This window comes from Schistocerca americana, chromosome 8 (assembly GCF_021461395.2).
Source record: "Schistocerca americana isolate TAMUIC-IGC-003095 chromosome 8, iqSchAmer2.1, whole genome shotgun sequence".
Classification (NCBI taxonomy): Eukaryota; Metazoa; Arthropoda; class Insecta; order Orthoptera; family Acrididae; genus Schistocerca; species Schistocerca americana.
The window spans coordinates 408,947,949-409,020,037 of NC_060126.1; positions in this window are offsets into that span (position 1 = coordinate 408,947,949).

The following is a 72,089-nucleotide window of genomic DNA, read 5'->3' on the forward strand; positions in this document are numbered from 1 at the left end:
TACTTATGTGTATACGTTACATTTATGTTGAGGGTCAGCTGCCGGGAGCCGCACAAAAGTCAATCCTCTGCTGGCATTCCTGATTTAGCTATAATTTTCTAGCGCTGCGGCCTCTCTCTCTATACAATACAAACATCTGCTAACAGCGTCATGTAGCTCCAGACGTTCTGAACAGTTGTGGTCCATGCCACGACCTCGAGAACGCCTAAAGATTTATTTGCGTCAATCTTTTGAAGCCCCAAGAATACTGAAAAAAATATTATTTTCAATTTTTTTATTAGCTTTTATTACCATAGTAAGCAAGGAATACAAGGCGAAATTGGCAAAAAGTAAACAATCAGGTAGTTTCACTTCGGAACTTAAAATAATTTATAGTCCTAACCGTCAAGGAGAAATCGGCCTAAAATTTAATTAATTTGTGTCGAAAGCACATACTGCTCCAGTGGTTTTATTTCGAAAGCTCTCACGAAAGCAATAGTCACAATAAATTTAAATATACTTACTTTCACTATTAACAATCTCAAACTTCCTGGCAGATTAAAACTGTGAAGGAATAGTCACGATAAATTTAAATATACTTACTTTCACTATCAAGGATCTCAAACGTCCCGGCAGATTAAAACTGTGTGCCGGACAGAAACTCGAACTCAAGACCTTTGCCTTTTATGGGTAAGAGCTCTACCAACTTCTTTTATTTTTATTGTTCGATATAGTTCGTTGCCTTTGGCCTGGACCGACGTCACAAGACATCCGTTCAAGTTGATCGTTGATTCCTTTACTCAGTTCTTTATTACAGAGTGCGAGCAGTCTTCTGACCGAACAAGCTGAGCTACCCAAGCTCGATTGACGACCCGTCCCCACAACTTCAATTCTGTCAGTACCTCGTCTCCTACCTTTCAAACTTCACAGAAGCTCTTCTACGAACCTGATCAATGATCTGCTTAATATGATTACTACAAATAAAAACCGTACGTCACAATCGCCTACAGTCACATAGTACAATATCCGCTCCGAATATTGCTTTCGCGGCTTTAACTGACTGCTACAATGCACTACATTCGTAAAAGTACTTCCGTGTACTACTAGGTGTCTCTGTCTTGCAATAACATCGGTTATTTCAATCGAAAAAGAAATGGTTGCCTGAGACAGAAGTAACTGTACTCAGTGGTTTAAGAATGACGTGCTACGTTTCATTCGCTAGGAACTCTTCAGCCCAATCGAAGAGATGGTTTGATACTGTATACAGTATTTATTTTTGCAAGGCGGAAGTACGAGACCGTATCGAACTCCTACCGGAAGTCAAGGAAAAAGGCATCAGCCAGGCGGCCGGTTTCTATTATTCTACGTAACGCAGTTGAAGTGCGCAGTTGAGGTGGGTGGATTCATTTGAAAATACATACATTAAGCATGTCACAAACATTAAAGAATCACGCACATTGAATTCACAAACAATATATTGAAAAGATTCGTCAATAACATAATGGCTCGGTAAGCCTTCTAAAATCTCGAAATGTAATTCAACCCTGTTTGCCTTATTTCATGTTCGATGTTAGCTTTCGCGCAAAATTTACTAATTATAGTGGCCCTTCGACAACTCAGATTTGCGGAAATAGGGCGCTGCGAAGGTAATTATTGTTCACCTCTCATGTTCCTTTTCTTACTGATATAAAAGAATAGTGAACTTTGGTGTTGCCAGCTTTTGCCTTCATTGTAGTGGTACAAGGCAACTCAGTAAGATGTTATTCATATAGACGAGTATGATCAGAAGTAGATTTGGTTCTAAATTTCCCTTGAACCATGTAATTCCTGCTTGAAGCATCGGACTGGCTGTGATATGTGATCTTAGGGAAAATATTTTATATTGCAAGAAATATCAAAGTCATAGGAAATTACAAGCTGCTGCAAGGAGGAGGAAGCTTCCTTCTGTATTCTTCTTGCCCGTAGTTCTGATTTTTTTCTCAAAACTGTTATCCTCTAGCCTAGTTATACAATTACAATGAACGTGCTGCGTCCTTAAAAAAATAAAATAAAAACACCTGCAGTAACTGCTTGAATTTTTATAAGGTTTACCATACTCACCACTATTTGTAAAACTGATGTGAGTCTTCTGTAAATAGTGCAAAGGATCCACAATGAACATGGAGCTTTATTTCGAATAAGGGCTTGCAATCCGCCATAACACACAGACAGTGAATGACCACCAAGGAGTGGAGTTCAGCACAATCGCTGTTCAGTATCTCAAGCATGCCTTTGTCCTTCCAGTGATATTTTTATAAAAGAATATATCCTCGGTATCGGAATCGTCATATAAATATCATACGTAATAAACAAGGTATTCAATTGTATTATTGCCTCATATAGCCACAATCCAGTTAATATTATTCTAATTTTTCAGTTAATTGTTTGAGCCAAGTGCTGAATTCTAATACTGATCTTATTAGACCATGACACATTAAAAAAAAAATTTGTCCGCCGACTAAATCTAAAGTAGCTAGTAGAATTAACTTGCTGCGGTGGTATGGGACTGAGAAACCTGCGCTGCTTTTTATCGGAAGTTGTATGGTGCTAGCAAAGCATTGTTTGCTGTTGAGAAACGCTTAGAAAAAGATTACTTTTTACTGTTTTAATTGATTTTCTGGTAAAGCAGTTGCGAGGTTTTCGAACAAAGTTTCAATGATTGGCTTCTAAGTGACGTTTTATCTTACTGGGAAGTGTACACTCTATTGTCCAAATTAAGCCATAATCCAAATAACTTCCGCCTTATTTGAGATATTTTCGCTTCTTACTTTCTGTACCTAGACTATGGAGTGTCCTCTTCATATTCAATTGCGTCTAGCTTATTCAATTTAAATAAAAATTGTGCATTTTTAGTATTACTAAAATATTTTTAATGGAAACTTAATTATCGCCTTATTGCCCTTTTCTGCCGATCAAGAGGAACGTCAACTCTCGAGCGTTATCTTCATTTGCAATTGCTAATGAGGTGCCTTTCCCTTCGCCCGAGTATCTGAACAGACGCTGTTGTCGTAGTGAGATTTCCATTACGGCAGACCGACAAGTAACATCATAGCGAAACAACGATTACCAAACAAACGCTTATCGCTGACGGTGGTCCATGAGGCGCTTTGTGTACACAGCTGCCTTCAGCAAAGCTCACTCACATTGAACAATGGGAGTGTGTTTGCTGCCTCGATACGGTATTGTTGGAGCGCAAAAGCATGGCGGATGCGGCCCGAAGGCTTCGCACAGGCGCCGCGGTTACAGAACGGCGGCGGTGTTTTCACTTTCCGACACAATTATTATTTTGGGATCGTTCATGTGGCTGGTTATATGTGGCACTCACGATTTCGTCTGCTGTGCCAGGATCCTCACCTCAGAGCGGCACTTGATGGTGCTTGCATCCTACGTCCTCAAATATTTGTTTGATGTATTCTAATCTCTGTTTCCCCTACAGTTCCCTGTACTACGATGGAGGTGGTACACTGATTTATTTACACGTTTTCTATCACCCTGTCCATTTTTCTGGTCAGTGTTGTCTCCAGAGAACCTCCTCATTCCTTATCAGATCAGGCAGATGATTTTCAACATTCTTCCGTAGCACCACTTCTCAAACACTTCGGTTCTCTTCCTTCCTGTAAATGGTAGAGGTGTCGAAATGCAAATTTACAAAAGGGAATTACGTTATTGAAAGTAATCTCGAGTTAGTCAAACTTGGAATTTCAGGAACAACAAAGAAATGAATGCACACGCGCCTCCTGCAAAGATGACGCACTGTTAGGTGAACACTGTTGTAGATTACAAGGTGTGTCAAAAGCGAGGACCATAGCATTCAGTACAGGGATAATATATTCACAGAAAATTTTGGCTCACTCTACCAAGTACAATAGGCATCGCATGAATTTCTCCAGACGCTTTAAGAACCCTGGCGAGGAATGTTGGTTCGTCTGGAACTGGTACCATGTAGACGACCATTCTGATGTGCCCAAAAATTATTATGGGACGTCAGATAAGGGAAGCGAGGCGGCCATTAATCTGACCTCCCCTTCCAATTCGGCGCCTGGCATACCCGTACGGCACAGAAAAGTGTGCGGTTGCTCCGTCTAGTTGGGTCCACGGCTGACGACGCATGTTATGTCGTACATCTTCTAAAGAACATTAACGCTTCGTGTCTAATTTCAACCAAACGTCATGTGAGGATACATGGTATGATAACGAGATCGCAGATAACATTGGTCTGTACATGCATCTCAAAACGGAGTTGGTGGTGGTGCTCGATTGGGACGAGAAGATTGTGCCTCGCCAAGACGTGACAATTGGCGAACTCGTCTCTAGAGAAGTGTGCCTCATCTGTGAATAACACGTTACTTAGAAAATTAGGTTCATTCTCATAACAGTCAACAATTCACCCAAGAACCCGAACTCTATTGGAAATAAACCATAACCAAACCCTGAATCAGTTGGTGGTGATTGGGGTGAAACTGGTTGGCATGCAGGACACGATACACAATATTGAGACAAATCTATGGGGTAAGCGATAGCACGTGTTCGTATTGATAGCTGTTCTTGCACATGTGCAAGTACCTCACGTTCCATATCGTCTGTTAGAGTACTCCGAGGGCGACACGCATGTACACTCGACCTTAGGCACTTGTACTCCTGGGTCCGTGATGAACGGTTTTGAAAGTTTCAGGGCTGTGAGACACTCAGCGTGGTACACGAGTTGAGCTTCTTGTGAGTCATCAGCAGCTTTGCTGTACTTGGAATGCTTGTCGCACAGCTTCTCCCCTGTTGTTCCTGTCATCCCAAATCTTTCACTAGTTCAAGATATCTTCCAAGACCACAGGCTCGCTGCTAAAAATCGTTGTATTTCCACTCCTCTATCGTCTCCTTCAGTGTGTGCACAGCATTTTGAACAGCCCTGTGCTCCGTACGGCACACCTTTCTGTGAACAAACCACCTATCAGGTAAAGTTAAACGCAAGAATGAGACTGACGCTTACGTTACGAGCAACCGCCGTTTGATCAAAAGCATCCAGAAGCCAATTAGTTCACATTAATGTGAGGTGTGTCCATCTTTGTCTTTAGGACGGTTTACACTCAGCTGGGCACACTTCCGAAGAAGTGTCTGTTGACGAATGGAAGCCCATTCTTCCTCAACAGCCGGAATCAGCGAAGATAATGATGTTGGACGCTGGCGTCTACAGCGCAATCAACGTTCTATCTCATCCTAAAGACGTTCCAGCTGGTTCAGATTGAGACTGTGGACAGACAAGTCTGTTTCAGGAATGTTAGTGCCCGCAAACCCTTGTCTCACAGATTATAGTCTATGACGGGGTGCAGCTGATTCTGTTGCTTCTTCATGAATCGTATTTCCATGAGACGGTTCGAAATTGTCATTTGCGTAACATTCTTCCATGACTGATCATCCATGTATACCGATGTAAAAACTGTTAGGTCGGGCCTCTGATGGGCGCTGATGGGCGCCATATTGAGCCCCCTTTGTAGCAGTAATGGTACTGGTATGTATGGAATGATGTACCGTAGCAGCACACAAAAAGGGTTTTAGTTGTATTGATCCTGCATTATTTATCTTTCTCACGTCCTTGACATTAGCGCCACCAAGCTTGGTACTCGTATGGTAATTAGTTTCCTTGTTATAATGTGTTAAATAGGGAATGTTTTAATTATAACCACGTGGTAGAGTGTTCGCGGGCTGTCTGTTATTTATTCAGGTTGTTTCAAAGTACTGAAAAACTATTTAGATTCACGTAGAAATTCGGTTTATTGAGGTTCTAATTACGAGGCGCCTGTATTCGTTATCAAGACGATCATAAGTGCATAGCTCGTACCTTACAATGGGTGATGTACGCAAGTAAGTGAACTATCTGTCCCCCCTGCATCTATTACTGTTTCGCACTTTGTATAATACTGGAAATTTTCGCGGCACCTCGGTAGCTCAGCCAAAGTCAGGGGCGCTGAGGTACACGGATTGAGAATAACACATAATCCATTCCGCGACGTCTTAACGCGAGTCTTGTCTTCCTGCTCCCCTTCTAGTTAGCATTTATCAGACACTAATTTTCTCAATGACTCTGAGGAGAATCCCCTAATTTTTACCTTCTCAGCATAATTTCGATCTTTCGTTCTGTAATACCTCGTCTCAAACAGTTCAGGTTTCTTCTTTCCCGGAATACCAACAGTCCGTGAGTCACTTCCATAGAAGACCAACTTCCATAGATTCTCAGAAATTGATTCCTCAAATTAACCACCATGTTTAATATTACTAACCTTATTTTGGCGAGTAATGCCACATGGTCCTATGCCGGTCTGCTTCCAATGTCGTTTGTTTCGTGGACCATGCACCGTTTTCGTACAACATAGAACTGTTCTTTTTGAGTCGTCTTCTGCCTGGTTTGATGCGGTCCGTCACGAGTTCGTCTTCTGCACCAATCTCTTCATCTCAGAGTAGCACTTGCAGCATAGTGCTCAAGATTTTGCTGGTTGTTTTCCAATCTCTGTCTTTTGTCGCCGTTTTTACCCTCTGCAGTTCCCTTTAGTACCATGGAAGTTAATCCCAGATGCCTTAACTCATGTCCTACCGTCCTGTCCCTTCTTCTTGTCAGTATTTTCTATGCGTCCCCTCCTCCTACGATTCTGGAGGGAACCTCCTCATTCCTTATGTTATCAGTCCATCAGGTTTTCAATATCATACTGCAACACCGGCGTGAACAGAGTCTGTTTAGCTTTCGCATTATCTCATAGCTCCACTTAAACGGGTTTAGCCGGCCGTTGTGGCCGAGCAGTTCTAGGCGCTTCAGTCTGGAACGGCGCTGCTGCTACGTTCGCAGGTTCGAATCCTGCCTCGGGCATGGATGTGTGTGATGTCCTTAGGTTAGTTAGGTTTAAGTAATTTCTAAGTCTAGGGGACTGATGACCTCAGATGTTAAGTCTCATAGTGCTTAGAGCCATTTGAATCATTTTTGAAACGAGTTTAACAGCATAAACAGCGCAATGAGAGAGCTGCCGTGCGGCTTCAGCGCTTCACTGCAGGAAAACGCTACCCTTGGGCACAACTTAACGCTATGTTATTGCCCACTAAACACTTACCAGAGTAGGCTTACAGCTACTAATTAGAGTAGCATAGGCAATAGCCTGCCGATTAACTACTGCCTACGAATCACTTACAAGAGTTGCCTACCAACCACCAACCAGAGTGGTGTAGTCAAAAGTCCACCACGCAGCCATCACTTCCCATAGACATCTCTCTTCAAATTGTCCAGTGACCTCCTAGAGTTGTGACTTGGGTGCCATCGGATAACCGAAACAGACAGTAGCTGTGGTGGTCAGAAACTGTCTGAGAAGTTTGTAATGCTGTTGCAGGGAAGATTGTGCTGATAAACAGTTATTAAGGAAAAAAATTCGATAAGCTGCATAGTTTTCGAGCTACTTAGCATTGAAGTCAGCCAATTAGGCCGTCGCGAGCTCAAACTAAAGCGCCCAACCAGATACAATTGTGTTAGTTGTTCTCATAGCGTGGATGATAGCACACGAGACTGCTCAGCCTTTGGCCAAGGTTTGATTCTTACTACCGTTACACGTCAAAAATTTGTTTCGGTCTGCTGTTCGATTTCTGGAAACGAAACGATGAAGAATTACTGAAACACAGTCTCTGGTGGGCTACTTGAATTTGGGGTGCAACGGTCTGAACGCTAATTAACTCGTAAACGACGCAACGTATCGAATATTTTTCTTAACAATTATTTTTCAACATAACCTACCATGCAACATGCTTAAAGAGTTTTCCAATTGTTTCCGACCACCATATACAGCAAAAGACAGGTGATAAGTATCCAGAAATTATCTAACCTGAAGAACATCACTGCAAATTCGGTCGCACGTTTTATGACTTCGCGGCCTAATACCCAAAATTATTTTATTCAAAATGAGACTTTCCGTTGAAGCATAACTTAAATCAAGTAGTTATGTCTATAATTATTACTCTAGAGGTATATAATAGCAACTGAACAAAACGAGTTTTGGGTGCCAGACGCTTTTCGCATTGATTATTTGAAGGGAAACGTCAGTTGCCTGAAATATATACATATACAATATATGTGTTGACACTGTTTTATTTTACATGCTGGACTGTGTATGCTGAGATTATAAATAGTTCGGTAACTTCCTGATTTTTCATGAGTTAACGCCATCCGAAATGAGCTATGGACGTTCATTCACGTCATATAATATTTTGGATGTTGATGTCAACAGTCTCTCTCTCTCTCTCTCTCTCTCTCTCTCTCTCTGTATCCTTCTCTCCGTCCCTCGCTTTCTCTCTCTCTCTCTTTGTGTGTGTGTGTGTGTGTGTGTGTGTGTGTGTGTGTGTGGGGTGGATTTATATTGGTTTTAGTTCGGTTAGACGTATGTATGTATACCTTTCTGTTACCTTATCATTTATTTTATTGTGTACGTTCCGCAATGATTTTCTGTATGTGGCAGTTTTCCTGCAATGTGACCAGGTACATTTTATGTTTACTTATGCTGATTAAATGAAATGAAATGTCGTGTGGCTAGGGCCTCCCGTCGGGTAGGCTTGTCGCCTAGTGAAAGTCATTTCAGTTGACGCCACTTCGGCGACTTGCGTGTCGATGGAGGTGAGATGATGATGATGACTACATAACACCCAGTCCCTGAGAGGAAAAAATCTCAGACCCAACCGTGAATCGAACTCGGGTCACTTTGCCCGACATTCCGTCGCGCTGGCCACTTAAATATTTTTATTTTGTTTTATTTAAAAAAAATTACACTCAGTTGTCGGGGTGGACACTCGTTCTGATGATTTTCATGTCTTGTTCTAAGCCGGTGGGAGGGTGGTTAAGGTGTTTGAAGTGAACTGCGAATGTGGAATGGTTTGTTTCATACTACCAGCCCCAGATTTGTTATTTGCAACGTCTTCTAAAATTTTTGGATATCTTTCCTATGTATACTGCATCTTAACTTCAACACTGAAGTTCTCATTCTTGATTCCTGGTATTCATCCCTCTTAATTGTTGGCTGGTTTCTTTGAGGAGTTGGCACAGTCTTGTATGGTATATGGTCGGGTTTGCTGCCAAGTGGTACAGGCCACGAAAATTTAAAATATGGACCGACAATACTTATGATTATTAGACAGGCAGATATTTGTATGCGACCAGGGGCGTGGGTCCTAGTCCAGTAGTTCGCTCAGACTTAGAGAAACTGCTGAAGGCTTGGCAGTCGAGTGGCGTACGTAAAAATGCTCAAGGAGATCAGGTATGCTACCTGCACGTGATAACGTATAAGTTTTGTAAAATGCAACGTTCAGATTTTGTAACTAAGACTGTGTAGAGTATGTCACGAAGAGAAAATAAAAAATTGTTGTGGAAAGAAGAAAAACTGGCTGAAAATGCGCCATTTCAAGTACGATAAAGCGCATGGAACATCTGTTTTTTTTTTTTTTTAGAAATAAATCCTGAGTGACAAGGCTGATTTCCTACAATTAGATTTGAGGATAGGACGTGCTTCTGGAAGGGTGTCTAGGCGCCTGTCAGTAAGCTTTACTCAGCGTCAATTTCAAACATTTTACCCTGATGGATGATTCTTCACAAAGCAAAGAAAATTATATGGTTGACCTATTAAATTTTATACACCCTTTTCAGCATAATTTGACTCTATATTTACAACTGTGGTCGAGGAAACGTTTCATGAAGTGAAGAATAATTTGATGGAAAATGACGCTATCAGTATGACATTATCTGAATTTTCATTTTTTGTTCTTCAACTTTCTATTTTCTTATTATCCCTTGACAACACACTGAAATCCCTGAAATAGCAGGACAGAGCAGGTGAGTTTATATTTGTGGAAAGCGGCCAAAATAAGTTGCTGTCAGTTACACTCAACATAAAAATTTTATTAGTTATACACACAATAAGCAAGAATTAAAAACTTCAAGGTTTTAACAAAAGAGCTCCTGTGGTTTGATTTAAATCAGCTGACAGCCACATATGGAAATCCAGGGCCCAAGGCCTATGCAAGAAATTGAGTTACAGGAGTTCTTCTGGAAGTTACACTTCCTTCAAATTTTTTTTTACTTAAATAGAAACATGTTTAAGGCCACACATTAAACAAGAATAGTATTACGGCTTAAGTCCAAAGCAAAGATTTTCAATGTACTTTTAAATAGGCTGAAACCCGGCTAAAGGCCACATATCAACCAAACAATTTAACAGCTTAAACCCTAGGATAAGGGGCATTCAATTTAACAGCCTGAAAGCCTTAGCTTAAAACATTTCATGCAACCTCAGCTGAAGGCCTCATAAAAAAATAAATAAATAAATAAAATTATGACTTACGGGCAAGAGCAAGATTTTGAATTTTTTGTTTAAGAGAGTTTAAAACTCGGCTGAAGGCCACACACCATGGAGAAAACAATTTCACGGTTTAAGGCCTAAAGAGAAAAAAACTTACAATTTTAATAAGCCAAAACTCGGGTGAAGGCCACACAGAGTACTTAAGACTGAAAGGAAATCACTATGTAAAACTCAAGGAACGGTGCTCAGGAGGTTCCAAGGGTCAGCCTGGGAAGTAGAACTAATGCACGTTTAGCAGAGACAGGCAGCCAGACCGACGACCTCTTAGTCGGAAGGCAACCCAACCAAAGGCCAGCCAACAAACCAACCAACAAAATCAGTTCTGCTCCACCCGACGAGCAAAACGACAAGGCGTCAATAGCACAACGCTCTGGATACTGGTGTCCAATCCAGCCAAGTCACAATAAACGCCCAAAACTACCAACACACCTCAGCTGTCGAGCTACATGCAGTGCTGGACAGCAACTACACGCCAAGGAAAATACACTGCCAAGAACTACATCAACGCCAGGCCAGTTAACCGGAACATTAATGGCCACAGGACAGAAGTAGTGCTGGTGCACTTCATTAATGAAGGAGTGAATTAAATTAAACCACATCCAAGAAAACGGCTGCAATTCTAGCTGACTTCAACACACACACACGTTGTTGCTCACGGGAATCTCGCAGAAAACAACAACCAGGATCAAAGGAAGAAAAGTGATAGTAGTTGAGGCTTGAGAGTAGGTTAAGTGAGCACTCAACTGTAGAGTCCCAGGTAGGAGGGCGACGAACTTGGTAACCCTCGCAAGAAGCGCCTCACAACTCCAACCACACGTGCACGCCGCCAGCGGCTCCGGTCCGACTTCGCATGACGGGGCCTCCTCACCGCTCTGCATCAACCGACCGACTGCCTCTCATACTGAGATGGTCAAAAGACCTAATACGTCGGCAGATGAGACGACCGATTGTACGACCAACCAACGATCGCTCCCGCTCCAGTCTCCTTCCGTCTAACAGTGCATGTGTGTCCGCAGTGGTCGGCAAATACTGTCTGTCAGCACCTCACTGACGCGCCATCCCCGACGCTGCTCCGTGCCCGACTGCACTCCTGGTCTATCTCCAGCTGACTGACAGACACACGACGACCCGGAAATTCTAACGGTTGCTCCAGAGATGATACGACAGTGCACTTATCGATTAGCGCTGCTGCTGCCACTCGCGGGCAACTATGGCATAAGTAAGTGACGTCAGTAAATGGAATAAGAAAACGAGGCGGCAGTACCGTAAAACAAGATGACAAACAATAAAAGCCGGCCGAAGTGGCCGTGCGGTTAAAGGCGCTGCAGTCTGGACCCGCAAGACCGCTACGGTCGCAGGTTCGAATCCTGCCTCGGGCATGGATGTTTGTGATGTCCTTAGGTTAGTTAGGTTTAACTAGTTCTAAGTTCTAGGGGACTAATGACCACAGCAGTTGAGTCCCATAGTGCTCAGAGCCATTTGAACCATTTGCACAAACAATAAATGGCATGAACGGCTCACACATTACAACTGTTTTACTTAAGGTAACTATTCCACAAGTTATACGTTTGAAATTGTTACAACTATTCAGTGATAAATTAATAGTTTTTGATAGAAACTTTACATATACAATTAAATGACATATCCTAATTTACTCAAGTAAACCTTAAATTTGCTCTTCTGAGAAAGATGAGTTTTGGGCTGTACCACTTGGCTGCCATCTTGTCTATATGTAGATTATTTCTTTAGTATGTTTGCGCTGTGTATTAATTTATGTGTGTAAGGCATAGTGTACTTTAATTCTGTGTAGTTTTGCCATTGTGTAGTATATTTATACGTTAGGGGCTTGTGAGTATTTCTGCAGTCTGGATACGGTGGATGTGTTGAGACTGAATGCATTTATTTTCATAAATTATCTAGTTGGTCCGCCTCCGGTAGCTGAGTGGTCAGTGCGACAGTGTATGAATCCTAAGAGCCTGGGTTCGATTCCCGGTTGGGTCGGAGATTTTCTCGACTCATGGACTGTGTGTCGTGTTGTCCTAATCATCATCATTTCATCCCCATCGACGCGCAAGTCCCCGAAGCGGCGTCAAATCGAAAGACTTGCACCTGGAGAATGGCCTACCCGACGGGAGGCCCTAGCCACACGACATTCACATTTTATTTATTATCTAGTTGATTGAAATGATGCTGATCTGTTTTAGTCGCGCTAGCTCCTGGTTGCGGGTGATAATTGGATGTTGAATGTATTATTATTTCTGTGGCTGTTGGTTCTCTGTAGATGTTGAAAAAATGTTTGGCGCTTTCTTTCATTGTTGCTACATTAAGAAAACTTATTTGCTCTTATTTTTAGTTTTAAAGAGTGAGCTTTACGTTCTGATGTGCTATGTTGATATCTGAGAGTAGTTCATCTGTCTATTCATTTCGCTCATCTACCAGACAAATTATGTCATCATATCTGTCGCAGTATAAATTTTCAAGTCTTTCATCAGAGGCTACCTATCAATATCTTGTTTTCTAAATGACTGTTAATAAAGTTATTGAGGCTTCTGATATTGGGGATACCATGAGTAGTCTATCAATTTTCACATTCATCGTCAGATTTGAAGTGGTTTTGCCCAGTCATTTGTTTGAGTATGCTTCCCTACCTGTTACCGCTTCTGTAACAAGGTTGCTGTGGGAGTGAGATTTTGTTCTATGGTTTGTGATGTTTCTATGATGAGGATGGAAGTGTACATATCTCGTTCAAATCAAATCAGTGACGCTGTGTGTGGCACCTCTGCCTTCTGTAATTGTTCAATTAGATCCCCTGTGTTTCCTGCTGTTCCTGTTTTACAGTTCTTTTGTGATTATTTTAGGAGATTTTTGAAGCTTCCTTGAAATTTACACGTGGTTGCATTCATGTAATCTTTGGTCTACTATGGATTGTTGGTGCTTTTGGCTCTTCTGTATTACAAAGTATTTCTGTTTATCAGTGAGTACATGTTGCTTTTAAGTGCGTTTTTCACATTTGTCTGAAAACGCGTTGTTGGATTTGATTTCAATGTATCTGTGATGTTGAAATTTACTAATTCCTTGTGTTTTTGATCTGTTGTTCTTTCCGTGAGTACTCTTACATTTCCTCTGCTTTGTTATGATAATGTTACTGGTTATTAACGTTTTTGTTTCAGTGTCTCCATAGTGGCTGCCACTGTCCGATTATTTTTATTATTGTTCTACAGTGTTTCATTTCTAATGCTCTTAAATATTCTTTTTGGTAATTCTCTTGTCAGTACTATGTTTGTTCCACATTGTTATGTTGTTCTTCACCTGTAAGGGGGGTTGGGTTGTTTGGGGAAGGAGACCAGACAGCGAGGTCATCGGTCTCATAGGATTAGGGAAGGACGGGGAAGGAAGTCGGTCGTGCCCTTTGAAAGGAACCATCCCGGCATTTGCTTGGAGTGATTTAGGGAAATCACGGAAAACCTAAATCAGGATGGATGGACGCGGGACTGAACTCCCGAATTCGAGTCCAGTGTCTAACCACCTCGCTCGGTCACCTGTAAGGGTGTGTTTGGTTGCTACATTGATATTTTGTATGTTTTGGCAATGTAACATGCCGTTGTTATAATGTTTCAAAAAATTTTCGAGTAGCAGTTTTTCTTTTTCGTGAAGTTATGTCTTTATGCGGTCTGTGTGACTGAAACGTGTATTGATTATCCTGTGATTTCTCGTTCCTAATGTAACTGTATCCTCCTGACTCTTTTATTATTTTTATTCTTTGTTTATGGTTGTTTTGTGTATGTTTCACCGCCGTGTATCTGAAATGTTAAATTTTTTCTATCAACGCCAAATGGGAAACGGAAGTTCCTTTGCGCTGTCTTACCTCTAAATTAGTCTCCTAAAGAATCATGTTTAAAATAAAGTATCCATGTACTCGAGTAACCATACTAAAATGAATGCAAATCCTGTCTCTTTCTCTCTCTCTCTCTCTCTATTCCTCACACAAACACACACATATGCACACGCACAATAAACGAAAATATAAAACTGTTACAAAATATTTTTAAATGACGACACCGCCATTTGACTGTAATACTGTTTATTTAATTACGCACCAGGTTAGGCTTTGTATGCCATTTTCAAGTGATTGAATTTGTGTCATTAATATGTATTGTGGGACGTCAAGCTCAAAATTGGCCATAAATTAAGAAAAATATTGGCTTCCCACAAAATGCCACATGGAAAAATGCCATCTTGTAACAAGATCAGTGAATAATAGTGGCAGAACGTCATATGTACTAAAAGCAGGTGTACATTGGTATATAAAAGATGAGCACATGTCCTTGAGTCGTAATGATAGTGAAATCAAAACAGACTTAAAAGTACTAAAAGCAGTACCAATTCGTACAAACTCTTTCTCTTTCTCTCTCTCACTCGTTCACACTCTCTCTCTCTCTCTCTCTCTCTCTCTCTCTCTCTCTCTCTCACACACACAGAGAGAGAGAGAGAGAGAGAGAGAGAGAGAGAGAGAGAGAGAGAGAGAGACAGACAGAGAGAGAGAGAAGAGGGGGGCGATGAGAACAAACGCAAAATCAATAGTTGCTAATAACATCCCACAGCTGGCAATAACATCCAAATCATACAATGAGTGTTCATTTTCCAATTCTAGAGAATTCGGAAGAGAGTAATCAGGAGAACCACTCTAAAAATGGAACAAAACACATGTCAAGCAGCGTCTATGATATCCGGAAGCAGAAGTTTAAAGTATTGTTACATCAATGAAAATTAGAAAATGGCAGAACTGTTAATATAGCGATTGTATACTGTACAGTATGTAAAACATAATGATGTCGAGTAAAATATGCCTGTATTTCAGGACATTATGAAATTCAAATAATGAAGGTGAAACACTTATGCAGTGAAAAATTTGTTTCGTTCTGTTCTAGTTAGACGGACGTAAAGGGATACTTAACGACTTGTTTTGCAGCTCTTAATGTTAGTCTCTTAATCATCTATATTACTGCCTAGTCAGTGCATACATTCGTGGAAGGTATTAAATATTCGTTATCTACTGTTGTTTTGACGATTTCAGCACACACACATATGCACAAGCCCGCGCTGACACTCGCGCGTGTGCGCACAAGCGCACACACACACACGAACACAAACACACACAAATTGTGGTGTGTGCGTGTGCGAGTGCGTTTCCGTGAGTGTGTGCAGGAGGGAGGAGGAGAGAGAGAGGGAGAGAGAGAGATGGCGAGAGCGGTGCGCCGCTAAGCAGCCGCCAGGCCCCTGGGTTGTCAAGTGTCTGCTCGGTAATCCCCGGTAAGCCCGGCTGCCCCGGGTGGCAGTACAGTACGTTTACGTCTGCCCGCTTTTCGCCCAGTGGCGAGCGCTACCAGAGCCGGCTTTCGCGCCGCCTCGACTGCGTTTGCCGTAGTTTCTGCCGCTCCCACTTAGCACCGCGTTCTCCGACCTATAGGACCAGGGTTACCGCACCACGCTACTCTCAAACACACCTCTCTGCTGCAAGCTCTTTGCCTGCCACATTCTGGAAGGACATAGCTTGGACCAAAACAAGATAGAAAAGTCCAGTAAACATGGCCACTAAAACGCATGCCTTAACACTTATGAGCGCATGCTCATCTCTGCCACTGTGAAACACGTCACTTCCGTCGAACGAGCTTTAGAGTATGCATTTTAGAGCCCATTTTTACTTGACTTCTCTCTTGTTTTGGTGGTGACTGCCACCTCTCAAAATGTTCGACACTTTTTTTTCTTCTTATTAAACACCCTGTATAACCGGAGCACAGGTGAACAGCGATCACAATGTCAACGTTACCGGCATTAGTCGGGGCAGTCCAGTGGCGTAAGCAGTTTTCAAATGGCAGATTGTAGTGACCCGGTAGCTAAGAAGTAGCATCTCGGAGACTCAGAAGCTGGTCTGCTGACCGCACAGGGTCACTGGTTGAAGGACTGTGCAACCTCAAGTTGCTGACGATGTGTGACATACACCATGCGATAAAAAGTATCCGAACACCTTGCTGAAAATGACTTAAAAGTTCGTGGCGCCCACCATCGGTAATGCTGGAATCCGGTACGGTGTCGGCCCATCCTTAGCCTTGATGACAGCTTCCACTCTCACAGGCATACGTTCAATCAGGTGCTGGAAGGTTTCTTGGGGAACGGCAGCCCATTCTTCACGGAGTGCTGCACTGAGGAGAGGTATCGATGTCGGTCGGTAAGGCCTAGGACGAAGTCGGCGTTCCAAAACATCCCAGAGGTGCTCTGTAGTATTCAGGCCAGGATTCTGTGCGGGCCAGTCCATTACAGGGATGTTTTTGTCTTGTAACCACTCCGCCACAGGCCGTGCATTATGAACAGGTGCTCGATCGTGTTGAAAGATACAGTCGCCATGCCCGAATTGTTTTTCAACAGTGGGAAGCAAGAAGGTGCTTGAAACAGCAATGTAGGCCTATGCTGTGACAGTGTCACACAAAACAACTAAGGGTGCAAACTCCCTCCATGGAAAACACGACCAAACCATAACAACATCGCCTCCGAATTTTACTTTTGGCTCTACACACATTGCGTGCCGTGATTCGTCATTCCTCACAACGTATCTCCACTGTTCAATCGTCCAATGTTTACGCTCCTTAAAGCAACCGACTAGTCGTTTGGCATTTATCGGTGTGATGTGTGGCTTATGACGATGAAATATAAGATTTCTCACCTCCCGCCTAATTGCCGTAGTACACTACTGGCCATTAAAATTGCTACGCCACGAAGATGACATGCTACAGACGCGATGTTTAACCGACGCGAAGAAGACGCTGTGATATGCAAATGATTAGCTTTACAGAGCATTCACACAAAGTTGGCGCCGGTGGCGACACCTACAACGTGCTGACATGAGGAAAGATTCCAACCGATTTCTCATATACAAACAGCAGTTGACCGGCGTTGCCTGGTGAAACGTTGTTGTGATACCTCGTGTAAGGAGGAGAAATGCGTAGCATCACGTTTCCGACTTTGATAAAGGTCGGATTTTAGCCTATCGCGATTGCGGTTTATCGTATAGCGACATTGCTGCTCGCGTTGGTCTTGATCCAATGACTGTTAGCAGAATATGGAATCGGTGAGTTCAGGAGAGTAATACGGAACGCCGTGCTGGATCCTAACGGTCTCGTATCACTAGAAGTCGAGATAACAGGCATTTTTCCCGCATGGCTGTAATGGATCGTGCAGCCACGTCTCGATCCCTGAGTCAACAGATGGGGACGTTTGCAAGACAACAACCATCTGCACGAACAGTTCGACGACGTTTGCAGCAGCATGGTCTATCAGCTCGGAGACCATGGCTGCGGTTACCCTTGAAGCTGCATGACAGACAGGAGCGCCTGCAATGGTGTGCTCAACGACGAACCTGGCAAAACGTCATTCTTTCGGATGAATCCAGGTTCTGTTCACAGCATCATCATGGTCGCATCCTTGTTTGGCGACATCTCGGTGAACGCACATTGGAAGCGTGTATTCGTCATCGCCATATTGGCGTATCACCCGGCGTGATGGTACGGGGTGCCATTGGTTACACGTCTCGGTCACCTCTTGTTCGCATTGACAGCACTTTGAACAGTGGACGTTACATTTCAGATATGTTACGAACCGTGGCTCTACCCTACAATCGATCCCTGCGAAACCCTACATTTCAGCAGGATAATGCACGACCTCATGTTGCAGGGCCTTTCTGGATACAGAAAATATTCGACTGCTGCCCTGGCCAGCACAAACTCCAGATCTCTCACCAATTGAAAACGTCTGGTCAATGGTGGCCGAGCAACTGGCTCGTCACAATACGTGAGTTACTACTCTTGATGAACTGTGGTATCGTGTTGAAGCTGCATGGGCAGCTGTACCTGTATACGCTATCCAATCTCTGTTTGACTCTATGCCCAGGCTTATCAATGCCGTTATTAAAGGCGAGAGGTGGTTGTTCTGGGTACTGATTTCCCAGGATCGATGCACACAAATTGCGTGAAAATATAATCACATGTCAGTTGTAGTGTAAAATATTTGTCCACTGAATACCCGTTTATCATCTGCATTTCTTTTTGTTGTAGCAATTTTAATGGCCAGTAGTGTACTTGCCGTGTATCCTAATGCAGTTTGGTGTTCCTGTGTGATGGTCTGGATAGAAGTCTGCCTATTACACGTTACGACTCTCAACTGTCGGCAGTGTCTGCAGTCAATAAACCATGTCGGCCTATACATTTTTTTACTGTACGTGTCCCTTCACATTCCCACTTCATTATCAAGTCGGAAGCAATGGACCTAGGGATGTTTAGGAGAGTGGAAATCTCACGTATGACACAAGTGACACCCAATCATTTGACCACATTCGAAGTCCGTGAGTTCCGGGGAGCGCACCATTCTGCTCTCTCACGATGTCAAAAGACTACTGAGATCACTGATATGAAGTACCTGGCAGTAGGTGGCGGCACGATGCACCTACTATGAAAAACGTATGTTTTTGAGGGTGTTGGGATACATTTGATCGCATAGTGTACCTAGCGACATTCGCAAAAACTGTTCAAATATGGACAGGCATCAGCTGTGAGACCGTTGTAACACCGCATGACGTGGCAAGATAACGATACTCACAGTGTGCTTTTAACCATTAAAATCTCACGTATTTCTCGGCCAGTTTCTTCAATACTTATTTGTAAAGCTTTCCACAGTATTAGATTTTTTATGTTTTTAATCGCTTTGTGTTTATCTATCAAGAATTGTCGAATTTTATATGAGTAGTTAGAATTGGTTGCCAGTAAGATGTGCCGCTGAGAGATATATTATGACAACGAATACCATTTCACCTCCATTAGTTGGAAAACAGAGCTCTGCTCGCGTAATGGGGCACTGACAGCATTTAACACTACCACACTCGTCACTCACACTGATGTTTAACGTACTGCGCGCGCGGAAACAAACACGCTGCGTTGACCATCATGACGCACAGTGGTCATAAATGTATCTGCACTGTTTGCAGTGGTAGTTAGCGATAATCCCATCGTCACTGAGCTATCAATAATTACGAAAGGGGAATTATCATATTGCAACATTTACTAAAATGATTCACTGTGTTTCAAAAACCTATTAATAAAGACAACGGTATGATTTTGTAATTTACCTATATCGTATTATGTGGGTTACCTTCCACCAATGCTGTCTCTTGTCCACTTTTCGGCCTACACTGGGTAGCATCGATTTTATTTTTTTAACCCACGTATTCCAACAAATGATTCCTCTGCTCCAGTCTGTCACATTTATTTCGTGGATACGGCGTATGTTGCAGCAAACGAAGCGAATTATAGTGAGATTTTTGTAAAAAATTATGTACTAGAGCGGAATCAAACTCGGTTGCTCGTACTGGTGCAATAATTTGGTCGCTAGGTGGGAAAATATTTCGCGAGTTTCACATCTATGGTGCTCAGTTGTCCTTTGCAGTAGTAGAGGAGTATACACTAAAAGATATTGCTTTATTTACATTGAGCGTAAATGGAGTGTTAGTCCACGTGCCGCTTACCACGCCCGGGTTCCTGGGTTCGATTCCCGGCGGGGTCAGGGATTTTCTCTGCCTCGTGATGGCTGGGTGTTGTGTGCTGTCCTTAGGTTAGTTAGGTTTAAGTAGTTCTAAGTTCTAGGGGACTGATGACCATAGCTGTTAAGTCCCATAGTGCTCAGAGCCATTTGAACCATTTTTAGTCCACGTGCGACGAAAAATGGTGACATAGCAAATCAGAAAAAAAAATGACATGAGGAAATGAAACACGCAGCACGTCAGCATCTACATTTATACTTCGTGAATTACTTTTATAATTCATGGCGGATGGTAGTTCTTGTGGTACCAAATATTAAGGCTTATTCTTGTTCCAATCATGGATAAAGTGAGGAAGGAATGTTTGCCTTCCTCTGTGCGAGCTGTTATCTGACTGATAGTATCAGCACGATCTCTAAGTGATATATGTTTACGGGGGTAAAATATATTCGTAGTTTTTGACTCGAGTTTTCATAGTGCTTACTCCTATCTCTCTCACTGAAAAGTTTTGAACAGTTTTGTTACGTTCTTTTTTTTTTTGTTAAATACTAATTTGACCTTTCGCATAACTTTTCTTAGTACACGCATGACGCCTCATTTTAGTATAACCTGATATGCGTCCCATACCTTAACGCAGTATAGGTCACGTAACTGTCTCATGTGCAGTCTTTTTTCTGTGAACGAATAGTAGTTTCCCGGTACCCTACCCATGAATCGTGGGCTGCCATTTGCTTTATTGCTCTTATGTGCTCCTTCCAATTCATATTGTAACTGATTATTAGTCCCAAATACTGAATGATAAAAAAAAGTATATACTACTAAACAGTCCGTAGCTTTCAAATTAAGTGACAGAAACGTCTCGCTTTTCGTAGTTTAATAGTTTATTGTTCTTGCAATCTCCAAGTAGGAGATGTTTTGTTTTGTTTCGTTACCTTATAGACGCCACGTAAGCAATGAGCATTGTTTTGGTTTGTTAGGTGGTAATCGCCACGTAAGCGTTGTTGTCATTTGTTACGTCAGCTTACACGGGTACTCCAAGGCTGTCTTTCGGTGAAAGGGAGGAAGTTCTGAAGTAGTAAAAAGTGCAAAAGTACGAAAACATTAGTGAGATTCAACGACACTGGCGAAATAAGTTTCAAAGAGAAGCACCGACATTTGTCATAATTGCATGCATTCGAGACTTAACTGAAGTTGACAGCTATGTTGCAAATGTACGGAAATAAGGATCTGGACGATCTGTAACAGCAGGAAGTCTTGCGAACTTCCGTGCTGTGTTACAATATGCTGCGCGGGATTAGCCGAGCGGTCTAAGGCGCTGCAGTCACGGGCTGTGTGGCTGGTCCCGGCGAAGGTTCGAGTCCTCGCTCGGGCATAGGTGTGTGTGTTTGTCCTTAGGAAAATTTGGATTAAGTAGTGTGTAAGCTTAGGGACTGATGACCTTAGCAGTGTCCCATAAGATTTCACACACATTTGAACATTTTTTTGTTACAATATGCCCTTCAAACAAGGATTATTCGCTCCGTTCTTTAGTGTGTTTTGAATACTGCGAAGTTAAGGGGCTACAAACCAAGATTTCGGCACGGAGTGAGCGAGGACGGCCCATATCGCACTGTGAGTGGTTTAACGGTATAGTGCGCAACAATGAAGTGTTCTAGGAGATAGTTTTATGGTCTTGAAGTGACTCAATTTAAACTCAGTGCTGCAGTAAACCATGTTAGTTGCGTCTACTGGGCTGCCGAAAATCCACACGACAGTGTGGAGAGGGCCATGCATTTACCGGTCCTGAATGTGTGGTGTGGGTTATATTACAGCGATTTGATTAGAGTGTTCTTCTTTGACGGCACAGTTACCGGTGAAGTGTACCAAGGTAAGCTTGAGACTCTTATTATACCTACCATCCGTGACTTGTATGGGGACGAAGGATTTACATTCAACAAGATGGTGCTTCACCGTAATATCGTATATGTGTGAGGGAGAATCTCAAAGGGAATCTCCCCTCAAGATGGATAGGCGGAAGCAGTGTTGTCTAGTATCAGTTACGCTCTTTATACTTAATGGCTCTAGACTTTTACCTACTGCGAACTCTATAGAACGTCGTTTCTCGAAATAACCTATTGAAAGACCTTCGAGAACGCATCAAGCATTCCTGTGCAGATTTCAAACTTCACACTTTGCAGTCCGTAGTTCGTGCTCCAGTTCAGTTGTGTATGAGTGTTAATGATGATCACTTCGAATACCTACACTGATTTCAGTAAAGTGAACTTTAAGCTTCACATTTACCGAAAATGAGACGTTCCCGTCAGTTAATTTCGAACTTATGTGCAATTAAAAGGTGTTTGCTTTTCTCGGGCCATTTTGTATTTTTACGACATGACTGACTATAGGTGCAGACTCTGTTGTAACCTTACAGTCTCAGGATACGACTTTGCATTTCTCGACCTGAAGAGCTATTAGATGCCGGAGCTGTGTACCCGACGTTGCCCAGCTAAGTGTTAGTTCCAATCTTATATTAATCCACGTCGTTATTCTTCCTGTTTGTGTCCAACTCATCCTTTACCCCATCTCTGTCGTTTTACTCCTGCCCCTCTTTCTGCCCCTCCCTTCCTCCCCCAGCCACTGTCCATCTCCTCTGCTCGCTTCTCTCTGTCATTTTCCGCTCCCCTTCTCTCTGTCCATCTCCTCCTCCCCCTACCTCTATCCAACTCCTCCTTTCCCCTCGACACTGTCCATCTCCACACCCCTCCCCTTTCCCCCTTTCCCCCCACGTTATCACGCTCACTCCAGTGGAAGGCTGGACGCTGGTAATTCCTACTCCCACAATAACAAATATGTGAACCAAACTTGGATGAAATCGTTCTGGTAGTTTAATCTGAGCTTCGTACACATGTCAAACATATTTCACACAAATTTAACATTTTTCACAAATACGAGTATTTTAACAATTCCTCTAGCGAAGTTTCATTTTCAAGCAGCCTAATGTTTGCGACGTAGACGTCCTGAAGTATGTGCTGCAGGTGATATAATTTTTTATGTAATATGGCTACTGTATGAGAAATGTGTAGTGAGTGTAGTTACGAGGTGCATTCAAGTTCTAAGGCCTCTGATTTTTTTTCTCCGGACTGGAAAGAGACAGAAACATGCGCATTGTTTTAAAATGAGGCCACATTCATTGTCAATACGTCCCAGAGATGGCAGCACCGTACGGCAGATGGAATTTTACCGCCAGCGGCGAGAATGAGAACTGTTTTAAATACTTAAAATGGCGACGATTTCCTTACTTGAACAGCGTGCAATCATTCGTTTTCTGAATTTGCGTGGTGTGAAACCAATTGAAATTTATTGACAGTTGAAGGAGACATGTGGTGATGGAGTTATGGATGTGTCGAAAGTGCGTTCGTGGGTGCGACAGTTTAATGAAGGCAGAACATCGTGTGACAACAAAACGAAACAACCTCGGGCTCGCACAAGCCGCTCTGACGACATGATCGAGAAAGTGGAGAGAATTGTTTCGGGGGATCGCCGAATGACTGTTGAACAGATCGCCTCCAGAGTTGGCATTACTGTGGGTTCTGAGCACACAATCCTGCATGACGACCTGAAAATGCGAAAAGTGTCATCCAGGTGGGTGCCACGAATGCTGACGGACGATCACATGGCTGCCTATGTGGCATGTTGCCAAGCAATGTTGACGCGCAACGACCGCATGAATGGGACTTTCTTTTCGTCAGTTGTGACAATGGATGAGACGTGGATGTCATTTTTCAATCCAGAAACAAAGCGCCAGTCAGCTCAATGGAAGCACACAGATTCACCGCCACCATAAAAATTTCGGGTAACCACCAGTGCTGAAAAAATGATGGTGTCCATGTTCTGGGACAGCGAGGGCGTAATCCTTACCCATTGCGTTCCAAAGAGCACTACGGTAACAGGTGCATCCTACGAAAATGTTTTGAAGAAAAAAATGGTTCAAATGGCTCTGAGCACTATGGGACTCAACTGCTGTGGTCATCAGTCCCCTAGAACTTAGAACTAATTAAACCTAACTAACCTAAGGACATCACACACATCCATGACCGAGGCAGGATTCGAACCTGCGACAGTAGCAGCAGCGCGGCTCCGGACTGGAGCGCCTAGAACCGCACGACCACCGCGGCCGGTGTTGTTTTGAAGAACAAATTCCTTCCTGCACCGCAACAAAAACGTCCGGGAAGGGCCGCGCGTGTACTGTTTCACCAGGACAACGCACCCGCATATCGAGCTAACGTTACGCAACAGTTTCTTCGTGATAACAACTTTGAAGTGATTCCTCATGCTTCCTACTCACCTGACCTGGCTCCTAGTGACTTTCGGCTTTTTCCAACAATGAAAGACACTCTCCGTGGCCGCACATTCACCAGCCGTGCTGCTATTGCCTCAGCGATTTTCCAGTGGTCAAAACAGACTCCTAAAGAAGCCTTCGCCGCTGCCATGGAATCATGGCGTCAGTGTTGTGAAAAATATGTACGTCTGCATCTCAACGTTGATGACGCCATACCTCATGAAGTACGAGCCGTACAGTAACACATTTTTCTAGGTACATTCTGTGGCCCATTGATAGAGACAGGGCCTAATATCTCACGAAATAAGCATCAAACGAAAAAATTACAAGGAACGAGACTCGTCTCGCTTGAAGGGGGAAACCAGATGGCGCTATGGTTGGCCCGCTAGATGGCGCTGCCATATGTCAAACGGATGTCAACTGCGTTTTTTTAAAATAGGAAACCCCATATTTTATTACATATTCGTGTTGTACGTAATGAAATACGAATGTTTCAGTTGGACCACTTTTTTCGCATTGTGATATATGGCGCTGTAATAGTCACAAATATATGACTCACAATTTTAGACGAACAGTTGGAAACAGGTAGGTTTCTTAAACTAAAATACAGAACGTAGGTACGTTTGAACATTTTATTTCGGTTGTTCCAATGTGATACATACAGGCCTACCGTTGTGAACTTATCATTTCTGAGAATGCATGCTGTTACAGCGTGATTACTCGTGAATACCACATTAATGCAATAAATGCTCAAAATGATGTCCGTCAACCTCAATGCATTTGGCAATACGTGTAACGTCTTTCCTCTCGAATCCACCTTTCATGAAATGTGCTATTCAATACAACTTCAACCGCACGTGAGCTATGTGCCGGACACCCATCATGGTGGAAGTACATCGCCATTCTGTCATGGAGTGAAACATCTTATAGTAACATCGGTAGAACATTACGTAGGAAATCAGTATACATTGTACCATTTAGATTGCCATCGATAAAATTAGGGTCAATTATCCTTCCTCCCATAATGCTGCACCCTACATTAACCCGCCAAGGTCACTGATGTTCCACTTGTCGCAGCCATCGTGGCTTTTCCGTTGCCCAATAATGCGTATTATGCCGGTTTACGTTACCGCTGTTGGTGAATGACGCTTCGTCGCCAAATAGAACGCGTGCAAAAAATCTGTCATCGTCTCGTAATTTCTCTTGTGCCCAGTGGAATAACTATCCCCTACGTTCAAAGTCGTCGCCATGCAATTCCTGGTGCATAGAAATATGGTACTGGTGCAATCGACGTTGATGTAGCATTCTCAACACCGGCGTTTTTGAGATCCCCGATTCTCGCGCAATTTGTCTGCTACTGATGTGCGGATTAGCCGCGAAAGCAGCTAAAGCACCTACTTGGGCATCATCATTTGTTGCAGGTCGTGGTTGACGTTTCACATGTGGCTGAACACTTCCTCTTTCCTTAAATAACGTAAATATCCGGCGAACGGTCCCGACACGTGGATGATGTCCTCCAGGATACCGGGCAGCATACATAGCACACGCCCATTGGGCATTTTGATCACAATAGCCATACATCAACACGATATCGATCTTTTCCGCAATTGGTAAACGGTCCATTTCAACACGAAGCAAATACCGTCCGCACTGGCGGAATGTTACTTGATACCACGTACTTATACGTTTGTGGCTGTTACAGCGCCATCTATCTCAAAGCGAAAAAAGTGGTCCAACTAAAACATTCATATTTCTTTGCGTACTACACCAATATGTAATAAAAATAGGGGTTTCTATTTTAAAAAACGCAGTTGATATCCGTCTCACCTATGGCAGCGCAATCTAGCGGGCCAACCATGGCGCCATCTGGTTTCGCCCTTCAAGCTAGACAAGTTTCGTTCGTTGTCGTTTTTTCGTTTGACGCTCATTTTGTGAGAAATTTGGCCCGCTCACAATCAATGGACCACCCTGTATAGATACTGACTGCGTAAACTGTTGCGAATAGAGTTAGTAGCAACGGAGTAGTAAATTTAAACAGTTCTTCACGAATCCCTGTGTTTAAGATGTCGTATCTCTGAACTATGTGTCGCACAATCACATAATACCGGTATACTCAGTGGTATATATGAATTCTGTTAGAAAAATGTGTCGCTAATACTGTTAGTAGTAAAGAAGTAAAAACTTAAAACGTCATCCTCCATGTGCAGATTTACTGCACGAACAGCGAAAATATAGTAAACAATGTTTTTTCCTTTCAACATTTTGTGGAGTTGTCAGCGAGAAACTTTCGTTAAAGTTTGAAAATATGTGTAAAGTTTGTCCAAGTCACTATGTGCTCTCATTCTTAAATACTGGACGACTAAAGAATGGTTGTTTGTGCATCGTGGGCTACACTGCTTTTTTACCCCACTGCACCTCTTTCAGAAGTAGCTCATTCTCACTCCCGTGGCGATGATATTCAGACAGTATGTGATATGAGTACTATGTTTGGTGGAAGTCGGTAGCGGCGCGGGGTAGCCGCGCAGTCAGAGGCGCCTTGTAACGGTCCGTGCGGCTCCCCCCGTAGGAGGTTCGAGTCCTCCCTCGGGCATGGATGTGTGTGTTGTCCTTAAAGTAAGTTACTATGAGTTAGATTAAGTTGTGTGTAGGCTTAGGGACCGATGACCTCAGCAGTTTGGTCCCATAAGACATTCCACAAACTTCGAAATTCTTCAAGTCGGTCTAGTGGTTCAGGGAGGGAGGTAGAACATACATACATGCTGATATTCTCCATTCTCATGGATTCCATAGTAGCGAATTTTTTTGGAAGTTTCATCATGATAACTATCGGAAGTTTTTCGGAAGTCTAGAGGTACGGAATCAACCTGATTTCCTTTATCCATGACATTGTGTGAAGATCATGAGTAGGGTTTTGCATGATAGGTGACTTAACCTTCACAATACCAGGTGCGGGGGGGAGGGAGTACCTTGTGCCTACTTCTTGAACCTATCGTAATTTAGTCTAGTACTTTATAATTGAAATTGTTTCAATAAAGTATTGTAAATAATGGTTTCTTATTTCACATGCCGTAACTTATAAATTTTTCAGTAAAACTTATATAATAAATTTAAGTCTTAGTAGTGCATATGTCTTTTCGCAACAGATGTCTTATTCACATTTTCTGGTTCAGGAGGCTTCTAACCCATCCAAATAACTTTAAAAGATTGTTGTGAACGACAATCAACGATAGTTACCGAAATATGTGTTTTTTTAATTTTTGTGGTGGTCATAAAGTACCCCTACCCTCGGTGTACACATTTCGGAAAATGCATTGGTGTTGGTGAGATTGTGTTAAAGATATTTTCGGGTTCTGTACCCTACTTATACGAGGGCTGTTCGGAAAGTAAGGAACGATCGGTCGCGAAATGGAGATCATAGTGAAAATGCGATGAAGTTTGGCACAGGTGTGTTGGGTAGTGTCTCTAGTATGCCCGTCGATCGCATTACGTCGTTCTTTTTAGTTCTGAGCACGCAGGGAGCACATAAAGATACCTTGAACAATAATATCTCCCGCCAAGTATGAGGGCCTTGTGAGAAATTTTGCCTGAAGCTATGCAGTAACATAACTGTCGTGTGTTTTCGTCTTCAAGACAATTCTCAGCCGCATTCTGCAGGGGCAATGTAGAAGCTCCTGCATCGTTTTCAATTGGAAATGTTTGATTTCCCACAACACAGCCCGTAATTGTCTCCCTCTGAGTTTCATCTCTGCTCGCATGAACCGCTGGCTATGAAGACAACATTTTGGCACAGACAATGAGCTGTAGGCCAGCGTAGAGAATTGGCGGGAAGCACTGGCGGCTGCCATCTATAACGAGGCTATTGGAAAGTTGGTACAAAGCTACGAAAAACGTCTAAGTTGGATCGGCGGCTATGGAGATAAGTAGCTGGAAGTTGTAGCTAACTGTTTCAAATAAAACAGGTTTGATTTTCGCTGTGGTTTCCATTTCGCGACGTATCGTCCCTCACTTGACGAATAGCCCTCGTAAATCAGTACTTACATATCAAATGTGTTGTTAATAAAAGTTAAACACGTTTAGTACATTTTTTTCTATTTTTGTTAGGCACAAAGTATTCCTTCCTGGTAATACGCATTATGGAAAATGTATTGGTATTGCTAGCGTTAAACCTACTTAATCTGAGAACTATCTGACCTGGGCGAATGCAGGTGATTCGTGTGTAATCCGAGCATTAGGGGCGGCGCCGTAGTGTCATCAACGTGACGTTATGTTACTGGTACTCCGGGTAGCAATGGCTAGAGATTATGGTCGCTGGCGGGCTAAGTGTTGCGGCGTAGCCTTCTCCAGGGGGCAGGTAGGTCTACACGGCTCATGCTTCGCCAGCCATAAAGGACGCTCGACTGCCATCAGAGGCGCACCTATCGCCTTATCTCGCCGAAATTCAGGGAGGACTATCTCCGCTGATGAAGCAGTCAGCCAGAACATCTGCCGTAGGTTGTGGACCAGTACATCATGAAGTGGTGTCGATGATGAACTGACAACAATGGAATACCAAGGTGCCCCATTACTGACCCTATTTGATTTTAACAAACCGCCTGGAAACATAATAATTGCAGAAGGCTTTTGACACCATGTCTCACAAATGGCTTGTATTCAATAGCGCTGTTATGGAATGACTCTTTGTCAGAGAAGTCAAAGATCATAGTAATTGATAGAAAGTCATCGAGTAAAACAGAAGTGATTTCTGGCCTTACCCAAGGTAGTGTTATAGATCCTCTGCTGATCCTCATATTTATAAACGATTTAGGAGACCATCTGAGCAGTCATCTTTAGTTGTTTGCCGATAATGTTGTCGTTTATCGTCTAGTAAAGTCATCAGAAGATCAAAATCAAATGCAAAACGATTTAGATAAATTATCTGTATGATGAAAAAATTGACAATTGATCCTAAGCAATAAAAAGTGTGAGGTCACCCAAATTCATTCAGAAAGGAATTTCGGTTACACAATAAATCACCCAAGTCTAAAGGCTGTGAATTCAAAAAGTACTTAGGGATAACAATTTAGAATTGCTTAAACTGGAACGACTGCAATGTTGTGGATAAGGTGAACCAAAGACTGCGTTTTATTGGGAGAACGCGTATAAGATGTTACAGACCTATTAACGGAGACTTCCTGCACTACGCTTGTCTGTCCTCTTTTGAAGTACTACTGTCCAGGTTGGATCCTTACCAGGTAGGATTAACGGACTACAACGAGACAGTCCAAAGAAGGGCAGCACGTTTTGTATCATCGAAAACAGGGCAAAGAGTCTCACGGACATGATATGGGGTTAGGGGTGGAAATCAATAAGACAAACGGTTGATACGTTGCGGCGGGATCTTCTTAAGAAACTTCAATTACCAACTTTCTTCTCTCAATGCAAAAATATTTTGTTGATGCAAACGTACATAACGAGAAACGATCATCATATTAAAACAAAGGAAATCAGAGCTCGCACGCGAAGATACAAGTGTTCTAGAATGGAATAATAGAGAATTGGTGCGAGGGTGGCTCGATGAACTCACTGTGATGCACTAAGTATGATTTGCAGAGTTGTCATGTAGATGCAGATACAGATGTACTTTTTTGAATGGCAGGATGCATGGTTATGAGTCTTATGACACGTTTGATATGTCCAAAATTACTTTCCTGAGCCAACGGTGTCAGCTTCGAATACAACTTGCACCCAACGTCCTTAATTACTTGTATCTGCTCCAGTTTCTGGTTGTCGCCAATTTTTACCCTCTACAGTTTCTTCAAGTACTACTGGAGCTATTATTTGATTGCTTAACACATGTTGTACCATATTGTCCCTTCATATTGCCAATTTTTTTTTTCATATTATGTCTTTATTCACCTATTCTGCGGAGAACCTAATCGTTTCTCATCATATTACGCGTTCTAGTATTAGTACTCTTGCGCATACATGCTCACGTTGAATGGCAATGAATTGTCATTAACTATTAATTAAAACTTTTTTGGCCTACTAGACAGAAGCGTCTTCTGGTTCTCTTCTCAATAGTAGCGTTCACTAGCACATGCCATTGACTTAAATCACCTTAGTTCTTTTAATATGACCTTCAATCAACATTTAAATAAAGTTACTGGTAAAATAATAAACCGTTCAGTAAGCAAAATCACAGGCATGACAGATTATGAGGTTCTGATGCTGTGTTCATTTGCTGTGTAAATGTGGAGATGTCCTGACATGCGTTTTAGTAATAAAAAAAAGGTATAAAAGACATAAAAACCAAGAAATGAAATAGGTACTGATATGTAGCTTTCAGAGATGATTGCCAAATGCAGTGCTATTATCTGAGATACGGTGTGTCGAAATCGCATGTAGCATTTCACAGTTGTTAATTCAGATGTTCATTGTGACAATATTTATTCGCGGTGAAATATCGAATTCAGTAGTTTTAAAGCTACTGAAATACTGTTGTGCTATCGGATGCGCCTCGTTTATCTGATATTGCCAATGTATTCAGATTTGCTTTAGTACTTCATGTGAATCATTATAGACTCCCAAAGATCTGTAACGTAGCCATCTTTCAGCTTTTCTGACACTCCGCCATGTGTTGGAGCATTGTCTCCTGCACAAAGTCCATCCCAGAAACAGCCGACAAAATTCCCCATACAGGGGTTTTTCCTATTTCCGATCAAGGCTTTGTGCCCTCGCATGGGCTCGCCAGCAACGGTAGCTGCCTCTGGTCCGGCAGCGGCACTTTGACACCCTCGGGCCGTTCACCAATGGTTAGCCGAGCAACAAATTCACCGTACCTCATACCAATACTGAGCGGCTGATCTGCTTGCCTAAGTATGGGTAACATTACATGCGACAGCAAAAAGAGCAGATACTACGGTGAAATGGTTTTAAAGATACCTAATTGGTAAACAGACGTTAACGTGTTGTCTGTGGAATGGGAAGGTGGTCTTGGAAGCATGTTCTCAAAGCAGTGCCACAGGGAGCGTTCTTGGGTCCAGTATTGTTATCCTTGTCTTTCAGTGACACTTAGTCGATCCTCTTTAAGTATGACTTTTGTGTGGACGATCTACTGCTTTAAGTAAGTACCATAGTTGAAGATTTAGCCGTGCGTGGCTCTTGTTCGTGCCATCTATTATTTAATATCTTGTTTTTAACGAACGACTGCCTTGTCATTTTAATTTCAATTACTGGTATCACTGAATTAGTCTTGCCCCCCCGTGAGTGACAGCAGCAGAGCGTATCGATATTAGCCCTGCCGTATTATCTTCGCTGAACGGCTATTACTTCCCGGCCGTCGTGTGTCGTGGATGGAAATCGGACCTGGAGCCGTTGGAGTTGGATCGCGGCAGAATTGCAGTCGGGACGCAGCAGCAGTCGGGGACGGAGGGCTAGGGAGGCGCGGACAGCCAGGACTCGCCGACCGCTCGCGACACAGGATGAACTGTCCGACATGCGGGGATGGCAGCGGGATCGACCATTGGCCGATCGTTCAGTTGGTCGCCTCTTTGGGCGACCTGTGTTTGGTCGTTTGACCGTTTCTGGGCCTCGTCACTGGGTCATCTTGCTGGAGATGGCTCGGTTCCTTCTTGTGCTGAGACGCCGTGGCCAATGGGCAAGAGTTACCTCGGCTTGATTGGGTCCGAGCCAGCGTGCCCGTATCGCCGTGTGTCCCAGTTCCCAACGGATATCGGATTGAGTCGGGTTGGAGCTGCAGTGAACTCCGGATAGGCAAGACTCGCCCGACTGTTGCTGACACACATGGTTTGAGGGCCAAAGAACTTGGTTGGTTGTTGGTCGGTCATCTGTTCAGACGACGTGTGTTTCGTCACCGACCGTCCTTCGGGTTTGTTTGTTTGTCCGTCTGTGATTTGTTCTAGTTGTTCATCAGTAATTCGTCCAACACTGTGTACTCTGCGTCAGTTCTACTGAGCAATGCTTTTAATTCTGTAATGCTGTGTACTGCAGTAGCCAGTCGGTCGGCTGCGACAGAGCAGCGAGTGAGTGTTTTCTTACCGTGTTGATGGTGTCCGCCACGGAGTGTTGTTTCATTGCAGTGTTCTTGTATGTCAGTAGTTATTGTGCCTTGGCTTATCAACACACCAATATTTGAAGATGAGTGTTATTGGTCTCTTCGCCTCGTGGCATTTTGGTTGTAGTGTTTTTAGTCTGGTGACGGAAATCAGGTAGTTGGTTGGTTCGTCGGCTGTCTGTCGGTTCGGTTGCCTACCGATATAGAGATTGTTGGTCAGGCTGACTGTCACGACTAAACGGGCGTTTGTGTTACAATTCCAGGTCGACCCTTGGAAACTTCTGAGCGCCGCTCCGTGTCTGTTACGTAGTTACTTCCCTGTTTGAGTTTTAGTTATTTGGTTGACGTGTGGCCTTCAGCCGAGTTTTAATATATCCTAAATTAATGTTCCTGTCTTGCCCTTTTGGAATAAGATTGTTATTCCTTATATGGGGCAGTCAGCCGAATTTTACATCAAATCTTTTAAGGCCTTAAGCCGTTAAATTATTGTGTTGATGTGTAGCCTTCAGCCGAATTTTAATATCTCTTAAATTAATGTCCTTGTGTTGCCTTTAAGGCATAAGGTTATGGTGTTTTGTATGGGCCTTCAGCAGAATTTTGCGTAAAATGTTTTAAGATAAGGCCTTCTGCCTTTTGATTGAAACTCTTCTTATTGCTTAATGTGCAGGCTCCAGCCAAGTTCCTTTAAAATTAAATTGCTAAGGCCTTCAGCCTGTTTAGATTGAAGATTTAGAAAATATTTTTGATTCAAACTTCCCGAAGAGCGTTGTATTTCAATTTTTTGCTTTGGCCTTGTGTCTTTGATTTTGAGTGTGGTTTACAAACGATGTAAAGTTAATCAAGCGAGGTCGATTAAAGTTTTGAGTGTCTTGCATCCTTTTTGTAATATTACGTGTTGATAAATAAAGTTTATTTGTTGAGTGCAGCTGACAGAAACTTATGTTTGCCCCTTTGTACAACCTAAACCGCTCTGTCCTGGTAGCCCAGACATTGGTTCAAATGGTCCAAATGGCTCTGAGCACTATGGGACTTAACATCTGAGGTGATCAGTCCCCTAGCCCAGGCGTTCAAAAGATGTTTGCTGAATTGAACATGCATAAAAATGTTATATCAGTTCTACCAAGATGACTAAGATAGCTACTGAATAAAGGTTCTGAGTAAAAGACAACAATATTTACTACTGAATAAAGTGCATGCAGCACCCATTTCTAGTTTGAAGAGCAGCGACGTTAGGCACAGTATTTGACCAGTAATCGCCTTGTACCATAGTCCTATTCAGATTAGTTTACAGTTCCAAGATTTATGCCCATTCGTGGAACTACAAATTGATGAGCGAGCAGTAGCCGTCTAAGTTGGGTGGTAGCCTGTGGAAGGTTCCAGAAGTATACTTGCAAGCACCCCAGTTGACATCCGCTTGACTCACCACGGCAGTTTTCTGTCGTCAAGTTGTGCAGCCTTCTAAACACCCTGAAGGTGGAAGAATACTCAGAAACACTTTGAATCCGTCCAAATGACAAGCACTGCAATGTACCAATGCGGCTGGAAAGTAATGCCACCGAATTTTTAATTATGTTCTCAATATCGATTCATGTATTACATATCATCTATACTACTCAGTCGATTTTTACTCGCCACTGCCGCAAGTTGTAACCATTTGCCAATAGACGGCTCTCAATTATGTCGGGTAACATGGCGATGTGTAAGATAACTATGTCGGTACTTGAGATACAGCCTGCTGTAATCGAATTACTAAAAGAAAACATACCTGCAATAGAAATCCACAGAAGAAGAAAGTGGTGTATAGTGATGGATCGACAGCAGCAATGTGCGACATCCCTAATGAAGAAAATGGTGGTGTTAACCTCAACGCTTTTTTAAGAGCCCAGAGTGGACAACAGCGTGAGGCAACCGATGACTCATTAGTTTCGAACTGACGAACTCATCAGAGAAAATTGTCGCATAACACAGACACAGTTCTCAGGTAAGTGTGCTATATGACGATAGTTTGTACAGGCCATCATTTCAGAACTTCCGGACGGAAAACTTGGTGCACCGTGGGAGCCGGCAGTGCTCAATCCTGGCCTGAAGTGGAGGAGACTGGACATCTGTAAAAAAATTCTGTTGCTTTTGGAACGTGACGGTGATGGTTCCTTAAGAACATGGTGACGAACGATGAAAGTTTTGTCACAAAGGATCACCGACGGCTAAAACGTTCATATCATCAGCAGGTACAGTCATGATCACAGTGTTTTGGGAAGTTCAAGACGTGATGCATTTGGAATTCATGCCTACAGGTATCAGTATAAACCCCCCAAGTTATTACGAGACCCTCAGGAAACTGAAAACACTAGTTTCAAGAGTTCCTCCGCCCTTGAGCACTCTTTCCTTCGGGTTAATGCCAGACCACACACGAGCTCTGCGACATCTGCAACAGTATGATGTCTTGGGTTCACTGTCATCGACCATCTTCCATACAATCCCAACCTTCACCAATCCGGTTTTCATTTGTTTCCAAAACTGAAAGATTGGTTTCCAAAACTTAAAGAACACCTTCGAGGATGAAGTGGTGAAAGCAGACGTGTGGTTGTGGTTCCCTCAACAAAGTCGAATATTCTGTAGTGCAGAATCAATATTCTAGTCTCTAGTTGGAAGAAATATGTTTGTCACCAGGGTAGCTATGATGAAAAATAAATACGTAGACATGTAGAAAAATGATGCAGAATGTTACTAACGTTTATTTTATTTAAAAGACTCTAAGATTTTTCATCTAAAAATTAACAGGTATTACTTTTGTGGTGTAGTCCGAAGAGCGAAGTGCCAAGGCAAGATTGGTACCTCGCAACGTAACCATAAATAAACATAGTCCCTGCCAGAATCAACGACGAATGAGGAACGGCGGCGCAGACACGCCCAGAAGAGTTTCCATACGACAGCGTATCAGTCCGCTTATTTACGGCTGAGAGCAGTGCCGTTCGCCGCGCGGGATTAGCCGAGCGGTCTATGGCGTTGCAGTCATGGACTGTGCGGCTGGTCCCGGCGGAGGTTCGAGTCCTCCCTCGGGCATGGGTGTGTGTGTTTGTCCTTAGGATAATTTAGGTTAAGTAGTGTGTAAGCTTAGGGACTGATGACCTTAGCAGTCAAGTCCCATAAGATTTCACACACATTTGAACATTTTTTGAAGCAGTGCCGTTCAGGCACTCAGCGATCATCGACGAAGACGACAGCATCGTGTCTCCATCGACCCATCAGCATGACAATTGTATTAGACAGAACTATGCATAAAAGCTTATAGTCAGTTGTCTTCTGTGAGCAGTGACTGGTGTCTTGTTCCATATCAAGTGATAGGTTAATGTTTCGTGGTGGTAATAAAAACTCATGGTATTCCTGTGGACATGGATTGTAGGAAAGTTAAGTATTTCATCTTGTTAAAGTTGTAATAACAATAAGAGTGAAAGACGAAGTAAGAATGCTCGCTTTAAAAAGGTTATGAGACAGGGATGTAGACTTTCGCCCATACTTTTCAACCTTTAAGTCGAAAAAGCAATGAGAGAAATAAAAGAAAGGTTCAACAGTGATATTAAAAGTCAAGGTGAAATGATATCAATGATAAGATTCGCTGATGACATCGCTATCCTCTGTGAAATTGAAGAAGAATTACAGGATCTGCTGGATGGAATGAACAGTCTTATGAGTGCGAAATATGGATTGAGAGCAAATCGAAGAGACGAAAGTAATGGAAAGTTGCTGAAATGAGAACAATGAGAAACTAAACATCAGGACTGGTGAACACGAAGTGGATGAAGTTAAGGAGTTTTGCTACTTAGGCAGCAAAATAGCCCATAAAGTATTCAGCAAGGAGGACATAAAAGGCAGACTAGCAATAGCAAAAAAGGCTTTGGAAGAGAAGTCTAGTAATATCAAACATAGACCTTAATTCGGAGAAGAAATTTCTGAGAATATTTGTAGCGCAGCATTGTATGGTAGTGAAAGATGGACTGTTGGAAAACCGGAAGAGGAGAAATTCAAAGCATTGGAGATGTGGCGCTACAGAAGAATGTAGAAAATTTGATGGACTGATACTATAAGGAAAGAGGAGGTTCTCTGCAGAATCAGTGAGGAAAGAAATGTATGGAAGTCACTGCCAAAAAGAAGGGACAGGTTAGTGGAACATCAGTTAAGACATCGGGGAATAACTTATATGGTACTAAAGGAAGCTGCAGAGGATAACATCCAGCAAATAATTGAGGAGGTAGGTTGTACGTGCTGCTCCGGGTTGAAGATGTTAGCACAACAGATAAATTCGTGGTGGATCGCATCAAACCAATCAGAAGACTCCTGAATAAAAAAGTTGTAAAAATGTGGTGTAATATGTTAAGTGTTTTAGTATCGTCTCAGCCCCTCCAGGAGTACAACTAAGAACCCATCACTGTACACCTAGTATTATTCCGTCCAGTATAGTAACTTTAGCACGACCTCGTAGTGCAACAAAGGTGGCGTCTTACCTACGCCCGACCGGGACCATGATGTGGTCTCGCTGTTTGACCCTACTGCTTGAGTAACCCCTATGACTCTGTTGTACTGCATGGAGCCTCTATGAATAATGGTGAAATGGTTCAAATGGCTCTGAGCACTACGAGACTTAACTCCTGAGGTCATCAGTCCCCTAGAACTTAGAACTGTTTACACCTAACTAACCTAAGCACATCACACACATCCATGCCCGAAGCAGGATTCCAACCTGCGACCGCAGCGGTAGCGCGGTTCCAGACTGTAGCGCCTAGAAACGCTCGTCCACTCCAACCGGCTGTGAATAATGGATAAAGCAGTGTCAATACTATGGTAGCTGAGCTGGCGTGTGTCTTGGCGACAGAGCCGTGAGACAAACTGTCATGGATGGTGCTTGGGAGAAGTTATAACGACAGAACCGCTGACACAGATGTTTACTTGCTGGCGGCGATAGGCCGAGTCCGTCAGTTCTTACGCTGACATCGACCAATTCAGAACTGGCCTCGGGCATGGGTGTGTGTGTTGTTCTTAGTGTAAGTTAGATTAAAGTAGTTTACGTCGTGTGTAAGTCTAGGAACTGATGAACTCAGCAGTTTGCTCCCTTAAAAATTTACCCACATGTGAACACGTTTTAGAACTAGCCTACGCACTGTTCCTTGCTATTGGTCCATTCTCCTGGTTGTCAGTCAATCGCACTGATCGCCTTTTGTGCCTTGCTCCTAGACTGCCTCTACGCGGCGTTCGGGCAAACTTCTCCCTCCCGTCGAGTTTGCTTTGCTCTTCCGAGGTCTAGCTCCCTGGTTCCTTAAGTCTTTCCACCTCTAGATATGTTAGTTACATTGTGCCGACGAAATATTCACATGTACTCTCCAGCAAAAGCTTCGTTAAATCATCTTTACAGGCTGTTCCTTCCTCTTCCTCTCTTGACGAATTTTATTTTTTGAATTGCCTCTTTCAGTAAGCCAATCTCCATGTCAGTATCATCGTTTCCTCGGTCAGGTTAATCTATCTCTGGTACATTTTTCGTCATGAGACTAGTGATCAAATTACAGGACTTGACTAGTGGTGGAACGAACAGTTGAATTTATTAACTTCATTCACAATGTTGCTGATAATACCTCCCACTGGATTTGGAACGCTCTTGTGCTTGTTGATAAATCACTAACGAGCGAAGCTGTTGTCCAAGGGTTAAGAACTCTCGTTGTGAAACGGAATTCTTTCCGTGGGGAATTTTGTTCGCTGCTGGATTTTCTTCGCCGACATACAGACAATGAACGAAATTGATGAAAGGGGAATTTCGGCTTCAGGTCAGCACACGAGTCGAGGGTGTCACGTAAATGCTCTCATTGTAATTGAGAAAAGTCACAGAACCATTCTCCTAACAACTGAAATCTAGCTGGTTTTACAGAACGCGTATCGCTTTGTATTGACGTTGTTCACTATGTTGGTTTTTGTCTCGCACAAACGAACAAGGCGTAGCATACTGGACATTAGTCTATCTTGTAAAACAAGTAAACAGCAAGCCGATGGCTATCATCACATTTGTTAATGTTGGATAGAAAACAGTTGTGGGTTAGCAACGTTGTTGAAGTCTGTAATGGTACTTGAATTACGTAACCATTATGGCACCTCACCTCAACCTCTCGTTACCCGCAATATTCTACTGTGTTTCTGTAAAATAGTTAACATATTTCTGTGACAACATTCAGATTTGATTTCATTAATGTAGAGATACTTCGATACATCGATATGTATATATTGCATCAGATTTGATTTCATTAATGTAGAGGTAATTCGATACATCGACATGTATATAGTGCAATGATATTATTCTTATGTGTAGTCTTTCTTTTGTCACTATGATCTTTGGTGTACTAGTAACTCTGATTTTTGGGTGCATAAGCGGTTATTAGAGAGTCAAACTTTGGTCGTCATGTTAAAAAGACGCAGATTGTAGTCAGTTCATGAAATGTGCACTTTAACAGTCAGGAAGATATTTTCAAATATGTTTTATATTGTGAAGTGATGTTTTGGAACGAGTTACGTGATATTGCAACAAAAGTAATAAAAAAGAAGTGTAACTTAAATTCGGAGTGCTGATTAATTTTTTACATCACCATTGTCCTAACTTGCAAAAGTTTAATATTCAAGAATGGTTTATGAAACACATCTATAAAACTTTTGAATATCGCAGAATAACAGCTAGGCCTCTTTGCATCCGAACTAGGAATCATCACTACCTATATTATCGACGATTGAGCCATGAGTTCACAACGAGACCAGCGTGGGAAACACGCAAAGATGAGTGCCTAGTTTATCCATTATTTCAAGAAATGACTTTATTAACTGTGCTCTAATGACACCTGCCACATAATATAACTTTGTTGTTGCCCGAAATGCAATATTTGGCAGCGTGAGCAACACTACAATCATAACTAATTTTTGACCTTTGTTGTGGTAGGGTTGTTAGAAGTCCCCAACGTCTTCACAATATTGCCTCAACCCAGCTGTTTAAAATACGTACTAATATTTGTGGTTTGCTTTTATTGCCAATAAATATTCTTCGATTGACTATCGCAGCAAACTAGTGCAATGTCGCACTGTCACCCGGCCACACAAAAAGAATTATTTGTCTCTAATGACAGTCAAACGTTTACTTTCATAGTGGAGGATCCACAAGACACTCCATTAGCAGTTATGTGTTCAGGTTGACTCGATCCACACATACTGGAGTCTAAGTAGGAAATACATCCAGAAGCTCTAGGAAAAATCAGCCAGAAGACATTTACGATAACAGCCTGTTAAGTTCACTAATTCGCAGAGCACAGTTGATTTGTGAAGGTGTAGAGAGATGTGTACATTATTCAGGAGTTTTCTTTATGAGTTCGACGTAAGTTATGGAATAAAAGTTTCTAAGAGGAATTGCGCTAACGCTCAGCACCTTTCTAACTGTGAATATATTCAGATGTTTCTTGTTACCGGGAGTAGTTACGTTACCATAGTGAAAATTAACCTATATGTCAGTTTGTGTGGAGAGCGAACAATGGTGCGGTAGTAGAATACTCACACATTAATGTGCTTTTAAGCGAAAATTTAAATTTGTAGATGAAATCATTCCGCGTTAGGCTGTTAAATCACTACGTATTGCGGAACGATTGCATTTAAAATTTTTGTGGATGCTGTGGGCCCAGTCATCACCAAATGTTAGAGAATTTAAAAATTTCTGCTTTTTGTGTTCTTCAATTTCATCATAGGCCTACAAGACACTGGATGGAAAGTTAATCATTGTTCTTGGCATAACGTTTCGTAATGTATCATCTTTTCTAGTTTAAATCTGGTTGTGTTGTACGCTTTATAGTACTCATCAACTTCTGTTCAAGACCAGCACAAAAGACAGCAGCATATTGCTTCCGTAGGACATAATAAGTGCCTTTTGTCAGAAGTAGAATCGCTGCAATGGGACGCCCCTAACGAGCGCCCCTTGCAGCCGCATGGGTGAAGAACTCAACAAACACTGACCTAACCCCTCTCCTTAAGGGCAGTCATTATTTTCCTTTCTGTCATCCCAAGGCTTCTCAGTATGAGCGAGCCCTTAGAGTAACATATTTGCTCTCCAGATGTTCCTACAGTCATTTCAAACAAAGACCGTATGTCTGTGTCATCAAGGCACGACTAACCTTTGTGAGTGACTGAGTATATTACTAAAAAATTGAATTTTTCTATCTTATAAGATATTTACAATTTTTATAGCACCGGCGTACTCAGCACTAAGTAAATTTACATCATTTCTACGGAAGTACATTTCCAGTACCTTCCAGAACCATTATTTCAAGAGCAATCTGGATAGTCCTTGTGAGAACACATAGTCCCTATGAGAAACGGTCAAAAAAATCAACACCGTTCCCCACTGGCACTAGAAGAAAGCACAACGAAGGCTGTAGCTCTTCTGTTGTTTCAGTGAATCACAAAAAAATGGTTTTATGGAGAAAGAAAGACGAAGGGGTAGAGCAGACAGTTTACTCACCTCAGTTAAACGAGCAATGTTCATGATGAGCAGATGTTAGACCATGCAACGTACCATCTTTTGGCCTGTTCATCAAGGAAATACAATTTGGTTTAACAATAATACTTACCAATACGTATAAATACTGTCGTTAGACGATTTACATCACATTATATATTATTCCAAGACGGCGAGTGCTCCAAAGATAAATAATATTAACTCTAAATAAAAATTACTAATGTTGGAATTTATAGTTGGGGTAGTGAACTCATGTCGTGGCAGGGTTTTCCTTTCCTTTTATTCATTATCAGTATTGTGCCGTTCTCAATTCAACTAATAACTGTAAAGATTACAACAGATATCTGGCTTTGTTTAAGTGAATAACTACACCACTCGCTACAACTCGAATGTCATAATATAACAGTGCCACGACACAGCCATGACTAAATATTTTGTGGTGCTAACTAATATATTCATATGATGTACACTTTATCAATTTTTATCGTTTCTATGCATTTTACACAATATTTGATCAATATGCTGTAGTCTATTTTAAGAAAAAATGGCTCTGAGCACTATGGGACTTAACTTCTGAGGTCATCAGTCGCTTAGAACTTAGAACTACTTAAACCTAACTAACCTAAGAACATCACACACATCCATGCCCGAAGCAGGATTCGAACCTGCGACCGTAGCGGTCGCGCGGTTACAGACTGAAGTGCCTAGAACCGCTCGGCCACCCCGGCCGGCTCTATTTTAACAAACTAAGAATTCTCTACATTATGAATTACGTTTATGTTAAGGCCCTATCCATTTTGGAACATTTCACTCCCAATATAGAAACATTCCGAAATATGTCTGTTAATAAAATTAAAAAATTAAAAATTTGATGTTACACATAATACCAGACGGATAGAATTTAATCATAAGCAATCGAAAAACGAAAGTTCTTCCACAAAATTGTACTTTACGCGCTTAAGAAAAATTAATAACAAAGAAATCTGTTCAATAACAATATCCGGTTTTAATCATTCAAATAATTTGGTAATGCCGTTGTTGTTCACAAAACCTATTACCATATCACAGTCTCTTCTAAGTTTATTTTTACCATACATCTCAGCGAATCTGAGAAATTTCATTAGTAAAATATAAAATACAAAGATTTAAAAAAAATAATAATTGCATTTTCAGAAGCGATTAACGGAGTGGGACTTTGTGTTTTGAAGCTAATTCCGTCAACGACACGAATTGTTAAACAAAATTTTAACTCATTACAATTATTTTAACTAGCACGTATAATTTTGCAATGATTAATAGTTAAAATGAATGTATCATATATGCCTTTTTATAAGGCATTGTGTCTGATTTTCTTTATGTAATTAACCTATCGATTAGGAATATGGTAACACAAACAGTAAACGTGGCTATAACGACCCACCTGCCGAGTGGTTTGTTATTGTTATCAGTTTATTATTTATTTCTTTAAGATGCATTTGAATTTATTTTGGAAATATCTTTCAAATTACAGCTACAAAACTTACATAACTAAAACATGTACGCAGCTACATAAATAACAGAATATTACCAAAACTGAAATTTCCACTGATCGGTCGTAGAAAAGAGAAACATTAGACACGAGGGAATACTAAAGAGGTCCATTCCGTCACTGTGAATTGCGTGCCACGGAGTAAACACTGAGTGATCCAAACAGCGGCAGCCCACGCCAACGGACTGGCCGCACTACTCGGTTCTAAGTTTCTAAAGTGGTCCCTGCCAGTCCAGCGTCTCGCCCCTTGTCTCGGGTTTGAGTCGCGTGAGCACATATTCTATCGAAACCGCTGCGACTGCACTTATTTCTGCTGCTGATATAGAGCTCGTTACGCCGCTTGTTTGACTCCACGTTCTCAGGCGCCTAGTGATTTTCTTATTCCTGGGTTCTTGGTTGCTATGGTATTAGGTGAACGCCTTCAAGCAGTCACATCGTTGTCTTGATCCGTTGAGGCGATGGCAAAGACGAAGAGTTTATCCTTACCACAGAGGCGATGACCATAAGTGCGAGCCGCGCAGGATTAGCCGAGCGGTCTAAAGTGCTGCAGTCATGTACTGTGTGGCTGGACCCGGCGGAGGTTAGAGTCCTCTATCGGGCATGGGTGTGTGTGTTTGTCCTTAGGATAATTTAGGTTAAGTAGTGTGTAAGCTTAGAGACATATGATCTTAGCAGTTAAGTCCCATAAAATTTCTCACACACACATAAATGCGAGAACATCACCATTCGCTAACTTCAGTCACATCACATTTTCACATACCATCACGATAAACATTTTGGGGTTTATCATGACGTACGAGATACCAAAGTTTATGAAATGTTACAGAAACTTTATTTGCTGTTTTATTTAAGTATATCTAACTCTCAGTGTCTCTATAGCGATATGAGCAATAAAGTTACAGTTCGTAAGCCCCACGCCGAGGGCACTGCAATAATTCATGGTTAGCAGTGGCGGTCATCATTCCATCTGCGATAAGTTTTTAGTGAATACAGTGTGTAAAGTCAGTTTCCCGCTAGAAAATGAACACCCTCTCGATTGTGATCATCTTGGCTCATCACGAAACGATCGCACACGAAAAATTTCATATACGTTTTGGCTGTTTATCGCAGTCGTTGCGAGGACCATCGTCCATTTATGCTTTATGAACTGTCTCTAAAAGATATTTTCTACCATTATCTTCCAGTACAACTTTTTGTCGGTTGCTACTGCATGCTTTCTCCATAGCTAGGTGTTGAGCGTAGATGAGTACAGTGCGCTGGAGCCGGGTTCGATGCCTGATACTGCTAGGAATTTTTTGTTGGCGGGAGAACTAGAACAGGGTCTGATCAGCCTCCTGATACCAGCTGAGGAGATACTTGAATGAGAAGTAGCGGCTCCATGGTCCACAAAGCTGTCAACGGCTGGGAGAGCGGTGTGTTTACCTGACCACGCTACATACCGCCTTAAAACGACGCCATTGCCTTAGGACGTCCCGATTAGCCGGCACGTGGCGAGAGCGGAGGAGCTTTGATTTACTGGTTAAATTAAGGTTCGGTAAACAACACCTCAATTTTTAAAACAATTCAATGAAAACTGCAGTGTTATGAGTCCTTAGAGCAGGGTTTCTTCCCTATCAACGCCCTCGCTCCGTTTCAGCAACGTAGACCTGGTGACAGGAATAGCACTGCAAGTCTCGCGTGGCACTTTCTGGTTTCTTCACGCTTGTAAGGTCTTCTGCGTGCAGTTATAGACAGTAGTTTATAAGGAAAGACTGTGAGCGAGGCAGGGTCTAGAAAGCCGACAGCGGTGTGTTCACACCACGACCCTCTACACCGCACCCCACTAACGCCATTAGTGTAGTATGACACGGGGGTGGGTCACAGGTGGCCCGTCTGTAACCACATGAAGCAGCTTTGCTGGCTTTGTCCATTGTGAGGGTTTCAGAAGCTAATTTGACCTACAATTACCCCACATGGTTTTGTGTTCCATAGACGAGACTCTGCAAGTGTGCAACTCTATGAGGAATTTGCGTAGTTTGGGACCTAAAAGTTTCCATTGTTCTAGGATAGTTCATTTCTGGAAGGCCGTCTGCGGTCTAATATGGCTACCTCTTGCGCTGAGCAGTTGATTTTGTGGGTCGTATGACGGTATTGAGCAAAAGCAGAGGACAAGGTACACACTTCACATGTTCACCAACGAAATTAAGTAGGGCCTCTCTCCGATGTGACAGCTGTGTGCGGCAGCTCTGTTAGCTAAACTTGCTTAGCAGAGCTGGCTCCGTCAATTACGGACTCCAAAGTCTTACAAGGGCGTACTCTCGAAGTCCCATAAATAGGCAGAACATACAGTCTTTTTAGGATCATTTAGGCAGAAACGTTCCAAATGATGAACGAAACATGTAATTTACTAGCGTACGAGCAGCACCTGAAAAGTGTCTACTATGCTAGGTTGAGTTAATTACGAAGGAAGTCGCATTATAGTGGGATATGTAAAACCGCCTAAAAGCCACATCTAGGCTGGCAGACACACCGTCCCTCGTCGTTAATCCTATTGGTGGAGAGGGTGTAAATTCGGAAGGAATACCGGGCTGGTCCCCATGCCCGCCTCAGTTACAACTCGCAGTGTTCAGTGAATATCATGACTCTGGTAAAACACCAAATCTCCGAAATAGCTGCGGCCGGAAAAAGATCCTGCAAGAACGGGACCAAAGACAATTGAAGAGAACCGTTCAACGTGATAGAAGTGCAACCATTCCGCAAATTGATGCAAATTTCAATTTTGGGCCTTCAACAAGTGTCGGCGAGCTAACCAATCTACGAAATATCATCGATACGGGTTTTCGAAACTCAAGGCCCGGTCGTGTAGCCTTGATGACTGCAAGACATATAGTTTCCCGCTTCGCCTGGACCAGTCAACACCGGACTGTTGATGTCTAGAAACAAGTTGCATGGTCGGACGAGTCCCGTTTCATATTCTGTTGAGCGGATGGATGTGTACGGGTATGGAGACAACCTCACGAATCCATGGACCCTGCATGTTAGTTAGGGACTGTTCAAGCTGATGGAGGATCTGTAATAGTGAAGGGTCTATGCAGTTGGAGCGATATGGGACCCCTGATACGTCTAGATACGACTTTGACAGGTGACACGTACGTAAGCATCCTGTCTCACCACCTTCATCCATTCATGTCCATTGTGCATTCCGATGGACTTGGGCAATTCCAGCAGGAAAATGCGAGACGCCACATGTCCAGAATTGCCACAGAGTGGCTCCAGGAACACTTGCCTTAGTTTAAACACTTCCGCTGGCCATCAGACTCCCCAGACATGAAGATTATTGAGCCTATCTGGGATGCCTTGCAACGTGCTAATAAGACGAGATTTCCACCCCGTCGAACTCTTACGAATTTATACACAGCCCTGGAGGATTCATGGTGTCAGTTCCCTGCAGCACTACATCAGAGATTAGTAGGGTCCATGCCATGTTGTGTTACAGCACTTCTGAGTGCTCGCGGGGGCCCCACACGATATTAGGCCAGTGTATCAGTTTCTTTGACTCTTCAGTGTAATTACTGAATGTAATAACTCACCGAAGCAAAATTACACCTGTCAGTGTGCCATTTGTCCCAAACTCACTCAGAACACTCAAGAAAACCACTTTGAGATAGTTGATAATCCAAGGGGCAATCAAATGAAATCGAAACAAATGAAGAAAAAGTAAGTAAACTGTTATTTCAAAAGCAATCACCGAAGCTGTCAATACATCTATCCCACTGGTAGAAAAGACGAACAATACCCTCACGGAAAAATGTTTGAGGTTACCTACGGAACAATGATAGTATCCAGGCGTGCACGTCCCTCCGAAGTAAAGCAGCGATTACGACGTTATTCAGGGTTCCAAAATGTGAAAGTCGTATAGGGAGCAATCGGGACAGTATGATTTATAAGGGCTTCCCAAACATATTTGTAAAGCGTAGTTGAAAAAATCTTGACAACACGCAAGAAAATGATTGCGTGAGTCAACATTCTTGTGCATTTAGATGGGGTGGCGCGCTTCAGTTTTTTGAATTTCTGATCTCTTCCAGTACGATTTCCTTATTTATGGAGTCCTGAAGCAAGATATTCGTCGAGGCTGTCGATTTGCTTTAGACGAATTGATTCACACCTGAGTACAATCACGGTTTGGTAAGCGACCGTGATCATTTTTGTCTGTAGGCGTTGACTGTATTGTCTCAATGTGGGGTGAATATGTTAACAATCATGGCTATTACTTTTGAAATACAGACGGTTACTTATTTTTTCGTCTGTTTCGTTTTTATTAGTCTGCTCCTTTCACAGCTAGTACATTATCTTTTAGTTTTAGCCTTAAAATGCGAAGAAAAGATGTTGGAAAATAACTTTTGGAAAGGATAACTGCTTGTATCCAGTCAACGTTTTTTTCCTCAGCGCACATCTTTTTTAACATTGTCGCATAACTCCTTTTTGACTCCATGTCGCATTTATGTTGTAGTGCAGATGGACAGATTCAGAAATACAATTAACAAAAGCTCTAAAGCTTACACACAACAAAATGTAATTTAAAACTATGATAGCTAGTTCCTAATGATTACAGTCCCGAATTAAGAGACCTGGAAACAACCAATAGTACAATACGTAGTATCAATACCAAGAATAAGAATAATTTACATAAAGATCTAAAATCACTTACCTTCGCCCAAAAAGGGGTCCAATACTCAGGGACATACATTTTCAATAAATCTGCAGCAACCTTTAAAAACTTGGTTTGAGAAGAAGCACAGTTCAAACAGAGCTTGAAAGACTTTTCGATAGGCAAGTGCTTCTATGCCAAATGATTATTTTAAGTAAGATTGTTAGGCCAGCTACAGTAAAAATGTCTGTTACATTTCAGTTTTGACAGCACTTGGTTAGAACAATCATGATTACGTATTTTGTGTATGATAAATTTATTAAAAGTTCATAATCATGATTCACTCTGACAGTGTATTGATTCTGTATATATTAGCAGCTTCGGTTTACTGTAATGTATTCGCCTGTTTTGACAATCTCTGGACAAATGATCAGGATAGTAAGTATTATATTCCAATGTCTTATAATTTTTATATTATACTTTCTCACTTGTTCCACAGCCACGAGAATCATCTCATTTTGGCCTATGGAACGAAAACTGAATCTAATCTAGTTTAACCATGTGAAAAGACGGTAAAAATGATCTGTGCACGTTTACTTGACTCTTTTGCTTTGATTGATTGTTACTGCAATGTCCTTGAATACTGATAACTCCTCCTGCGACATCTTGCATATTATTGAATATATCGACGGACATATATCATTGTGCGATGCACAGTTGGAGAGATATGACGATTGTATACGGGAGTCCGATTCTTTAAGAATCAGACAAGAGTGGAGGGGGGAGGGTAATTTTCTAAACGTTTCCTTTTTTTCCTGTTAATTTGGTAACGACCTAATTAACTCAAAGGAGCAGTAATTCCAGGTGCAAAGTCAGAAACAAATTTACACTTTACAAATTGTTAAATATTTCCAGAAAGAAGTTTTCACTCCGCAGCGGATTTCGCGCTGATGTGAAACTTCTTGGCAGATTGAATCTGTGTTCCGGATTGAGATTCGAGCTCTGGACCTTTGCCTTTCAATAAAATGTTTGTTAATAAGAATGGGAGGTGATATCTGAGGGTCCCAAATAATTTCCGTGTGGCGTTTAATAAAAACTTCGCTACATTATTAAGTTGTCTAAGAAATGTATTAATGTAGCAGCATACTATGTAACGGCAACGGCCTTTCCGCAGTGGATACACCGGTTCCCGTGAGACCACCGAAGTTAAGCGTTGTCGGGCGTGGTCCGCACTTGGATGGGTGACCATCCAGCCGCCTTGCGCTGTTGCCATTTTTCCGGGTGCACTCAGCCTCGTGATGCCAATTGATGAGTTACTCGACCGAACAGTAGCGGCTCCGGTCCAAGAAAACCATCATAACGACCGGGAGAGCGGTGTGATGACCACACGCCCCTCCTACCCGCATCCTCAACTGTGGATGATACGGCGGTCGGATGGTTCCGATGGGCCACTTGTGGCCTGACGACGGAGTGCTTTATACTGTGTAACGTTCTGTTAAAATAGAAAACTTTAAGATTACGTTGAATGAATGAATGTCTGAACTGTGGAATGAGTACCGAACTCGAATTGTCGTGTCGCGCGTTGTAACTGCAAGTGGTGTGCTTACCCGTGTTATTGTTAGCAAAACTTTTTTTTCGAACTGATTGGGCAATGCACCTCCCAGTACCAATAAGGAAATGCAGTCACTGAAATAGATTAGCCCTTTAGGCACTGAATACTCTGGTCGTGTTCAAAAATGGTAACTTTGGTCCCTATCCACATAACAATAATACTAAATTGTCTTACCTCTAAAGCAGCAACGGTTGAACGCCATATATTCTGGGCTCTCATAAAAAAAAAAAATGAATGCTTGCTACAGGCTTTGCAGTGTGCAATGCTGGCCATAATACTTGAAATGCACATGAAACTCTTTTGAATGATAAACGAGAACATTTAAGAACATCCAACTTCCTTAGAGGAAATATATGACCTGGACAGGGAGGCGGTATTGATTGTGGTGAATTACTAACACAGATTTTTTTGTTAAATTACAGCGCTAGTTAAGTTTGAGGATTCAAAAATATTTGACAACTGAAGTTACATTGGTCAAAAAGAAGAATATATCATATTTACTAATTGACCCACAAACAATGAGATTTTTTACAGAAAATGTTATCTAACCTCACTAATCAAGCATAAATATAAACCATCAAATTATATATAGCTCTGTAAACAAATCTTAGAAGCGTTACAAAAGTGAAATATCTAATTAGCCTTTTTTTCAATCTGTTTACGTAAAGTCTGGGGTCAATCAACAATTACAAATTATCAGCCAACTATTTACACTAACACGCTTAGAAAATGAAAATCATAATTGTGTAAAATCTTTATCTTGCTTACATGACGACTTATGCTTCCATGTTTTCGTAATTCCTACATTAATCTAACACTTGGTGGCTTCACAGAGGACACCTTAATAACTGCCTACACCATCCTTGCTGTGGCCGCCCACTTTATACATCGTAGCGCCTACTGTATCGGCATCCCACTTCACGTTCAACCAACACGGGATGCCTGTATGACACGGCGTATATTGACCAGGAAAACCTCCGCCAACGGGCTTTATAAGGCGGTGCACTGCCGGCAAAAGGCAGTTCGACGCACTGCTTGGAACGACACAGAGCGTCCGCCCCGGCATCCTCTGCCAGACCTCTCTTCTAGCTGGCCGATCACTCATAGATGGACTTGGTGTAATCGACGAGCCTCCTGACATTATAGAATTGTTTGTGTTCGCTCCCCGTGAAGAATCGTATCTTTTCTAGTATTGTTAACTAGTATCTTGTATTTGTGTCGATCCGCAGTTGGGATCGAGCATGCTATTCTTTTGGAGATCGTATTATTGTTTCGTTTTGGTGAGTCCAACAAATTGTTTTCGGACTTGTGTTTTCCGCATATCTGTTCTACTTACGCAGATACTTCAGTCCTCTTTCACACACAGACAGCTATCTACAACTGTGAGCCAAGAGCTCTCTTACTCCAACACTACAATCTCAGACCTCAAGCAGTATCTTTGGCTCTACGGTCACGAACAGTCAGCGATCCGCATTACAAAGCGTATCAGAGACATGCAACGTTTATAACAGTCTAGGTTTCACTTAAGTTTACATTAATATTGTTATCGTATTCGGGTGCCCCAGTAGGCTCTTTTCAGCTACAATCTTCTCAAAAATATCTTTCTTTCAGACGTGTTCGCAGTATGGAACCTGTTTCCTCGCTTGTAAGGATCCCATTTATTTCTCGTTGTGCTGGGGTAGGGAGTGAGGGCGAGGGTGGAGGATACAGCGCCGCTGGGAAAATAACCGCCTCAGAAAGAGGCGCCCCGGCCACGCTCGTATTAATGGGACATGAACGTTTACCAGCTGTCATTATGAGCCGCCCTGGCGGAGTGTTTGCAGTGCTGTGGAGTGGAGCAGCGTAGACAGTGGCGTAGTTACGGCCGGGTCTCGGCCGCCACTGGCGCGGATCGACGTCCGCCCTTCAGCCCCCGCTGGAGCCCTATTTGTGTCGCCGGCTCAGCGGCTGCCTGCGCAGCCCATTAGCGAGTCCTGCAGTTTTAATGACGTCCCCTGGTTTCCACTCGCCCCTCCGTCCCTCTCTCCTGAAACCTTCAGCAAGGCCTGCCACGCGAGTGTGGGGGAAATAGACTGCTCAGCTCCGCGTCCCTGTCACAAATATACCGCCTCAACCCCTCCTGCCTGTTGTGTGGGCGAGTGCTCAAATTTTCTCCAAGTCCCGTTTTTATTCTCGTTTGAGAAGTCAGTCATTACTCTCAGCACGAAACTACTCGCGAACTCCAAAAATTCAGGATAGCTCTTTCTCGTAATCGGTTTGGAAATAATTTTTCAGAATGCAATTTATTTCAAGTTATAAGTATCTTCTTGTTAATACTACATTTTATGTCACTTCATCAGTCCATACGTAGCGTATATGTCGCATCCAAATTTTATTTTTCTCCTAGCTCAGGAAATAAATTAAATTCGCTGTGTTTGATGATAGGATATATGTCCTTTGTTTTCGTTACTGCATGTCCCCAGTAGCTACCGGTATCTGGCGACTAGATGCGTGAATAAGTACAAAAAAATTTAATTTTTAATTTCGCTCTCAAAAATTCTCTACAGATATCAAGAGAAATAAAAGTTACCTTCGAGGAAATAGTACCGAAAAAGCCCCAAAAATTAAAGGAATTAGAAGTACACACATCAAAAAAGTTTTGCATAACCTCGCTTCCGAGAGTTCCGGAAGCTGTACAGAAAATTGGGATAGAGATCAACATAAAAATCATTTCCGACCTTGTAATTGCTCCTGAAAACCACACATTACATGTTGTACCGCCATAAAGCGAGATCTTCAGAGATAGTGGTCGAGATTGCTGTACGCACCGGTACGTCTAATACCCAATAGCACGTCCTCTTGCACTGATGCTTTCCTGTATTCGCCGTGACATACTATCCACAAGTTCAAGTCACTGTTGGTCCAGATTGTCCTACTGCTCAACGGCGATTCGGCGTAGCTCAAATGGCTCTGAGAACTATGGGACTTAACATCTGAGGTCATCAGTCCCTTAGAACTTAGAACTACTTAACCTAACTAACCTAAGGAGATCACACACATCACAAACATCCTTTCTTGCAGGAGTGCTAGTTCTGCGAGGTTTGCAGGAGAGCTGCTGTAAAGTTTGGAAGGTAGGAGACGAGATGCTGGCAGAAGTAAAGCTGTGAGGACCGGGCGTGAGTCGTGCTTCGGTAGCTCAGATGGTAGAGCACTTGCCCGCGAAAGGCAAAGGTCCCGAGTTAGAGTCTCGGTCGGGACACAGTTTTAATCTGCCAGGAAGTTTCATATCAGCGCACACTCCGCTGCAGAATGAAAATATCATTCTGGGATCACACACATCCATGTCCGAGGCAGGATTCGAACCTGCGACCGTAGCGGTCTCGTGGTTCCAAACTGAAGCGCCTAGAACAGCACGGCCAATTCGGCGTAGTGATTGGTGGGTCACGTCGTCCATAAACAGCCTTTTTCAATCTCCCCCAGGCATGTACGATACGGTTCATGTCTGGAGAAGATTCTGGCCAGTCTAGTCGAGCGATGTAGTTATCCTGAAGGAAGTAATTCACAAGATATGCACGATGGGGTCGCGAATTGTCATCCATGAAGACGATTGCCTGCCAATATGCTGCCGATATGGCTGCACAGTAGCTCGGTGGACGGCATTCACATTGTCGTCCATGAAGACGAATGCCTCGCCAATATGCTGCCGATATGCTTGCACAATCGCTTGGAGGATGGCATTCACGTATCGCACAGCCGCTACGGCGCCTTCCATGACCGTCAGCGGCGTACGTCGGCCCCGCATAATGCCACCCCAAAACGACACGGAACCTCCACCTTGCTGCACTCGCTGGACGGTGTGTCTAAGTCGATCAGCCTGACCGAGTTACCTCCAAACACGTCTCCGACGATTGTCTGGTTGAAGGCAGATGCTCATCGGTGAAGAGAAGTGATTCCATTCTTGAGCGGTCCATTCGGCATGTGGTTGGGCCCATCTGTATCGCGCAACGATGAACCTCGCCATGGACGTCAGGAGTGAAGTTGCGCATCATGCAGCCTATTGTGCACAGTTTGAGTGTAACACGACGTCCTGTGGCTGTACGAAATGCATTATTCAACATGGTGGCGTTGCAGTCAGGGTTCTTCAGAGCCATAATCCGTAGGTAGCGATCATCCACTGCAGTAGTAGCCCTTGGGCAGCCTGAGCGAGACACATCATCGACAGTTCCTGTCTCTCTCTGTATCTCCTCCATGTCCGAACAACATTGCTTATACTCTCTCCGAGACACCTGGACGCTTCCCGTGTTGAGAGGCCTCTCTGGCACAAAGTAACAATGCGGACGCGATCGAACCGCAGTATTGACCGTCCTGGCATGGTTGAACTACAGACAGCACGAGTCATGTACCTCTTTCTTGGTATAATGAGTGGAACTGATCAGCTGTCGGACTCCTTCCGGGTAATACGCGCTGCTCATTCGTGGTTGTTTACATCTTTGGGCGGGTTTAGTGACATCTTTGAATCGGCAAAGGGACTGTGTCTTTGTTACAATATCCACAGTCAGCGTCTATCCTCATGAGTTTTCAGAACTGGGGTGATGCATAACTGGAAGTTGTAAGACCAATAAAGGACACAAGAATATTAGAGAAGCGTTTACATAGTAGTACTCAGAATTCAAATAAGAATTTTAACAATTGTTCTGGTAAGACTAAATCTGTTCTGGTAGGACTAAATACTTTGAAAACAAACGTCCAGGATGGTCTGCTACGTTTAAATGGTTGTGCAGTGTGAAGGTTTAAGGCTATGGAATTGATGGAAATGTCTGAGGGTCTAAATATGCAACGAGGTTTACTCGGTATTGACCACGGAAGACTCCTCGAAGCAGACAAACCAGTGTTCGAAGCTACCAACGAAACAAGAACAATAACAAATGTCTGAAAAAGGAAAAGGAGGAACAACGCCACCAGAAACCAGACGAATATGGACACGGGATCCATTAGTGTTACGTGGGTTAGATAGAGAAAAAGTTTAACTTCAACTAGAATCTCCCAAAAACTATCTTTCTTGATGTTCTGGTACACATTGGGTAAAAGCTATTAAAGGAAGAAGGCTGAAATTTTGTATACTGGCTTAAAATATACGCAATTAAAACATAGATTATGTCATGGTCAGTGGCTGTGATCTATCTTTAAATTTTTTGACGTCTTTTTTCAACAAGACAACGTCAGACCCATGTGGCAGTTGCTCTCCTGTCCCCCTCTTGTCACGAGCGGTCGCCTTAACCACTTCGGCCATTCAAACAAACCTTCAGGACCGAATCCATTCCATATGCCCGAGTGTCTCGTCTCATACTCCTCGCTCGTTAAATGATTCTTTCACAGGGAGAGAGAATGTTTTCCTCGTCTGTTTGCCTTTTCTTTGGTACAGAATACGGTTATTGCAGTTTGTGTATTTTACCGTGTTTGTGTAATTCGATACAAATGCACGCATATCTGAAGGAACAGACACTGCTGACAATCTACAGCCTCGTAAAACACGTGAGATATATTCCCAATTTACGAATACCATTGTATGTCAGCAGTACCATTTGCTATAAACACACAGAAGAAGGAAATGTGCAGCGAATTACACAGACATTGTAAAACACACACACTGTAATAACTGTATGAGATTATATTTGATTTTTCGTCCACGAGCGTCTATTTTTTAAATGTGACTAGGACCTGACTTCTTTCGAAGCAGAGCCGCAATAGTTCTGAACTCATGTATCGTCTCTGAATATTTAGTGACTTCCTCTTACTTACTTCCGGCTATTTCCCCTTCAGAACTACTCTTGACGGACTCCAGTCCTTGCTCCCAATACTGGATAGCTAACTCATAGTCTTTTACTTGTTCTTGCAACTGGCTTTCATCTTCAACAAGAGTAATTTAAATTATTTTCTAATAATGCTTCCACTTCATTTTCCTGTCTCTTTTTTAATGCATTTAAATTTTGTATAAATTTCACCGTTAGATTAATCTGTCCACCTTCAATTGCATTAATCCTTTCATTGACTTTAGTGAACTTCGGCTCATATTCACCCCTTAACGCCTGTCACTTCTGTATTGTCTGGTATTCAAGTTTACCCACAGGTTCTCCTGACCGACCATAGCTTATATCTTCCTACATGGCAGTCTGTATCCTTAACTGACTAACACTAGCTTCCAACAATTATCTTTTCTAAAATTCAATTTCATTATTCAACTTAAATTACTACTATGTGCAAGTTGATGGCAGTCGTATTTCAGGCAAACCATTGTAAATAACCAATTGACTAAAATGATGTGGCCACTGAAAACACAAAGGAAAACACACTCCTGAGAATCAGAAACATGTAATTGCTCATGATAATGATTATTTAGCCCAAAATAAGTACAAATGCCGTATCGAGTGCACCGATTATGAATTCGTAGTGTAATGGAAATCCTCTAATAGGAAAAAATGAAATGACCGTATAGCATTGCTGGCTGGGAAGCTCCATCCGGGGAAGTTCGGCTGCCAAATGCAAGCCTTATTTTAGTCGACGCCGCATTGGGCGACTTGCGTGCCGGTGATGAGCATGAAATGATGATGAGCACAACACAATACCCAGTCGGCGAGCGGGGAAAGTCTCCAACCCGACCGGGAATCGAACCCGGGCCTCCCTGCACGGGAGGCAAGCACTTTACCACCCACCTAAGCAGGCGGACATTTAATAGGAAATCGTCCGTGACACGCACGTGAGTGTAAAATCTGTAACAGCTTTGAGCATTACTTAAGCACACGAACAATAATCTCTTGAGTACAAAATGAACTTTCACATGAAAATTAGGTAAGAAGCGTTCTCTAACCGTTGTGGTTGTGTTTCTGCACTTACCATGATCCTGCTATTTGATTACTTACTACACATTATATACAATAACAATACTCGTAACGTTAAGGAATGTGCAAAACGTTCTTTGGCAGCGGTATAATTAAAAAGGGCATGGGATCATAGCCTGTTACAGATCGTGATCTTACGACAGAACATGACCGAGTGTGAATCAAAGGAGGATTTGGAAAAACAGCTGTGTGGATACAAGATCTGCTAATAACACAATATAATCGTATTAGAAATGCAGCTCATTTTACAGAGCAAGCAGATATGCAATGAAGATGATTAATCAAAATCTAAATCCAAATAAAGTCCCAAAAATAGATCATTTCCCGGAAAACATAAAAAAGTGCTGTCAGAGAGTCAGACTGACTTGTTGCGAAACATAAATGGGGGACGTGCTGGGGGGGGGGGGGGGGTAAATATCTAGTATGAGCCACGTCCACATAGACACAGGACTGAAACTCATTCACGAAAACTAAAAAACTAAGTTATGGTACCATTCAGAGTGCCAAAGAAAAGTGAAAGCTTGAGTAGTATATGTTCAGCGACTCAGGCACACTTTGCATTAAAATGTGATATTGAAGCATGCAATACCACTGATGTTACAATTCAAGATGGCGTCATTTGACCTTTAAAAGCGCCTATATCAGTTTGGGTTGACAGTGTGAAGGGGTAGTCTTATCAACGACATCATCATCCTCATCACTGATGTCGCCAAGTCACGCCCCTTTGCTCCTCTCCCTGTCTCCTGCCAATCAAAATCCAAGTTTGTGGAATTAGTCCGGAACTGCTAGCAGAACATTTCAAAAAATCAACGCAGAATGGCAGTACTAGCCTAGTTGTGCTTGGTTTCCCATCCCTTTCTCTCTCACATTGGTCTCCTGTCAGTCAAAATCCAAGATGGGAATTAACCCAATAGTTGTAGGAAAAAAATTCAAAGTGATCAAACTAACTTAGTTATTGTTTTTAATCCCTTCCATCTCCTCCAATCTGAGAATGGTATTTTAGTCGCCATTAAAATGAAACAATCACAATGTTACAATTATGGGTGTGTTAAAAGATATCTGAGTGACAAGAAATATCTGACAAAAGTTACGTTTGAAATATTTCCATGTCTAAGAAAAGATATCAATACACAAAACATTGACAAACATGGTTAATTACATTTTGACGTTCAGAATCAGCTTCAAGTTGCCTTTTTTGCAGCAGCACCAGTTTCCTGTGGATATTTTGGCGAGATTTTAACAAAACCTGACAATATTTTTTTGTGCCCAACATTAGTCACAGCTCTACTAGGATCTAAAACTGAGTGTAGTAGCTCATTAATATCTCTACTAAGTAATGGAGAGAGACTATAGAAGTATTGTTTCTTTTTACATATTTACTCACAGAGTTTGGTTATGTGTCTGAGAGGAATTTGAAGTGAATGCTTCTTGAATCACTTCTCCACTGGTAAAAACAGCTGAGGTTTTTTGTGTCCAGCAACAGCCTCAGCAGGGTTAGTGTCTGAAAATAAAAATAATATAATATCTCCATTATGTGCTGGTAAGAAACTACATAATAGCTTGGATTTAATATTATTTTATATATTGATTCACTGTTTTTGTTATGGATGATAAAAATTAATTTGAAAATCAATACACCTTAAACATTCGTTCAATTACTTTATACAAAATATTACCAGCACAATAGGTTTTCATTTTTTGACAGAATCAGTGTGTCCCATAATGGGTAGCGTTTTTCTTCACTGAAGTACCAGCTGTTACTTCTTTTGCTGATTTGCTACATGTGTCTCTTCGTGTTGTGCCTCTGTTTGTCTTTTTTTTTGTAATTTCTTGTAATGTATTCACAAGGAAAACACAGTATTACATCTTAACGAGTGGGAACAGAATGAAATTGCACGATACCCCACCTTTTTATATTCCTTGACATAAACATTACCTCATATTTAATAAAATATGAAATTTTTGGGGATTGATTAATGTACACTCCTGGAAATTGAAATAAGAACACCGTGAATTCATTTTCCCAGGAAGGGGAAACTTTATTGACACATTCCTGGGGTCAGATGCATCACACTGACAGAACCACAGGCACATAGACACAGGCAACAGAGCATGCACAATGTCGGCACTAGTACAGTGTATAACCACCTTTCGCAGCAATGCAGGCTGCTATTCTCCCATGGAGACGATCGTAGAGATGCTGGATGTAGTCCTGTGGAACGGCTTGCCATGCCATTTCCACCTGGCGCCTCAGTTGGACCAGCGTTCGTGCTGGACGTGCAGACCGCGTGAGACGACGCTTCATCCAGTCCCAAACATGCTCAATGGGGGACAGATCCGGAGATCTTGCTGGCCAGGGTAGTTGACTTACACCTTCTAGAGCACGTTGGGTGGCACGGGATACACGCGGACGTGCATTGTCCTGTTGGAACAGCAAGTTCCCTTGCCGGTCTAGGAATGGTAGAACGATGGGTTCGATGACGGTTTGGATGTACCGTGCACTATTCAGTGTCCCCTCGACGATCACCAGTGATGTACGGCCAGTGTAGGAGATCGCTCCCCACACCATGATGCCGGGTGTTGGCCCTGTGTGCCTCGGTCGTATGCAGTCCTGATTGTGGCGCTCACCTGCACGGCGCCAAACACACATACGACCATCATTGGCACCAAGGCAGAAGCGACTCTCATCGCTGAAGACGACACGTCTCCATTCGTCCCTCCATTCACGCCTGTCGCGACACCACTGGAGGCGGGCTGCACGATGTTGGGGCGTGAGCGGAAGACGGCCTAACGGTGTGCGGGACCGTAGCCCAGCTTCATGGAGACGGTTGCGAATGGTCCTCGCCGATACCCCAGGAGCAACAGTGTCCCTAATTTGCTGGGAAGTGGCGGTGCGGTCCCCTACGGCACTGCGTAGGATCCTACGGTCTTGGCGTGCATCCGTGCGTCGCTGCGGTCCGGTCCCAGGTCGACGGGCACGTGCACCTTCCGCCGACCACTGGCGACAACATCGATGTACTGTGGAGACGTCACGCCCCACGTGTTGAGCAATTCGGCGGTACGTGCACCCGGCCTCCCGCATGCCCACTATACGCCCTCGCTCAAAGTCCGTCAACTGCACATACGGTTCACGTCCACGCTGTCGCGGCATGCTACCAGTGTTAAAGACTGCGATGGAGCTCCGTATGCCACGGCAAACTGGCTGACACTGACGGTGGCGGTGCACAAATGCTGCGCAGCTAGCGCCATTCGACGGCCAACACCGCGGTTCCTGGTGTGTCCGCTGTGCCGTGCGTGTGATCATTGCTTGTACAGCCCTCTCGCAGTGTCCGGAGCAAGTATGGTGGGTCTGACACACCGGTGTCAATGTGTTCTTTTTTCCATTTCCAGGAGTGTATTTGCACAGATATCAGTAAGTCTAATCATGATGTAGACTATACAAGTTGCGACTTGTCTCAAAAAGCAAGAGTGAGAAGAGCTTATCACATCAAGATGTTACAATATAGTTGGATCCTTAAGATAATCATTACAGAGACAGTGAAGAAATTTACTGTGGTGTATAAATCAGAGAGATAAAATTTAGCGATGATGATCATGAGGTTGAGGAGGACAAACAAATGGAGAAAAAATCTAGGTAAACTTATGCTGTTGTGTTCATATATAAACGGTGTCAGATTTCCAGAAACTGTATCAACTTGCCCCTAAAAATATATCAACCTGCCCTGAAAGTATTCTGAGAGAAAATTTATAACAGCTGCAGAAAATAAAGTGAAGGAGTCAATGGTAAGTTGTGTTTCAGAACATGAAGCCCTACCTAGAGAAATGAAGTTATTAGATAAATAATCAGGTACTTAATGCCTTGAGCCACATCCCTGCTATGTTTCTGATTGAACCAAGACTGGATGAAACAATGCGGAAAAGAGTTCCGTCTTCTCAAAGCTTTTGCTAGACGATTATCTTTTGTCATATCAACAAAAACATTTGAATTGTGATCAATTTATCATGCTTTCCAAGATATATGTATGGTGGTTTTTGTTTGCATAAACTGTTATAATGATTCTCTTTGTTATTTCTATGTGCACTTTAGACTGTAAGCTAGATCAGCTATAGTGTGCATGTGCATGTCTTGCAACAAGTTTTTATTTAATTAATCGATAGTATAGATGTCGAACTACAATTGTCTACTAAGCTAGAATTCATTGCAGTAGTGCCAATATGGAAGCTTGATGTATTTTAATAAGTAAAACAGACAGTTTAGATATGGAAATATATTATTTGGAGGTCTACTGTGCTTGCAAATTATGGTACACAATCGAATTTACGTCGCCAACAAGTGCATCTTAATCCACAGGTTCTCATTGATAGTACCAATATGCAACGTGTGTGTATTCTGATAAATAATACGGAAAATTTAGTCATGGAACTGTTTAATTTGAAGGTCCACTGTGCTTTCTGCTCGAAATTTTACATTTTTAGTTTGGTGCAAAGTTAGTATTTTCGAAAACAGTAGTTACACTCTACTTACACACAACACAAATGTGCGTGTGTGTGTGCGTACGTGAGTGTTTTCACATGGTGTATTTTTGTTACATGCTGGTGTTTTTAATAGTTGACTACAGTTTTGAGAGCCATAGTTCTGACTGCAGCCTACATTTTATGCTTAACCTCCTCTATGTCTAGCTCAAAAGCAGTACTAGGTATCGATTATACTTTCTACGGATGTATTATGTTCTTATACCACCTAAAATGGTGGTGTCTGTTTGATATACATGGTATTGGCTAAATACCCCAAATTTAAATGTCGTGACCTTTTACATATTTGGATATCCTGTAAGACTTGACAAGTATCATAGAACAACTTATATTTAATTTGAATGTCTGTTGTGATTTACACGAGGAATAGGCCTAAACAATTACTTCAGAACTCTATTTTTTGTGTCTCTGATGGTATATTCTGCATGCTCGGGCTATTGTCGATCTCTTAGTCCAAAGCTTTTTTTTATTTAGCGTGACTCCTTGGCTACGTGTGTTTATGCACGAAAATAACATTGGGGCATTTAAGTTGATGGTCCACAGAGATACTTTAGGCAGCATTTAGACACATACACACACACACACACACACACACACACACACACACACACATATATATATATATATATATATATATATATATATATATATATATATATATATATATGAGATAGAGCATTAGAACACTTGATGTAAACTTTGTCCCTTTCTGCATTGCTTAGGTATTCGGCAGACTTTTATACTCTATCTTTGAAAAGAACATTGTGACACTTCACATGCTTTATTAATGGCGAAAATAATTAATTTGAGGATCTAGTTTGCCTTACGCTATGGTGCAATAACCGAAATTTTGATGTTTATAAGTGCAGCCAGCTGCTTGTGACAACAAGCAACAGGAGTATGAGGTATCTGCTCATTTTATTTCGCATTTTTGAAGTTTTGCAGAATAGCATTTAAAGTACTGCAGAATCATATTAAAAGTAAAACTGATAGTCTGGAATTTTAGATTATTAATTTATTAATTACATCACATAAGCAAATGTTGTTTCCTATCTGTTTAGGGAGAGTATGTTTTATACTTATTCTCATATTTCATAGACAGTGGTATGTAGCTTCCAAAGATATTTTCATATGTTACGAACGAGACGGTCTGTAAAAAGTTTATATGGTCAGGAGTGAAAACACGCGTGACAATATTTTTTAACCCAGTATATTTTTATGCAGTTCAGGTGGAAGTTACGTATTTTTTAAGTGTATTCATACTTTGATTATGTACGTTATATGTGGGAATACTGCGAACGTAATTTCTTGAAAAGTAGTTTAGGCCTGGCAGAGACGTTACAGTACGGCGAAGATGGGTGCTCTGGGACTATGTTCTGATTTTCTGTTCGGTTTTGACGGCGGCTAAAATGTTATGCTCTGGTCGGGAAAGATGGGCGGCGTTAGAAATCACAACTGTGTTATTTCCACCATCGTTGACATTTTTCCCACTCGAGAACTGTGGTAGTTCCACCATTCTTTATTTTGAATGTCTGTAGATAGGGGGATAGATAGGGGGAGGCGAAGAGGGGTGGGGTGCAAAACACAACTGGGGTAGTTTTAGAATACTGAATATTTTTTGTTGAATTCACACTAGAACAACTGGGATAGCCCTGGCACCTTGGATTTTGACTAGATGTGGTAGGAGGAGGGGATAGGGAGTTTGGTTTGTTGACATCACTGATAAGGAGAATGAGTACATTGATAAGCTCGCCCCTGCATTTAGGCAACCTTCAGTAATATTTGCACTTCTCAAGTTTAATGCGGAGCGAGTGCTGTCAGTGGTATTGCATACCTCAGTAACACATTTAAGTGTGCTTAAGAGTGTGTACATATACTGCTAGCATGATGTCAGAAAAGCAAACACGCCGAAATTTAACTTCCCGAAACTGAAATCTTTTGGCAGAGCTTCTCGTTTTCTGTGTCTCTTAAAGACCCTCTTTAGAGACATATCACTCGTTGGCCACCTGCTAGTCCAAAAACATACAATATGTGATAAAAAGTATCCGAACTCTCCTCAAAACATACTTTTGTCATATTAGGTGCATTGTGCTGCCATCTACTGCCATGTACTCCTTATCAGCGACCTTAGCCATCGTGAGAGAGCAGAATGGGGCGCCCTGCGGAACTCACGGACTTCGAACGTGATCAGGTGATTGGGTGTCACTTGTGTCATACGACTGGACGCGAGATTTAAACACTCCTAAACATCCCTAGGTACACTTTTTCTGGGGTGATAGTGAAGTGTAAACATGAAGGGACACGTACAGCACAAAGTCGTACATGCCGACCTCGTCTGTTGACTGACAAAGACCGCCAGCAGTTGAAAAGGTTCGTAACGTGTAATAGGCAGGCAACTATCCAGACCATCACACAGGAATTCCAAACTGCATCAGGATCCATTGCATGTACTTTGACAGTTAGGTGGAAGGTGAGAAAATTTGGATTACATGGTCGAGCGGCTGCTCATAAGCCACACATCACGCCGGCAAATACCAAACTACGCTTTGCTTGGTGTAAGGAGCGTAAACATTGGACGATTTAACAGTGGAGAAACTTTGTGTGGAGTGATGGCTTGGTACTTGGCTCTGAGCACTATGGGACTTAACTTCGCTGGTCATCAGTCCCCTAGAACTTAGAACTACTTAAACCTAACTAACCTAAGAACATCACACACATCCATGCCCGAGGCAGGATTCGAACCTGCGACTGTAGCGGTCACGCGGTTCCAGACTGAAGCGCCTAGAACCGCTCGGCCACTACGGCCGGCGTGGAGTGATGAATCACGGTGCACAATGTGGTGAACTGATTGCAAAGTGTGGGTATGGCGAATGCCCAGTGAACGTCATCTGCCAGCCTGTGTAGCTACAGCAGTAAAATTCGGAAGTGGTGGTGTTGCGGTGTGGTCGTGTTTTTCATGGAGGGGGCTTGCAGCCCTTGTTGTTTGGCGTGGCTCTATCACAGCACAAGCCAACATTAACGTTTTAAGCACCTTCTTGCTTCCCATTGTGGAAGAGCAATTTGCAGATAGTGCTTGCATCTTTCAACACGATCGAGCACCTGTTCGTAATACACGGCCTGTGGCCGAGTAGTTACACGATAATAATATCCCTGTAATGGACTGGCCTGCGCAGAGTTCTCACCTGAATCCTGTAGAACGCCTTTGGAATGTTTTAGAACGCTAACTTAGTTCCCGGCCTCACCGACCGACATCGGTACCTTTCCTCAGTGCAGAACTTCGTGAAGAATGGGCTGCCATTCCCCAAGAATCCTTCCAGCACCTGATTGAACGTATGCCTGCGCGAGTGGAAACTGTCATCAAGGCTACGTGTGGGCCAACACCATACTGATTTTGCCGATGGAGGTCGCCACGAACTTGTAAATCAAAAAATGGTTCAAATGTCTTTGAGCACTATGGGACTTAACTTCTAAGGTCATCAGTCCCCTAGAACTTAGAACTACTTAAACCTAACTAACCTAAGGACATCACACATATCCATGCCCGAGGCAGGATTCGAACCTGCGACCGTAGCGGTCGCGCGGTTCCAGACTGAAGCACCTAGAACCGTTCGGCCACTCCGGGCGGCCCTTGGAAGTCATTTTCAGTCAGGTGTCCGGATACTTTTGATCACATATTGTAAACAATACTTATAATATGAACGGATTAACAAATTGAAAGAAGCACGTTTTAATTTTAAGCTTAACATTTCGATAAATACATGTGATATAAGACAGGGTGAGACAAAAATCTGGATACACCTCTATAAATGTCGAATTGTGTGAGGAGTCATAACGGCGTGTGTTTTGGTGTGTCTGAAGGGGGGCGAAACTTACAGGATCTACTGCGACAGTGCAGGCCATTTTGAATTCCGCCGTCTTTCATGTGGGTTGTGTATTTCAGTTTGGAACGGGGTCATGTGTCACATCATTTTAAACTGCTCTTTTCTCAGGAATACACATGTGAAATCAGTTTTAAGCTGTCTCTATTTGTGTAGGCACAACGACCTGTTACAGTTTGAAATTGCAGGGTAGCGATCAATTGTTTTTATTGTTGCAGGTGATCCATAGTGTCACTTACACCGGGAACGCATTGAAATTGTGCTAATGACTGTTGGACGAAGTACCAGAGTGATTGCTGGTGACTTCAGTGCCTGGCTTCCTGGTAGAAATGACATTTTACATATGACAGTATCCAATTCACTCGTCAAATTTCGTGCAACAGATTCTATGGTGGACAATCCACGCAGTGGATGTGCGAGACCAGCCACCGACGAGGAGACAGCTGCCGCTATTGTGGCATCCTTTGTGAAAAGTCCACATCGCAGTATTCTCCGGTGCTCAGCAATATCCGGTGTGTCAGTGTTCAACCCTGCATGTTTTGCATATGTACCAATGGCCCAAGTACAAGTTCAGTTGCAACATCATCTCTCGGAGGATGAACTTGATTGGTGGGTGCAGTTTGTAGAATGGGCTCTGGATCAGTGTAACGGGAATATAGTCTTCATACAATAGGTATTTATCAGTGATGTAGCTAACTTTACGAGCAAGGAGAAGTGAACAAATACAATTATCGTTACTAATCAGATGCAAATTTCTCGTAGGTGGATCTCTGTAAAGGTGCTGGTGGTGAAAAAGTGATGGTTTGGTGTGGGATTTGGGACACAAGAATCGTGTGTCCAGCGTTTTTTGACGGTACCGTGAATGGGTAGAGGTATCTTAACATGCTCACTGACTCTATGCTTCCAATACTGTTGAGTCCGCAGGGTGATTTCCAAAAATTCTTCGAACCAGATGGTACACCACCCCATTACGCTACTCATGTCATTCACCTTGTGGATGAACAGTTCGAGGGTCAGTGGATAGGTAGGCGGGGTCCTATCGAATGACCACTACATTACTCCAATCTTACACCTCTTGACTTTTTGTCTGTGGGGACATTTTAAATCAACTGTGTATAAGTTAAAAAGCTATAATTTATCCCATCTCTGCAGGCGTACTCAGGAGGTGTGCCTCTGTTGACCCACAGACCTTGCGACGTGTGCAGCACGACTGGCAAAATATTCTCCGATTGTGTGCCCAGCACAGTGGAGATCATACTTAGCGCATGCTGTAATGCCGACTCTGACAAGTGTTCTAAATTTTAACACGTCATAACTCCTACACAGTTAATGGCATGTTGAACAGATTTCAGACGGGTATTCCTGAGAAAGAGGAAGTTCAAACTGATGTACCATATAATCACCTTCGCATCTGAAACGCGTAACGCAAATCCAAGATGGCGGATTTCAAGATGCCCTCCACTGTCGCCGTAATTACCCGTATGTTGCCCCCTCACCTACAGACACCCCATACCAGACATCATTATGATTCCTCAGACCGTTCGACTTTTATAAGGCTGGATCTAGATTTTTGCCTCGTCCTGCAGTGATAAATCCTGCTTCCATTCAGATGACAAACTGAAGTAAACAATGGGCTTTACTGCGAACGACAGACACCTACGTAAACATCAGTATGTGATGTTAATAATTTTTCTCATAATGTTATAAAACCAAATTACAAAATTGTATATATTATCATGCAAAAGATTTCCCTGTCAGATAAAAGGAACTGAATGACAATGGTAAGATTTCATCGACACATGTATAGCTATAAAAGAGGTAAATTATAGATTACTGGACATTAAAATTGCTACACCAAGAAGAAATGCACATGATAAACGGGTATTCATTGGACAAATATATTATACTAGAAGTGACATGTGATTACATTTTCACGCAATTTGGGTGCATAGATCCTGAGAAATCAGTACCCACAACAACCACCTTTGGCCGTAATAACGGCCCTGATACGACTGGGCATTGAGTTAAACAGAGCTTGGATGGCGTGTACAGGTATAGCTGCCCATGCAGCTTCAACGCGATACCACAGTTCATCAAGAGTAGTGACTGGCGTATTGTGATGAGCCAGTTGCTCGACCACCATTGACCAGACGTTTTCAGTTGGGGAGAGATCTGGAGAATGTGCTGGCCAGGGCTGCAGTCGACCATTTTCTGTATCCAGAAAGGCCCGTACAGGACCTGCGACATGCGGCGTACATTATCCTCCTGAAATCTGGGGTTTCACAGGGATCGAAAGAAGGGTAGAGCCACGGGTCGTGACACATCTGAAATGTAACGTCCACTCTTCAAAGCGCCGTCAATGCGAACAAGAGGTGAACGAGGCGTGTAACAAATGGCAACCCATACCATCACGCCGGGTGATACGCCAGTATGGCGATGACGAATACATGCTTCGAATGTGCGTTCACCGCGATGTCGCCAAACACGCATGCGACCATCATGATGCTGTAAACAGAACCTGGATTCATCCGAAAAAATGACGTTGTGACATTCGTGCACCCAGGTTCGTCGATGACTACACCATCGCAGGCGCTCCTTTCTGTGATGCAGCGTCAAGGGTAACCACAGCCATGGTCTCCGAGCTGATAGCCCATGCTGCTGCAAATGTCGTCGAACTGTTCGTGCAGATGTTTGTTGTCTTGCAAACGTCTCCATCTGTTGACTCATGGATCGAGACGTGACTGCACTATCCGTTACAGCCGTGCGGATAAGATGCCTGTCATCTCGACTGCTAGTGATACGAGGCCATTGGGTTCCCGCACGGCGATCCGTATTACCCTCCTGAACCCACCGATTCCATAGTCTGCTAACAGTCATTGGATCTCGACCAACGCGAGCAGCGATGTCGCGATACGATAAACCGCAATAGTGATTGGCTACAGTCCGACCTTTATCAAAGTGGGAAACCTGATGGTACGCATTTCTCCCACTTACACGAGGCATCACAACAACGTTTCACCAGGCAACGCCGGTCGACTGCAGTTTGTGTATGAGAAATCGGTTGGAAACTTTCCTCATTTCAGCACGTTGTAGGTGTCGCCACCGGCGCCAACCTTGTGTGAATGCTAAGCTAATCATTTGCATATCACAGCATCTTCTTCCTGTTGGTTAAATTTCACGTCTGTAGCACGTCATCTTCATGGTGTAGCAATTTTTATGGCCAATAGTGTATTTGCTCCGGGCATAACACTATTTCGCTAATTATACAGGGTGAACATTAATAAAACCGACAAAAGGCGGGGACGGATTTCTGACTGGAAATGAAGAAGAGAAAGTCCCATCGATGTGTGTCTGGAAATGCATCGTTGCCATGATAGATGGTGCTGACGAATCACAGTTCCTCTGACGCAGTGGCGTGTGTTCCTCATGTGATAGGGACAGTGGCGGTGGTTATGCAGAATATACAAAATCCTACTTTGGCTTACTTCATGCCGGCGTGTCGTTCGCTTGGAACTTGTACTTGTCTCAATATCCTGTAGAACCAGGTCTTCCAAATTTGGTGTACGGCCTTCCATGAACGTTCATCTGTCTGAAAGCACCTATATTCACACAAACGTCCAAGAAGGGGTTGAAATGTTTTGTGATGTAGTTTCCGTCTGTGAGGCTACCTGAGTTGCTACAGCCGTGCTGCCTCTCGACTGCTTCCATCTGCTTGGCTGCACACAAACACCGTCTCGGCTTGTTCCTGATATAAACACATGAACATTGCATTATTCGGCTGCACACAAGGAGCAAATGGCGTGCGATAAAAGGAAATGTTCTTCGTCAGCGTCATCTACCGTGGGAACGATGCATTTCCAGACACATGATCATAGGAACTCATTTTCTCCATCACCAGTCAGGAATCCGTCCCTGTAGTTTGTCGGTTTGTGTAATATTCAACCTGTATGTTAAACAAACTAAATCGAAACAATGCACCGGGAGTAGACAACAATACGCTAGAACTACTGACAGTCTTGGGAGAGCCAGTCCTGACAAAACTCTACAATCTAGTAAGCAAGATGTATGAGACAGGCGAAATACCCTCAGACGTCAAGAAGAATATAATAAATCCAATCGCAAAGATAGCAGCTGTTGAGATATGTGAAAATCACCGAACTATCAGTTTAATAAACCTCGGCTGCAAAATACTAACACGAATTCTTTACAGACGAATGGAAAAACTCTTTGAAGCCGACCTCGGGGAAGATCAGTTTGGATTCCGCAGAAATGTTGGAACACGAGAGGCAATACTGACCCTACGACTTATCTTAGAAGATAGATTAAGGAAAGGCAAATCTACGTTTCTGGCATTTGTAGACTTACAGAAAGCTTTTGACAATGTTGACTGGAATACTCTCTTTCAAATTCTGAAGGTGGCAGGGGTAAAATACAGGGAGGGAAAGGCTATTTACAATTTGTACAGAAACTAGATGGCAGTTATAAGAGTCGAGGGGCATGAAAGGGAAGCAGTGGTTGGGAAGGGAGTGAGACAGGGTTGTAGCCTATCCCCGATGTTATTCAATCTGTATATTGAGCAAGCAGTAAAAGAAACAAAAGAAAAATTCGGAGTAGGGTTTAAAATCCATGGAGAAGAAATAAAAACTTTGAGGTTCGCCGATGATATTTTAATTCTGTCAGAGACAGCAAAGGACGTGGAGGAGCAGCTGAACGGAATGAACAGTGTCTTGTAAGGACGGTATAAGATGAACATCAACAAAAGCAGAAAGAGGATAATGGCATGTTGTCGAATTCAATCGGGTGATGCTGCGGAAATTAGATTAGGAAATGAGACGCTTAAAGTAGTAAATGAGTTTTGCTATTTGGGGAGCAGAATAATTGATGATGGTCGAAGTAGAGAGGATATAAAATGTAGGCTGGCAACGGCAAGGAAAGCGTTTCTGAAGAAGCGAAATTTGTTAACATCGAGTATAGATTTAAGTGTTCAAAAAAATGGTTCAAATGGCTCTGAGCACAATGGGACTTCACATCTGAGGTCATCAGTCCCCTAGAACTTACAACTACTTAAACCTAACTAACCTAAGGACATCACACACATCCATGCCCGAGGAAGGATTCGAACCTGCGATCGAAGCAGTCACGCGGTTCCGGACTGAAGCGCCTAGAATGTCTCGGTCACTGCGGCCGGGAGTTTTAAGTGTCAGGAAGTCGTTTCTGAAAGTATTTGTATGGAGTGTAGCCTTGTATGGAAGTGAAACGTGGACGATAAATAGTTTAGACAAGAAGAGAGTAAAAGCTTTCGAAATGTGGTGCTACAGAAGAATGCTGAAGATTAGATGGGCAGATCACATAACTAACGACGAGGTATTTAATAGAATGGGAGAGAAGAGAAATTTGTGGCACAACTTGACTAGAAGAAGGTATCGGTTGGTCGGGCATATTCTGAGGCATCAAGGGATCACCAGCTTAGAATTGGAGGGCAGCGTGGAGGGTAAAAATCGTAGAGGGAGATCAAGAGATGAATGCACTAAACAGATTGAGAAGGGTGTAGGTTGCAGTAGGTACTAGGAGACGAAGAAACTTGCACAGAATAGAGTAGCATGTAGAGCTGCATCAAACCAGTGTCTGGACTTATGACCACAACAACATGTTAAACAAGGACAAAATGTGGACTTCAAACACATAATGAATAAATGACCAATCTTTGTACACAATATATTTCATTTTAAAGTTACTCGCCATTATAGACTTTCGTCTGACTGTGCGTTATTTAGGAATTGTCGCTGTGTATGTAATGGCCTCTTGCCTGTAGTGGCACCGCAAGTTCAGCAGTGACACCGTATTTTATGAGGGTCTTCGGTGCACTGTCGGCAGCCGGTGGTAAGCCGCTGCAGCTTGACGAACGCTGACATCGTTAACGGGCAGAGCAATCCAGTGGAGATAGGTCCTGCGCGACCCTAGCTGGCGCTGATCTCAGCAAGTGAAGGGCCATTAGCGGCGCCAGCGTCGTTAAGGGCACCCCGGCCCACAGATTCAAGCACCTGCCTAAAGCTGCCGCCGCCCCCGCAGCCGCCGGCGAGGTAGCTTGGTGCTAGTCACTTCCCAGGCGGCGCGCGTTTACAGTCACACGGCGACAGCGGCGTAAGTCACTGTAGTCTGCCGCAGAAATGAGCCAATCCGTGCGAACGAAGGAGACTAACGTTCAGGCGAACTAATGAATGAAATTGCAGGCGAGCCGTACAACTACACGGAGCGACTCACTAGCCAGGTCTAAGATTTGCGTGTCTGTAAGACTGATGCTGTGCCACTGAAGAGATGTAAGAGAGGCAATGTTGCCTGTGTTATGTGTCGATTGATGCTGCTCTCACATTAATCTTCTTGATTTAATTATTTAAGCGACAAAATGTTTCCTCCAGCACAACAGTGAAATACATGTAACTATGTACTCTATGCGAACAGTAATCAACAAAACTGCTCAGTTTATTCAATATTTCCAAGGCCACTTGAGTTGATAAGTGGTAAATGGCTCTGAGCACTATGGGACTTAACTTCTGAGGCCATCAGTCCCCTAGAACTTAGAACTGATTAAACCTAACTAACCTACGGACATCACACACATCCATGCCCAAGGCAGGTTTCGAACCTGCGACCGTAGCGGTCACACGGTTCCAGACTACCACACGACCACTTCGATCGGCGAGTGGTAAATATTCGTATCTGTGGATCAGAAGCACAAAAATTATAAAAGCTGCAGATAATTAGGAAAATTAGCGATGTCAACTTCTGGTAGTAAACATATTCCCTCAGGACGAAAACATTTCTCAAAGGACCGGGACTACGGCAAGCTTTAGGCCGTGTTTATATATCCACATTTGCAACCACTTCAGTATCAGAATCAGTTCCACGACTTGCATGAAATGGTTCATCATGTTTCGGCAAACGGGCAAACCTTTCTGTTGCGTCTCTACTAGATGTTTCACTAATCCACTTCATAATGTTTACCTGCACTACCATGTGTTACCATATTAACTAAACGGAACATCATTTTAGCCTTGTTTCACAAACTTCATTATTACTGTATGGCCTAGGTTTCGTGTTATAAACCCATTTTCTAGAACTTAATTGATCCCAAATTTGGAAATTTGTGGCAAGGAGTCTGGGACCAAACTGCTGAGGTCATCCATCGCTAGGCTTATGCACTACTTAGTCTAACATACACTAACTTTCGCTAAGGACAACACATACACCCATGCCCGAGGGAGGACTTGAACCTCCTACGGGGGAAGCCGCGCGAACCGTCACAAGACGCCCGAGACCTTACGCCTATCCCGCGCGGCAACTGATCCCGAGATGAGAACCAAGCGAAGATAAACATGTCACATTTTTAAAATATCAATTTACACTGCAAAAGCTTTCATTGCTAATAATTTTGACAAAAGTACACAGGAATCATAAAATTCATAGGGCTAGCATTTACCATAACTGTGACTAAACATATTTACAAAATTCTTTGGGACAGAATTTACAATAACTATGACTAAACGTACACTGCAGCAGAGCTATGCATAGAAATGGAATTTTGTTGTGTGAATGAAGGCACCAAGATTTGTGTTGTACGTACGGTTTGCAGTATTGTCCAAAATGGTTAAAGGATTGAACTGAGATTCCTCATTTAGTTAGACAGGTGGGAATAAACACATCTGTTTTATTCTTAATTCTACAATTTTATAGCCAAGTGAGCTTGGCACCCTTTCTCTCTAAGTGTAGTACTCGTGTTTCTATGAAGTATTTGTGGTTTTGTTTCACGCAATGATCAACTTCTCACTTCTGTGGTGTTCTCTGAGCCTAGTGCAGATTGATCTACCACGCCGTCCAACATAGAAACACTGACAGTTTCGTGGGATGATCTTACAAAACCCACTTTTCATAATTCTGGTAGTTTATCTTTTGAACATATGAGACCTACTCTCTATGGGACATAGAAAAGCAAAGAGAAAACCTTTCCTTTTAAAATGTTACTTGCCTTATTTCAAATTTTACCCACGGTTTGATCTTGTACAGTATATATCCCAAGGGCCAGCTGGAGAGTAGTATATCCTCTCCACATTGCCGGGTAGTCGCCATCGCATTTTGCGCGCTTTTCTTTCTGATTGCAAGGTTTCGTATACTTTTG